General features: G+C 43.1%; 4 protein-coding genes and 1 long non-coding RNA gene across 6 annotated transcripts in view; 2 read left to right on the top strand and 3 right to left on the bottom strand.

Annotated features, from left to right (window-relative positions):
• LOC112221238 (CD9 antigen) overlaps window positions 1–10,582 on the top strand; it is a 13,923-nt gene extending 3,341 nt beyond the window's left edge. The window contains exons 2-8 of the mRNA XM_024383403.2: window positions 2,010–2,112; window positions 8,028–8,125; window positions 8,750–8,824; window positions 8,931–9,026; window positions 9,160–9,219; window positions 9,560–9,643; window positions 9,795–10,582. Coding sequence (XP_024239171.1) covers window positions 2,010–2,112; window positions 8,028–8,125; window positions 8,750–8,824; window positions 8,931–9,026; window positions 9,160–9,219; window positions 9,560–9,643; window positions 9,795–9,860 — 582 coding nt within the window. The 3' untranslated portion in view covers window positions 9,861–10,582. The remainder of the gene's footprint in view (window positions 1–2,009; window positions 2,113–8,027; window positions 8,126–8,749; window positions 8,825–8,930; window positions 9,027–9,159; window positions 9,220–9,559; window positions 9,644–9,794) is intronic.
• A 3,022-nt stretch (window positions 10,583–13,604) lies between these two features.
• On the bottom strand, window positions 13,605–20,727 carry LOC112221222 (mitochondrial glutamate carrier 1). Its single transcript, XM_024383382.2, has 10 exons — window positions 20,594–20,727; window positions 19,078–19,211; window positions 18,725–18,850; window positions 17,835–17,890; window positions 16,351–16,441; window positions 16,083–16,201; window positions 15,784–15,976; window positions 15,497–15,651; window positions 15,311–15,386; window positions 13,605–15,174 (listed from the first exon to the last, which is right to left on the bottom strand). Exons 2-10 carry the CDS (start codon window positions 19,098–19,100, stop codon window positions 15,015–15,017), a joined length of 999 nt encoding a protein of 332 aa, XP_024239150.1. The 5' UTR covers window positions 19,101–19,211; window positions 20,594–20,727; the 3' UTR covers window positions 13,605–15,014.
• A 12,559-nt stretch (window positions 20,728–33,286) lies between these two features.
• LOC112221229 (thyrotropin subunit beta-like) lies at window positions 33,287–35,173 on the bottom strand. The gene is made up of 3 exons (XM_024383394.1): window positions 35,083–35,173; window positions 34,616–34,817; window positions 33,287–34,211 (listed from the first exon to the last, which is right to left on the bottom strand). Exons 2-3 carry the CDS (start codon window positions 34,775–34,777, stop codon window positions 33,930–33,932), a joined length of 444 nt encoding a protein of 147 aa, XP_024239162.1. The 5' UTR covers window positions 34,778–34,817; window positions 35,083–35,173; the 3' UTR covers window positions 33,287–33,929.
• A 7,316-nt stretch (window positions 35,174–42,489) lies between these two features.
• LOC112221214 (sodium-coupled monocarboxylate transporter 1) lies at window positions 42,490–59,107 on the top strand. 2 transcript variants are annotated; one of them, XM_042330831.1, is made up of 15 exons: window positions 42,490–43,684; window positions 45,063–45,128; window positions 45,384–45,435; window positions 46,452–46,519; window positions 50,395–50,549; window positions 50,650–50,790; window positions 50,884–51,013; window positions 51,210–51,298; window positions 51,619–51,731; window positions 51,928–51,995; window positions 52,091–52,177; window positions 52,399–52,592; window positions 57,481–57,590; window positions 58,008–58,093; window positions 58,237–59,107. In XM_042330831.1, the coding sequence occupies exons 1-15, from the start codon at window positions 43,328–43,330 to the stop codon at window positions 58,360–58,362; spliced, it is 1,842 nt and encodes a 613-aa protein (XP_042186765.1). In that variant the 5' UTR covers window positions 42,490–43,327; the 3' UTR covers window positions 58,363–59,107. The 2 variants fall into 2 exon arrangements, with proteins under 2 accessions (XP_042186765.1, XP_042186767.1); XM_042330833.1 differs by lacking the exon at window positions 42,490–43,684 and adding an exon at window positions 43,726–43,964.
• Window positions 59,108–71,197: 12,090 nt separating this feature from the next.
• LOC112262640 overlaps window positions 71,198–71,809 on the bottom strand; it is an 11,538-nt gene continuing 10,926 nt past the window's right edge. The window contains exon 13 of the long non-coding RNA XR_002955391.2: window positions 71,198–71,679. This is a non-coding gene — a long non-coding RNA (uncharacterized LOC112262640). The remainder of the gene's footprint in view (window positions 71,680–71,809) is intronic.

The raw sequence follows: 71,809 nt of genomic DNA on the forward strand, positions 1-71,809 counted from the left end.
AATGGGGGGGGGAATGTGTTTCCCTCCATTTGTGGCGGTGGGTGAAAATCGACTCAGACTATTAGCAGGGAATTTGAAACATTTATGGAATCATTCCTCTAAAGCTGGCTAGCTAGCTATCAAACATACAGTGCAGATTTAATTTCACCTTTATTTAAACAGGTAGGCCAGCTGAGAACATGTTCTCATTTACAACTGCGACCTGGCCAAGATAAAGCAAAGCAAGATAACATACATGAACAAGACGCATGCATACTTGCCGAGCACATGCAAGTGTTTACATGGTTCTGTGCATGCTGCAGGTGACAGAAATCGGAACGCATTGCCAGCGCTTTAAAAAACGTAGGATATATTGTCTCACATTCTTACCGGTCAAAAGGACCAACTGTATGGACAACCTGTACAGTACGTTAAAATATTATTTTATTCAACATTCTGGCTTGTAGAGGTTATGAGAGGAAACGCTAATTTCTGCCCGAAACGTCGGGTTTCCATGCCAATTTGCTAATGGACTTTTAGGCCTTTACCCGAAGAATAGGGGAACAATGCTATCAGATAACATCTAACAATTGTTGTCACATTGCTAAGTTATGTGTTCATATATGAAGTTTTTAACCTGTTTTCATGTTGCTTTCTAAAAGTACAATTTTTGACCAATGTGTCAGATTTCTGAAACTGAAATAAAAAATACATTGTTCTTGATGATATATGTAATATTAGGGATATTAGAGTATCTCTATTCCAGACTTTACGATCTAGAGCTCTCTGCCCACGGTAAGACAATTGGTTGTCCCCAGAGTGGTGTCACTTCGTCAGACAGCAGCCCTTTGTGCCCAGTTATGAGACAAAAGCAGCAGCATTGTGAGCTGAGCCAATGAGGGCAGGGTCATAGTGGTGAGGAGAAAGCCAAAGAGGGCAGGGTCATAGTGATGAGGAGAAAGCCAAAGAGGGCAGGGTCATAGTGGTGAGGAGAAAGCCAAAGAGGGCAGGGTCATAGTGGTGAGGTGGTGAGAAGAAAGCCAAAGAGGGCAGGGTCATAGTGGTGAGGAGAAAGCCAAAGAGGGCAGGGTCATAGTGGTGAGGAGAAAGCCAAAGAGGGCAGGGTCATAGTGGTGAGGAGAAAGCCAAAGAGGGCAGGGTCATAGTGGACACAGCTTGAGGCTGAGACACCACGAGCTGCTCTGCCCTGTCTAGGTTTTAGCTGTAGGCACAGATGTAGGATTAGTTTACCCTCTGCCTATCCCTCTGCTTATGCATCCCCATTAGGGGTTTAAAATGTAACACTGACCTTAGGTCAGCGTCTTGGGGCCGTGTCTGCTTTGGCTGCCTCTCTACATGGTGCTCTGAAGGCCAAAGGCCCCAGAGGTTAAAAGCAGACTAGTTAGCATGTGTTACTTTTTTATTACAACATAATACCATTAGATTTCCACTATGTGCAGTAACGGTTGAAAACAACTGGTTATGGTGTATGTATTTTTAATGGGACACAGAGGACACACAAGGGCTGTGGTTAGTTGTGAAGTCAATTATTTTCCTACTGGCTGTTCCTTTTAATGAAAACAGCCATTTTTGACAGTTGTTTTTTTTCTGAGTACAATGTTTTATTGAAGCATCTGCCCAAGAGTATCTGCTCAGCCTCTATGTAAGGCCAGGCAGCACATGGTTGGAATACCACCATGTATCTGGTAAGGCTGTCATGGGGATCAGTGCTGTCCTGATCTGTTCTCAAGGTCAACTCGAGACAATGTTATTATTAATAGACACCAGTCAGTCTGAATCTCATCTATAGTATGCAACATCATGCTCTAATAAAGGTTAAGGTTCATGATGACATTAAAAAAAGGAATGTATACAATATTGTGCAGAATGGGTTAATTGATTGTCAATGTGTTGCATTGTATAACAATGTTGATGATTAATGAATACATGTATTTATTTATTTCCACTAAATGTTATACAGTGAATATTGGTGTATGTTTATGCTTCATCTCTCCTTTTCTGCACCCCAGCTGTGTGGCTCATTTGTGTTGGCAGTGGGATTATGGCTGAGGGTTGACCCAGAGACAGTCCAGCTCCTGGCTGGAGAGGAAGCCCCTGGGACCTTCTTCATAGGTGAGTCCAGTTCACAGTGAGACCAGGAGCCCAGATCAGCTGAACACCCTCCCAACTGTTCTACTGGAATTAGTTACCAGTCTCGTGTTTAGTATGGCATAACATAACCATAGCAAAATGCTAACATTTCCTCTCTTTCAAAAAAAAAATTCAAAAAATGTCCTTACATTTCCTTGTACAGAACACAGCCCAGCTACCTACAATGTTCACTAGGGTAGGAATATGTTTGAAGTACAGTATTTAATGCGTGGCTATCTTTGTGTTTGTTGAAGCATTTCCCATCAACCTGATCCTGTTTTAATCCTGCAGGAACATACACTGAGTGTATAAAACATTAAGAACACCTTCCTGATATAAAGTTGCACCCCCTTTTGCCCTCAGAACAGCCTGTGTTCGTCGGGCATTGACTCGACAAGGTGTCAAGCGTTTCACAGGGATGCTTCCCACAGTTGTGTCAAGTTGGCTGGATGTCCTTTGGGTGGTGGACCATTCTTGATACACATGGGAAACTGTTGTGTGAAAAACCCAGCAGCATTGTGATTCTTGACACACTCAAACCAGTACGTACGCCTGGCACCTACTAACATACCCCGTTCAAAGGCACTTAAATCGTTTGTCTTGCCCATTCACCCTCTGAAGGGCACACATACAGTACACTACCGTTCAAAAGTTTGGGGTTAGAAATGTCCTTTTTTTTAAAGAACATTTATTTTTTGTCCATTAAAATAACATAAAATTGATCAGAAATACAGTGGAGACATTGTTCATGTTGTAAATTACTATTGTAGCTGGAAACGGCAGATTTTGTATGGAATATCTACATAAGCGTAGAGGCCCATTATGAGCAACCATCACTCCTGTTTTCCAATGGCATGTTGTGTTAGCTAATCTAAGTTTATAATATGAAAAGGCTAATTAATCATTAGAAAACCCTTTTGCAATTACATTAGCACAGCTGAAAACTGTTTTGCTGATTAAAGAAGCAATAAAACCGTCCTTCTTTAGACTAGTTGAGTATCTGGAGTGTCAACATTTGTGGGTTCGATTACAGGCTCAAAACACCAGTCTCAGCGTCACCAGTGAAGAGGCGACTCTGGGATGCTGGCCTTCTAGGCAGAGTTGCAAAGAAAAAGTTGTATCTCAGACTGGCCAATAAAAGGAAAAGATTAAGATGGGCAAAAGAACACAGACACTGGACAGAGGAACTCTGCCTAGAAGGCCAGCATCCCATTTCCAGCTACAATAGTCATTTACAACATTAACAATGTCTACACTGTATTTCTGATCAATTTGATGTTATTTTAATGGACAAAAAATTTGATTTTCTTTTAAAAAACAAGGACATTTCTAAGTGACCCCAAACTTTTGAACGTTAGTGTACACAATCCATGTCTCAATGTTTAAAAATCCTTCTTTAACCTGTCTTTTCCCCTTCATCTACACTGATTGAAGTGGATTTAACAGGTGACATCAGCTTTTTCCTGGATTCACCTGGGCAGTCTATGTCACTCAGTGTATATGGGGCAGCAGGGTAGCCTAGTGGTTAGAGCGTTGGACTAGTAACCGAAAGGTTGCCAGTTCAAATCCTCGAGCTGACAAGGTACAAATCTGTCGTTCTGTCCCTGAGCAGGCAGTTAACCCACTTCCTAGGCCGTCATTGAAAATAAGAATTTGTTCTTAACTGACTTGCCTATTTAAATAAAGGTTAAAAAAATATATGCTATGACAGGAATCTTAACTTTTTGATGGCTTATTCTATTAGAGTCAGCACTCAATTGACTGTGGGTCATCATCCCCTTTTAGGACATAATCACAGGTTTATTCTTCCAACAACAAACATATTTCCCACATGAGCTCTTTGAAGAGAAAGTGCTTGGAGGGGCATTTTCCTGAGCGTCCAATTATATGAAAACGATAACAATAACATTCACACAATGCCTCTCAACGTTCCGTATTAAGTACACTTCAGTTCAGTGTTCCATACAATAGCATCTCTCTCAATGGGTCTCCACCATGGAAATTAGTAGAATGCAGCCTATTCTTGTTACTCCCACTTAGAGCATGACCTAAAATGGTGACTTCACTTCATCAGCTCTTCACCATGCCTTCACCCAGTTGGCTGCTGTCCTCAGGGTGCTCTGAGGCTACAGTCTCCTAGTGACCGCCACTCCCATCAGCCAGAAAGTCATGATATCATCAAACATTGCATCATTCATTGCACATTGTGATATTGACATCTGGTGTCAACTTCTTGATTTAATCCTAGTTAAATGCAGTAAAAGAAGATCTGGATAGATGCCCAAGCTTTGGGATGATGTATGCAATGTAGCTGGTTATGATAACACTATCAAGTTAATTTTGGCTTTCAATGCAAATGTCATACCAGCGCTTGCCTGGGCATCCAAACCATGTGGCACAAAGAGAGCTTCTTACCCAACATGGTAACTTCTGAGTTTGGTAATACGCTCTTAGAAGAAAGGGTTCCAAAAGGGTTCTTCAGCTATCCCCATAGGAACACCCTTTTTGGTTCCAGGTAGAACAGAACCCTTTTGGCTTCTACCTGGAACCAAAAAGCATTCTCTTAGGGAGACAGCCGAAGAACCTTTTTAGGTTCTAGATAGCACTTTATTTTCTTCTAAGAGTGTATTGGTTGTAGCCAACAATACATGCATAACCATGTGTTCTTATCCATTTCATTTCACATTTAATGTGGAGACGTTGCAACGACAACAAAAAATCACTACGATTGATCATTCTTTTATCATATTGCCTTGGCAACACAAGACGCATATTATCTTGGGCTGCATAAGAACCATAGGAAAGAGAAAGGCCTTATTGCAGCTGTCCCGACAAGACAAGACCAGACTGAACAGACAGAGATACCATAGAGGGGCAATATGCAGCATTCTCTACGGATGATTCACTTTCCATTCTGTCACTTCTGTGTCTGTCTAAGCTGAGACAAGCCTATGGGGAGCAGCCACAGTAGATTTGCACACTGAACTCTCAAAGATTTGCATTGCCCATTGCTATCCTCCACCAATACTGGGCCAACACAGAAGTGCAAATGCTTAGATATGGCAGATATCGATAAGGATGAGTGCTGTACATTTGTTTTGGGAAGGCCTCTCTTATCAACGTCGCTAGCTTTGTTTGTGTAAAGCAAGGCACCTGTCTTGTCTCATGGTGTTTTCCATTGCTAAGCAGGAGATAAGCTTTGAGCTCAGCCAGCCCTCTTGTTCCCAGTTTCCTCCCCCAACCACAGCAGAACGTTTCGCCACACCTCCTGTCTATTGTTCTTAAGCAACGAAAACAACCTTAGCGCACCTCGGCCCCAATGTGGTTTAATTAGGCAGCCATAGCAGTTCCTGCCTGTGTCATTGATTAAGCCCTGAACACGGAGTATCTGGACTGCCCTGGTGTACCATTACTACCCTATAACAGGGCTGGTAATGAGAGGTGTAGGAAGGCAACACAGGGCTGGAAGTTAGGAGTATGGGGGGGAACCTCAGGGCTAGTAGTGAGGGGTGTGGGAGGGCACCACAGGGCTGGTAGTGAGGGGTGTGGGGGGGCACCACAGGGCTGGTAGTGAGGGGTGTGGTGGGGATACCACAGGGCTGGTAGTAATGGGTATGGGGGGAACCTCAGGGCTAGTAGTGAGGGGTGTGGGAGGGCACCACAGGGCTGGTAGTGAGGGGTGTGGGGGGAACCTCAGGGCTGGTAATGAGGGGTGTGGGAGGGCACCACAGGGCTGGTAGTGAGGGGTGTGGTGGGAATACCACAGGGCTGGTAGTAATGGGTATGGGGGGAACCTCACGGCTAGTAGTGAGGGGTGGGGGGGACCTCAGGGCTAGTAGTGAAGGGTGAGGGAGGGGGACCTCAGGGCTAGTAGTGAGGGGTGTGGGAGGGTACCTCAGGGCTGGTAGTGAGGGGTGTGGGGGGCACCACAGGGCTGGTAGTGAGGGGTGTGGGGGGCACCACAGGGCTGGTAGTGAGGGTTGTGGGGGGCACCACAGGGCTGGTAGTGAGGGGTGTGGGGTGCACCACAGTGCTGGTAGTGAGGGGTGTGGGGGGCACCACAGGGCTGTTAGTGAGGGGTGTGGGGAGGGGAACCACAGGGCTGGTAGTGAGGGGTGTGGGGGGAACCACAGGGCTGATAGTGAGGGGTGTGGGAGGGCACCACAGGGCTGGTAGTGAGGGGTCAGGGGGAACCTCCAGGGCTGGTAATGAGGGGTCAGGGGGAAACCACAGGGCTGGTAGTGAGGGTTATGGGGGTGGCACCACCGGGCTGGTAGTGAGGGGTGGGGGTGGCACCACAGGGCTGGTAGTAATGGGTATGGGGGGCACCACAGGGCTGGTAGTGAGGGGTGCGGGGTGTACCACAGGGCTGGTAGTGAGGGGTGTGGGGTGCACCACAGGGCTGGTAGTGAGTTGTGTGCCCCCGCATCACAGGGCTGGTAGTGAGGGGTCAGGGGGAACCTCAGGGCTGGTAATGAGGGGTCACCACAGGGCTGGTAGTGAGGGGTGGCACCACCGGGGGGTAGTGAGGGGTGGGGGTGGCACCACAGGGCTGGTAGTGAGGGTCAGGGGGGGCACCACAGGGCTGGTAGTGAGGGGTGCGGGGTGTACTGGTAGTGAGGGGTGTGGGGTGCACCACAGGGCTGGTAGTGAGTGAGGGCTGGTAGTGAGGGGTGTGGGAGGGCACCACAGGGCTGGTAGTGAGGGGTCAGGGGGACCTCAGGGCTGGTAATGAGGGGTCACCACAGGGCTGGTAGTGAGGGTTATGGGGGGCACCAGGCTGGTAGTGGGGTGGGGGTGGCACCACAGGGCTGGTAGTGAGGGGTGCGGGGTGCACCACAGGGCCGGTAGTGAGGGTGTGGGGTGCACCACAGGGCTGGTAGTGAGGCATCACAGGGCTGGTAGTGAGGGGTGTGGGAGGGCACCACAGGGCTGGTAGTGAGGGGTCAGGGGGAACCTCAGGGCTGGTAATGAGGGGTCAGGGGGAACACAGGGCTGGTAGTGAGGGTTATGGGGGCGGCACCACCGGGCTGGTAGTGAGGGGTGGGGGTGGCACCACAGGGCTGGTAGTGAGGGGTGCGGGGTGCACCACAGGGCCGGTAGTGAGGGGTGTGGGGTGCACCACAGGGCTGGTAGTGATTTGTGTGCCCCCCGCATCACAGGGCTGGTATTGAGGTGTGTGTGTGTGTGATCACAGTGCTGGTAGTGAGGGAGGGGGGCCATCACAGGGCTGGTAGTGAGCGGGTCATCACAAGGCTGGTGGGGGACATCACAGGGCTGGTAGTAAGGGAGGGGGGCGTCACAGGGCTGGTTGTGAGGGCGGGGTCATCACAGGGCTTTTAGTGGGGGGGAACATTACAGGGCCGGTAGTGAGGGGAGGTGATTATCTTTCCTACTCCTTGTGTTGAGAGGGGTAATGTTGCTCAAGCAGGGGTGGAGCAGCTAACGACATCCACATGCCTCTGAAAAGGAGTGTTGTGTTGATGAGAGATATTGTAGAGAAATGTACTGCTGCAAGTTCAGCAAAGATGTGCGTTGGATTACCTTAGCAACACCAAGATATTCAGGGTATGCAAAATATATTCAATCAACCGAGAGGCACTTTGAATAATGTGCAATTAGCACTTTGAAGTGGAAAAGTACCTTGTTTTAATGACACTTTTCACAACTGTCAGGATTTTGCATCTCCTTTCAGCTCCTGTATTTTCCACATCAAACACTTTAGAATGTTAACATGTTAGCTGTATTATATACGGGATATTCCTACTTCAGTTTGCAGTTATCTAGATTGTGTTGCTGCATGGTTTGGTCCATGTGCAACAATCTTTGTTAATGCTGTCACCATCTGTTGATACACTGAACCTCTCCCCGCTCACTCTCTGTCTATCTCTCCTCAGCCGTGTACATACTGATTGGTGCAGGTGGGGGAATGACGCTGGTGGGATTCTTTGGTTGCTGTGGAGTTGTGAAGGAGTCACAGTGTCTCCTTGCGTCGGTGGGTAATTGGTGGGAGTTTTACCTTAGGCACCTGTTCAGTGGAATGCAATTTTATCTTAGCTCTACCCAACCATTTTGAGTCAACACAAGCCTCCCACTGGGCACAGACGTCAATGCAATGTCTATTCCATGTTGGGTCATCATAATTTCATTGAACTGATGTGAAAACAACATTGGTTCCACCAGTGTGTGCCTGGTGGGCTTCTCTTATGAGTATACTGTCAGCAGGCCCTGAGTTTTTACTAACCATATGTCCTGATCTGGGAAAACTCCTGGCCATATGTACAGGATACTATATGGTAGGCTATGCATTAAAATGAACTGGGTGGTTCGAGCCCTGAATGCTGATTGGCTGACAGCCGTGGTATATCAGACGGTATACCATGGGCACGACAACATTTCTTTCTACTGCTTTAGTTATGTTGGTAACCAGTTTATAACAGCAATAGGGCTTCTCAGGGGTTTGTGGTATGTGGCCAATATACCACGGCTAAGGGCTGTATCCAGGCACTCTGCATTGCATTGTGCATTAGAACAGCCCTTAGTCGTGGTATATTGGTGATATACCACACCCCCTCAGGCCTTATTGGTTTAAAATGTCACTGCCCTCTCTGTTTTGCAGTTCTTTGCCTGCCTTCTTGTAATCGTTGGTGCAGAAGTTGCTGCAGGTGTGTTTGGATTCATGAGCAAAGACAAGGTATATCCACTCCAATCAATGTTCTGATATTACACTTAAATGAAAGACAATTTATTGATACTGCAATCTCTGACTAATTTTAATTCATCCTTAATCTATGTTTTAGATCATTGAAGATGTTCAAAAGTTCTACAGTGAATCTATTTCAGAAGGTTCTGAAAATGCCAACCAGACGGCAATAGCAGCAATTTACCACACTGTTGTGAGTTAAACTACTGTTTTCTTTATGCTCTCATGAAGTACTTATTGATCATGTCACATTGTCAATGTTGTCCATTTCTATGTTTTGATATGCTATATTTATTTGTTATATTCTGTTTTATTTCCATTTGTAGCTGAATTGCTGTGGGGACTCCGTGACTAACCCGTCTCTGTGTCCTGATGAAGACCTAAAGGTACAAACAACTCTTCTTTGCGCTCTCCTGCTGCAGTATCATATATTCCTCTAGGTGGCAGTATAACATCATGGTTTACCGTAGTTCTTGTCTCCTTTACTGTCTGATAGCCATTACTTTAGGCCGGCTGTTATCTATTTTACCTAATTTCAAATTAGATTATTAACATCTAGTTTTATAGGCTATTTATAGTACAGTAGTACCTATAGCTGTGCTTAGATCATGGGTTTCAGAGATATTGTGTGCTCTATAGAGGCTAATGAAGATACCCTAATGTTCTCTTATTAAGAAAAAGTGAATAAAGGTATTGTAAGTGACATTATGCTATGTGTGTTTCCAGAACTGTCTGAATGCAATAACGGACTTTTTCAATGAAAAGCTCTACATTATCGGATATGTGGGGATTGGTGTTGCAGGTGTAATGGTAAGAGTCTTACTGACACTCAGGCACAAATTACATTATGTTACATATGGTAACTCATTATATAATTATTTACAAAATATTACCAGAAATCTGCAGAAAACTGTATTACAAGCTTATAGTCGACTAATATAGTTTTTTGTTCTCTAATCAGGTCATTGGTATGATCTTCAGTATGGTCCTCTGCTGTGCAATTCGGAACAACAGGGAGGTGATCTAGAAAGACCCAGTAGCTCTAGCCTTACCCCTCCCACCCTGCAGGCTTAATACCGACTCACCAGCTCTTTATAATCACAATGCCTGAACAAGGAGGGTACATCACATCTGGGATGGAGGACAGGGGAGCCCTTTTTAACACAAACATTCAAGTCCGGGGGTCAATTTAGTGGTGCGGGTGTGATATCACACACTGAAATGTTGACAGTGATTTCCCCATCCCCTGGACAGAGGCAGTTAGACCAGAACCCCTCTCTCTCCTCTGGCATCTCGGTGACCTGAATAACTGGCCTCTTACTGCACTCCTCTCCAAGCACAACGTGGCTCAGCATCTGGCACTACACTGAGACATCCCCCATGTTCCTCATCCTCTAACACTGCCATGTTCATGTACCGTCTTCCTCTTTGACGCAGGAATGTGATGGCTGAGGAGCATTGCTGTATACAAACTCCTTTGTGTGCTGTTTTTAACGTTATTTATTCAATGTCTTGTAACCTCAGTTCAAGGGTTAATTTTGTGTACAGAGCTACTGTAGTCGTATGTTGTGTGCTTGTAAAGTTGTATTTAGGTCAGTAATCTTAACTTCAGTCATTGAGTTTTACATAACTGTTGTTGGGACTTGCCCCTACTGTATGCATCATACCTACTGTATGCATCATTACTCACTAAATGTCTCAAATGTGTATCTTTGTATAGACAATACATTGACTGGCGGATGGATATTATTTTTGTGTTTTTGGTGACCAGTTTTTCGAAGGATTTTGACTCCTAAACACGTTATGTTATAGCCACAGACACGATTTAACCAGTTTTAGAGACTTCAGAGTGTTTTCTATACACACACACTTATCATATGCATATACTATATTCCTGGCATGAGTAGCAGGACGCTGAAATGTTGCGCGATTTTTAACAAAAAGCTGTGAAAATTCGCAGCCTCCTTAAGAGGATATTCTACTATCTAACTGTATGTTGTTTTCCTTTGCTTGGCCCATCAGCATAGTGTTGCTCTGCTACAAGCAGACCCTGCACCTTGTTTTGGAAAAGAGCTGATTTCAACTTGACCAACATTCTGAATGACTTTTGTCATTAATATTCTGTGTCAGGAAGCAGCTACATTTTTATGAAGCATTGTACTGTCATTATTTTAATGTCCAACCTGAAGTCTGGATGTTCAAGCCTTTTTGCATTGTCCTGTGCGAGGCCTCAGAGAACACGTGTGAACTGTTCCAGTGAGTTAGTGTATATTTTGAATGAATTCTTTCTAGTGGGTGTTAATATTGTTTGCACACAGTTGGCCCACACGGTTGTAGATCCAGGTTATGTATGCTGATAATGTCAAACAAAAAAGACATTGAACTCTTTTATTTTATCAGCATGTCCATTTGGTAAAATGAGATGTTTTTATCCTATTTAAATGTTCATGGATCTCCCGTGAGAAAGCTAAAAGAAATTAGACTATTTAACCTAGTTAATAGCAGAAAGCTATTAGCTGTATTTGACAAACATTAGGGATGTGGGGGTCAGTTGATTGTTCACCCATCCGCAACCGCCTGACCAAATGTGATAATGGTCAAATCTGATGCCCGACCCCAACCAGCAAATATAGAAAATGTACTGTACAGTTCCCATTTTTCGCTTGAACATTTATTGACAAATGAAGTTTTAACATACAGGTGACCCCAAAGCTTAGGTTTACGCACTAATGCCAGGTAAAAAATTATGAAAAACCGGTAACACTACCGGACACCCAGCATCATAACACATTATGAAACGGTCATAATAACCATGTCATAATATGTCATAACAGCTGACATAACTTGTCATGACACATATATTTGAACCTGTTGTGACATATATTGCGTTATTTTATGGCTGGTTATGACACCTACATAAGAGTGTCAAAACCTACCACACAACACAAAACATTCCATTACACCATAGCCTACTCTTCAACAGCATGTTTGTGTTATATAACATTTTCTGAAATTGACCATATTAAAATATTGTTGTAATTGGGCACACATTGCTGTCAGACTTGCACCTACCCCAATGCTCTCTTTCTGATGACAGGGATGAACGCAGGAACAGATTTCAGGAGCAGGACAAGACACCCTCTTTTTGACTGATGACTGACATAAGGGCATGCACATGACAGGCCTATCTGGTTTATATGATTATGATGGTCATAATGATTCTTGAGTGTTAAGTATCTTTTTTACAAGTTAGTTAAAATATGATGAAAAAAACATGACTGTAAATAATTCATCACAACAAAGGACTTAAGAAACAAACTTTCAAACGAAAGGAAACTTCTTGACAGGGAAAAAACACATTTGAATAAATATGGGTTTTGACACTTATGTAGGTGTCATAACCAGCCATAACACATATGTCACAACAGGTGTTATGATCATATTATGTCAGCTGTTATGACATAAACTACATGACCAAAACCAAAAGTATGTGGACACCTGCTCGTCGAACATCTCATTCCAAAATCATGGGCATTAATATGGAGTTGATCCCCCCTTTGCTGCTATAACAGCCTCCACTCTTCTGGGAAGGCTTTATACTAGATGTTGGAACATTGCTGCAGGGACTTGCTTCCATTCAGTAACAAGAGCATTAATGTGGTCGTGCACTGATGTTGGGAGATTAGACCTGGCTTGCAGTCGGCGTTCCAATTCATCCCGATGGGGTTGAGGTCAGGGCTCTGTGCAGGCCAGTCAAGTTCTTCCACACCGATCTCGACAAACTACTTCTGTATGGATCTTGCGTTGTGCACGGGGTCTTGTCATGCTGAAACAGGAAAGGGCCTTCCCCAAAATGTTGCCACAAAGTTGGAAGCAGAGAATCGTCTAGAATGTAATTGTATGCAGTAGCATTCAGATTTCCCTTCACTGGAACTAAGGGGACAAGCCCGATCTATGAAAAACAGCCCCAGACCATTATTCCTCCTACACCAAACTTTACAGTTGGCACTGCATTGGGGCAGGTAGCGTTCTCCTGGCATTCGCCAAACCCAGATTAGACCGTCGGATTGCCAGATGAAGTGACTCATCAATCCAGAGAACGGGTTTCCACTGCTACAGAGTCCAATGGTGGCGAGCTTACACCACTCCAGCTGACGCTTGGCATTGAGCATGGGAATCTTAGGCATGTGTGCGGCTGTTCGGCCACGGAAACAAATTTCATGAAGCTCCCAACGAACAGTTCTTATGCTGACGTTGCTCCGGAGGTAGTTTGGAACTTGGTAGTGAGTGTTGCAACCAAGGACAGATTCATTTTTGCGCTTCAGCCCTCCTGTTCTGTGCGCTTGTGTGGCATACCACTTCACGGCTGAGCCGTTTTTGCTCCTAGGCATTTCCACTTCACACTAACAGCACTTACAGTTGACCAGTACAGCTCTAGCAGGGCAGACATTTGACCAACTGACTTGTTGGAAAAGAGGCATCCTATGACGGTGCCACGATGAAAGTCACTGAGCTCTTCAGTGAGGCCATTCTACTGCCAATGTTTGTCTATGGAGATTACATGGCTGTGTGCTCGATTTTATACACCGGTCAGCAACAGCTGTGGCCAAAATAGCCAGATCCACTAATTTGAAGGGGTGTCCACATACTTTTGTGCATATGTATATTATGACATGGTAATGAGTGTCATAAAGTTATGGCGCTGCGCGTTAAGTCAAGTGCGTTAAACCTCAATGTAAACTAGATGAACTGCACAAGAAGTATACATGTATGGATTTTTTTTAAATACATTGTTCTCTTTATTCAACCAGCCCGTCATCCACACATTGCATGAACCTAAACCTGCCTGTCCCGTGGATATAACAGTCAGGACTGCAGGTTGTGTGTCAACCTGGGCATCACTTAAATACATACAAATCAAAATTAGACATACAACATAAAGGGATGTAACAGTCATTTTGTTAGATGACCTGGTGCAGATAGCGTCGGTGATGCTATCTGGCAGGCTCAGTCAGTCTGAGAAAAATGCCAATACACTCAGCTAAGGCAAATACAAAACCATGTGCATTACATTTAGGGGCATGTCATTAATAAAATAAACTAAATTATGGCTATAAACTAAAATTATTGAACTTTTGTCTATAGCCCTGAAGTAACAGACCACTTCACAACCTTACTGTATATGTATGTATAAATATGCATAATATAAATGATTCAAGTATTTAAAATGTAAAAAATAAACTAAGATGTGAGTGTCTGTGGCAGCGAACCATGGGGTTTAGCTGTGGAATAACCCCTAGGTGCTTGGTCCCTCTGTCTCAAACTAAACTTCAGTGAAATGCGAGTTGAAGAGGTTTCTTTTGAAAAAAACGTTAAAAAGCTAATTCTAACGTGTTTCTTTAGCCTTCTCAATCGACCACAGTTAAATTAACAATTCAAATATGTCAATCAGACTGATAGCTTGAAATCACATGACTGCAAAAACATGACAGAGGCTATGAAATACCTTCACAAATGGAGGCTGAGGGGAGGACGGCTCATAATGTCTGGAATGGAACCAATGGAATTAAACACATGGAAACCAAGTGTGTATTTGACACCACTCCAGCCATTACCACGAGCCCGTCCTCCCCAATTAAGGTGCCACCAACCTCCTGTGACCTATACAAATCTTCACACCACACTATGGCATTCAACCAACAGCACAAAAGTGGAATCATAAATTATCAAATATTTTTTAGATAAACAATGGATAAAGAAAACAAAAAAAAGATGAAAAAAACGTTCAGTTGTTGTTTGTGTTGAAATGGCCCCTCACAGAGGGAGAGGAACCAGGGAGACTCCCCAGCCAGGGCCACTGCTGCACTTCATGGTCCGCAGTTCAGCAAACTGACACCTTCAAGTGCAATCGTTGTTCACAGCCCATTAAATAAGCCAGGAAAATATTTGGAGGAAGTGCAGTACAGCTGTTAGACCATACAGGAAGTCAAGAACTATAGAATGTTTTTTTTAATTTTCTCTTTTCTAGGATCCAAAGCTCTGACAGACACCTCAGTCTTACGTAGTTTATTTTTTCTGTACCAAATACTGATGGAATATAGCTGCCAGTATTTTGCTGAAATACTTCTTCATGCAACGTGTGAGAAAGTCCCATGCACAGCCAGGTAGTGTTGGTCTTGTCTCATGCAGACAAGTAGTTGAAAGGTGACTGGTCCAGGATGAACTCTCCGATGCCAATAAAGTACATGACCTGTGCAATGCCGAAGAGAGGAGCGATGACCAGCGCCCTGCATCCTGCTCCCTTCAGAAAGGCAAAGGGACCCTCCTTACGCATGATCTTACTGCAAGGAGAGAAAGGAAATAAAACACTGCTTGAATTTCAGGAATGTGGGTAAATCAATTTTTAGAGCACACTGGTTGTAAAGTTGCAACGAGTTCAAAGTCAGGGAATAGCATGATTAAAGAGTGACTCTCTACCTGACGCAGTCAACCACACCGTTGTAGCTCTCCTCGTTGGCCCCTTTGCTCAGAGACTGCAATCTCGTTTTTACAACTGAAATAAAGAGCGGGAACTTGTTAGACCAGAAAAAAAAGAAGAAGAAAAAGACCCATCCGCTAGCTTAATAGAAGTGGGTCACAAATGGAGACAAATTCCAGGCTCACCATCACAAGGATTGACTGCCACAGCTGCAGTGGAGCCAGCCAGACAGCCAGACAAGAAAGCCCAGTAGAAGGGTGCGGATTCATCTCGAGATGGCTGGCCCAGCCGGTTAAGGTGGGCAAACAGTGGGAAGTAGACCATGGAGAAGGGAACATCTCTGAAAGACGAGAAGTATTTTACTGGTTTGTAAATCTGTTTTCTAAAGCTATTCCAATTTTTCTAGCCTAGCAGCCCCAATTAAAATGACTACAGGCCTTTGACTTTACATGAATGTGTAAGAAGCCCTTACCTCATGAGGGTGGCCCCGAGGCCTTTGTAGAGGCCCTGGATGCCTTGTGTGTGCAGAAGGTCCCGGGCAATCTGGGTAGCAGACACTGCCCTGGCTGCAGGACTGGGCCCCACGTTGTAGGACCTGCTCAGCACTGTGTTAGTGGCAGCCAGCTTAGTAGGAGACTTCATGGCTGGCATTCTCTGCTGAGCCGCTGGGAGGAACAAAAAGACATGAATATACTTGCACAAGATATATTTGCCGCTGTAGGAATCACATGTAACATAACTTCCATCAATCAATACGGTGTACTTGCTTACCTAGCCTCCCTGCGTCCTGAAGTTGAATCTTAAGCATTTCCATAGGAGTCGTAATGACAACTTGGCATATGCCTGCACCACAACCTGCCAACATCTCCTTAAACACCGTCAAGCCTTTCCTGCAACAAGGAGTCAGAGGTTAGAAAGCATCCATGGGATAGGATTGGTCTCTTCAATGACTAGTTGGACACTTCATTATATATCTATTAGCTACACTGTACTCTTAAATCTACCATCTTCACTGTCCACAATGCAAACTGTAATTTACCCATTTTTGCTAAGATGCTGGCGGAAGAAGTCATTTGCAGCTAGTTTGATGGCCTTCTCAGGAGTGACCAAGGTCAGATTCACAGCAGCACCTGAAGACAAAACAATTGAACATTAATCAAACCTTAAAAATCATACATCAAAATGTGTTTACAAGGAAATGTTACAAATAAAAACATTCCCCGCCACCATCGATCCATTTAAGTATGCAATGCCATTGACTGTACAGTAATAGCTAGCAATCTAATACACACGTTTCTAAATTAAATAGACAAGAAGCACACAAGATGGCTGCTCTGGCATGATCATGGAGGGGGATTATTTCAAGCATAAGTCAACCTAATGAGTTACATTAAAACATGAGAAACATGATGAGAAGCAAGCAGAACAGGAATGCGAACAGAGTTCAGACAACACTAAAGAAGGGGATGCAAAGAAGACAGTAAGTTCCAGGAGAAAATGAAAAAAGCTTAGGCTAATCTACTGGAAGACCAACTTCTCTTAAGAAAAGAAATGTGGGAAGAAGACTTTACATGAAGACATAGGCTAGCCTACATGCCAGTGGGAAATGGATAGACGAGAATGAAAGTCACCTTAGCCGCCATTACTACGACATACATTTTCACAAGAGCATTGTTTGGCAATGGTCACAAGTGTTGGTGAAATGTCAGTAAGCGAAAGGAGTCAAAAGCAGAAAGAACAGGTTCACTGATATGAAGACATGAAGGAGCAAAATTTTGAACAAATGGGAAATGTTTGCCTCGTTGAAATAAAGCATTATTGTAAGAACCATTAAATGATTTGCCTTCAGTGTGGCTGTGCCATATCGGCTAGCCGTTCAATTTCCCAGGGGGACGCAGGTCTGTAACATGGAAAAAAACAGATGCAAAAAAAAAAAAAAAAAAAAAAAAAAAAAAAAAAAATAGCATTCCTCACACAAATGCAGTCCCATAAAATTAACTCCAACCGCCTCTCCACAAAAGACACTAGGCTATCTATGTACATGATGTTGCCCAACACAAATGTGTTTCATACAGTATTTAGTTTCAGTACAGCTAAAGTAATGCATTTCACTGTGAACATTGCATCAATCATGCCATCAATTGAAAATTAGACCATTCGCTTTTAAAAGGTTTGGAGAATATTCTACCATGTGTCATTCATTCAAATCTAAATAAATGAGTACAAGCCAATTTCTAATGATGCATTTAAACATCACTACATAAGTACAATGCAGTGACAATCAATCAACTTTTGAGATCACATCAGAATATAATTACTGATATCAATAATGAGAAACTACTGCATTGATTGTGATTGAACAGCAACTTGACTGCTTTCACTTTAAGCAAATAATTAAATCCAGATCAGTTATAGCTTAAAATAATTTTCTTACAAATCGGTCACAATTTCACTAATAACCCCCTTGTTGACTAAATATAGAACCCGTACTATAAAACTAGGACAAAATATGTAATGACTTACCTCTATACATGCCAAAGTATCCTTCTGATCGAACAGTCTTAACGAGGCAGTCCAGCCTAAGAGAGAAAACACATGATGTCAGAATGAGGGAAATTTATCACAACGTCTTCTTCCTTCAGGGCTCGCGAGGGAGCAGATCCACCTACTCGTTCGTGTAGGTGGGGCTGTGACGGTAATGGAATTTTTGGTGAAGATTATTTGTCAGGCAAATGACTACAGTCACTGTTTAGAACCGTTACAATAGCAACAAAAGTCTCATCACGTTGTAAAGAGTCCATGTTATGGCGGAAGCGGACTCGACCACAAGTGTCAATCTTTTTTAATGCCTAGACGTCCCATCTTCAGTCAGATGTCTGTTCCACAAAATTCTAGAACTGCCTAGTTTTGCATCCCCTCATCTCTGCTTATATAAGCTGTTTGATGTAAACCAGGCTTATATCCATTTGCTGCTATCAGGTAAATTGTCAACTATTTTTCATGATGGACAATCCATAATCGGCAGTTACACAATTATACAATTACTGCACCAGGCCTGTCTATAGATAAAACAGACAGTCAGAACTAAGTAACATCAAGGGGTTTAGGGTGAAGATGCCAACTGAATGGGTGCACAGAGCAAAGGGAAATTTCCACTCCCCTCACACATTCCTCAGGATTACTCAACAGGAAGAATGAGCCAATGACGGCAGTCGGTCGTCACAGACATGGGACTCAAAGCCGGGCACAAGTATATGCTCTCATGACAGCAGCCGCACATCAAGATATCCCATCCTATATTAGTGTAATTCCATGTCCTTTGTGGTGTTTTTAAAAACGGTCAAATGAATGTAACTATCAAGATTTAGCTATGCAGCCACACAGCATGACATGAAAAGGGAGGACAGACTCACATGTTCTTGTAGATCTGATGACCTTGCCTCTGGTTCTGTAACCTGGTCTTTACAAGGTCGATGGGAAACACACAGGTGACCCCAACAATGCCAGCAATACCACCATTGATCAGTTTAGCGGGAAGGCTGGAAAAAATAAAACCGTTTGAGATTAGGTTCAGATTGGCATTACACACACACACCTTCAAGGCACTTGAAATAGATAAAACATAAAGGAAGGATACATTGATGAAAACATTTTCCTGGGTTACTAACACTGAAAAAAAACTAAGCAACTCTCTAAATATTGCATATATTGAGTAAAAAAGTGAAAGACGCTCAAGACAGATGAGAGAAAGCCACAGTTACAGTACCTGATCTGCTGCTGGTGAGCCATGGTAACTTTCAGATAGGTAACAGATGTAGAACGGAACCGTAATATCTTAGCTAGTCGTAAGTCGATCGTAGTGGTCAGTAGATCAAGTGCTGATGAGCTGCTGCTAGAGTTCTGGAGAGGAAGAGCCAGGGAGATTATTTATATATAGACAAGCCTGTCAGAGTCCTGAGCACGAGTACACACACACACAAAATTAAACCTAATACACACAAAGCCTATCCCACACACATACAGCAACATGCCCCTTGGATAATCTCCACCCACTCACACCTCAAAGGATCACAAGGGTTTACAACCTGCCTCTTACTGGAGGTGAAAAGTGACTCTCAATACACGCTCAGTAACAGGAAGTCTATATTTGGGCATCAGTTTGCATGACTCTGAGGCATCAACTCCAGTATCTTTGGCACAGTTGCTAGGGTAAAAGACATTCCAGGTCAGGACGTGAACAAGATTCAACTTGAGTCTAACTTGTAACTTTACTACACCCCAAACCAGTTTAATAATTAACTTTAGTTAGCCATTTCACTTTAATTTAAAGCTAGAATCCTTGTTTGCTACATTAATTTGACACACACAATTATATATATAGATATATATATATATATATATACATACATACATACATACATATATATATTACACACACATCGCCATTGGTTGTTGAAGAATATTACTTATGAGCTAAGTTCAACTGTCATACCCCATCAGAACCCAAAATATAAGCTTGTTTTACTCCAATGTTTGCAAAGAACTTAAATATTAAGCAAAGCTGCACAGTATAGCCTCAAAACATGGTTTAAACTATAGCTTATATCATGTATGGTGAATCATTGCACCACATACTAGATCATTTAGTAGAGCATGGACCTTGCAAAGCCAGGGTTGTGGGTTTGATTCCCACGGGGGACCATTACGAACAAGTATAAAAATGAATGCACTCACTACTGTAAATAGCTCTGGATAAGAGTGTCCGCTAAATGCATAAAATGTCAAATTAGTAGTTAGCTTTAGTTAGCTACATTTTTGCCAGCCCCATCCATTAACTTAACCAACCAGCTACTATTATAATTTTTCCCTACGTAATCTTATTCAATAATAGCAAGAATATGTTTCATTACTATTGCGCCTTATTTACTTAGCTAATTAAGTTACCAAGTCTAGCTAAGTTAGTTAGCTGTTATTTATACGGAAATGACGTTTGCCAACGTTAATTCAGTATCTTCCGTATATGTATAACGGTACTGTAAGATTATTAATCAAGTTTCTCTATGTATAAACATAATAATAATAATACTTAAAATTCGAATAGGTTGTTTAATTACACTCAGAGCAAGCTAGTGTTAACTTGCAACCTAACTTTAACTAGCTAGCCGCGGCAGTTCCTCTTTCAAAAATGCATTATAAGAAATTGAGCAACGATGACATAGAAAGTGTCAATCCCGTTAATACATTAGCTAATAGTTATATTTGATAACGCGAAAGACACTCACCTGAAATAAATGTCAGATGAGATATGTCGTTCTAGTACGTTAAAGTATCGTCTGTCTTGTCGTTAGTTGTGAAACTTACTGAATGACATACTGGAAAATTCCATCACTTAATTAAATATGAAGGCGGGGCCAACTAGTCGCAACGAGAGTTCAAATTGATCCAATCGTCGTTTTCAAATGTACATATTGACGGTTCATTTGTCCTTTTATTTCGTTAGTTGTAAATACAACCAATGTTTATTTATTTTCCCTTTTGTACTTTTAACTATTTACACATCCTTACAACACTTTATATCGACCTAATATGACATTTGAAATGTCTTTATTTTTCAGGAACTTTTGTGAGTGTAATGTTTACTGTACATTTGTTATTGTTTATTTCACTTTTGTTCATGAACTATTTCACGTGCTTTGGCATTGTAAACATATGTTTACCATAACAATAAATCCCCGTATTAAATTGAAATTGTAAGAAGTGGCTGGGACAGACTAAACGACTACCGCCCCGTAGCACTCACATCCGTCATCATGAAGTGCTTTGAGAGACTAGTCAAGGTCCATATCACCTCCACCCTACCTGACACCCTAGACCCACTCCAATTTGCTTACCGCCCAAATAGGTCCACAGACGATGCAATCTCAACCACACTGCACACTGCCCTAACCCATCTGGACAAGAGGAATACCTATGTGAGAATGCTGTTCATCGACTACAGCTCGGCATTCAACACCATAGTACCCTCCAAGCTCGTCATCAAGCTCAAGACCCTGGGTCTCGACCCCGGCCTGTGCAACTGGGTTCTGGACTTCCTGACGGGCCGCCCCCAGGTGGTGAGTGTAGGCAACAACATCTCCTCCCCGCTGATCCTCAACACCGGGGCCCCACAAGGGTGCGTTCTGAGCCCTCTCCTGTACTCCCTGTTCACCCACGACTGCGTGGCCACGCCTCCAACTCAATCATCAAGTTTGCGGACGACACAACAGTGGTAGGCTTGATTACCAACAACGACGAGACGGCCTACAGGGAGGAGGTGAGGGCCCTCGGAGTGTGGTGTCAGGAAAATAACCTCACACTCAACGTCAACAAAACTAAGGAGATGATTGTGGACTTCAGGAAACAGCAGAGGGAACACCCCCATCCACATCGATGGAACAGTAGTGGAGAGGGTAGCAAGTTTTAAGTTCCTCGGCATACACATCACAGACAAACTGAATTGGTCCACTCACACAGACAGCATCGTGAGGAAGGCGCAGCAGCGCCTCTTCAACCTCAGGAGGCTGAAGAAATTCGGCTTGTCACCAAAAGCACTCACAAACTTCTACAGATGCACAATCGAGAGCATCCTGGCGGGCTGTATCACCGCCTGGTATGGCAACTGCACCGCCCTCAACCGTAAGGCTCTCCAGAGGGTAGTGAGGTCTGCACAACGCATCACCGGGGGCAAACTACCTGCCCTCCAGGACACCTACACCACCCGATGCTACAGGAAGGCCATAAAGATCATCAAGGACATCAACCACCCGAGCCACTGCCTGTTCACCCCGCTGTCATCCAGAAGGCGAGGTCAGTACAGGTGCATCAAAGCTGGGACCGAGAGACTGAAAAACAGCTTCTATCTCAAGGCCATCAGACTGTTAAACAGCCACCACTAACATTGAGTGGCTACTGCCAACACACTGTCAATGACACTGACTCTACTCCAGCCACTTTAATAATGGGAATTGATGGGAAATGATGTAAATATATCACTAGCCACTTTAAACAATGCTACCTTATATAATGTTACTTACCCTACATTATTCATCTCATATGCATACGTAGATACTGTACTCTATATCATCGACTGCATCCTTATGTAATACATGTATCACTAGCCACTTTAACTATGCCACTTTGTTTACATACTCATCTCATATGTATATACTGTACTCGATATCATCTACTGTATCTTGCCTATGCTGCTCTGTACCATCACTCATTCATATATCCTTATGTACATATTCTTTATCCCCTTACACTGTGTATAAGACAGTAGTTTTTTTGGAATTGTTAGTTAGATTACTTGTTCGTTATTACTGCATTGTCGGAACTAGAAGCACAAGCATTTCGCTACACTCGCATTAACATCTGCTAACCATGTGTATGTGACAAATAAAATTTGATTTGATTTGATTTGATTTGGATTAAAGGCTGAAGTTGCCCCTGGGTGCTGATCTAAGGTTAGTTTGGAATTTTCGTGAAGATTTGGGGATGGTAACATCAACAAGATTATTCATCCAAGATCAATTCCTACTTACATCTTCACAGAGCCAGAGAGTAGATACACAGAGGGTTAGTTAAAAGTATCTTTGGTATAGGCAGTGGTTAAAAAAGTACCAAAGTGTCATACTTGCATAAATGTAAAGATACCTTAAAAGGACTCAAGTAAAAGTGAAAGTCACCCAGATAGAAAACTACTTGAGTACTAAAGGTTTTTGGTTTCATATATACTAAGTATCAAAAGTAAATGTAATTGCTAAAATATACTTAAGTATCAAAAGTAAATTAAATAGCTAAAATATACTTAAGTATCAAAAGTAAATGTATGAATTATTTAAAATTAAGCAAACCAGAAGGTACCATTTTCTTGTTTTTTAAATTCAGCGATAACCAGAGGCACACTCCAACACTCAGACATAATTTACAAATGAAGCATGTATGTTTTGTGAGTCTGTGAGGCAGTAGGGATGACCAGGGATATTCTCTTGATAAATTGACAATTTTTCTGTCATGCTAAGCTTTCAAAACAGAACTAATACTTTTTGGTGTCTGGGAAAATGTATGGAGTAAAAACTACATTATTCTCTTGATGAATGTAGAGGAGTAAAAGTAAAAAATACTGAGCATTTTTACTTAAGTACCTTACACCACTGGGTAAAGTACCTATGATTGGACATTGCACAGACTTTCTCCACATAAGATAGGACTAACAAAACTTTAAACTTAGTGTGTTATTGGTATAGTAGTGTTCTTAATATAGATGTAACAGTATAGACTTTAGGCCTGTCCCCTCGCCCCGACCTGGGCACGAACCAGGGACGCTCTGCACACGTCAACAGTCACCCTCGAAGCATCGTTACCCATCGCTCCACAAAAGCCACGGCCCTTGCAGAACAAGGGGAACCACTACTTCAAGGTCCCAGAGCAAGTGACGTCACCGATTGAAACGCCACTAGCGCGCACCACCGCTAACTAGCTAGCCATTTCACATCGGCTACATAGACAAAGGCCAAATCCTACATGGCATGAGGAGTCAAATATATCAGATGGGTAGGATCACAGAGATCCTTATCTTATTCATTACTATGGGTAGACTCTTCAACTGCTTTTTAATAGGCCTACACATTAACTAGGACAAGATCATTGAAATTGAACTGCACTGCATGTAGGGATTTTTTTTACAAAAGCATGAAAGGGGGATTATATAAAATGGTTTACATTAAGCTATCCAAAATAATGCTAACCATAACTGAGTGAATGAGAGTGAATGAGACTTGAATTATCTGAATGTCCTTGTGCCAAATAAAACAATTACAAAGAGTTGGATGTTTGCAGTGCTATAATCCCTAACATAATGTCAATGTATAAACCTTAACATGGGAAAGCAAACACAGACAATGATGCTTAACTGTTCATTAATTAATATTCCAATCATTAGCCACCACAGTACAGGAGCCAACACACAGGGTCAAGGGTCAAAGACGAGCTGGGTAAGTAAGGGATGTTATAAAATATGTATAATGTTAAATTACTAATGCTTTTTCTTTTTAAAACAAGTCATAAAGTCCTTAAATCACAAAACATCTTTAAAACATAAATATTGAATCAAATCTTTTATTTAGCATCACTGCTGTAAGTGAGATTCATTGCATGTTCTCTGAAATACATATATGGAAGGAATCTCAGGCAAGTCACATGAACATCCCACCAAGGTTACATGTGTCTACATTATTAACATATCTAAACAATCAGTCATGGGTTTCAGTCATATCTGGGGGCTCTGAGTGGCGCAGCAGTCTAAGGCACTGCATCTCAGTGTCAGAGGCATCATTACAGACCCTGGTTTGATCCTGGGCTGTATCACAACTGGCTGAGATTGGGAGTCGCATAGGGTGGCGCACAAGTGTATACGACATTAAGAACACCTTCCTAATACTGAGTTGTACCTATTTTTGTACCTAATACTGAGTTGTACCTATCGAAACAGTCTCACTTTGTCTGGGCATGAACTCTACATGGTGTCGAAAGCGTTCCACAGGGCTGCTGGCCCATGTTCACTCCAGTGCTTCCCACAGTTGTCAAGTTGGCTGGTAGTGGATCTCTAATCCAAATAGCTCATTCCATCTCATCCCAAAGATGCTCATTTGGATTGAGATCTGATGACTGGGCAGGCCACTGCAGTAAGCTGAATTCACTGTCATGTTTGTGAAACCATTCCTGGACAATCCTAGCCTTGTAGCATGGAGCATTATCCTGCTGGAAAAAAATATATTTGCAGATGGATACAGAGGAGTGCGCCGACAGAAATAAACATCTCTCTGGGATGAAGAAGGGCTGGGGTGTATGTTTCATGATTAACGACTCATGGTGTAATTGTAACAACATACAGTAACTCAAGTCCTTTTGTTCACCTTACGTAGAATTCTTCACAATCAAATGCGACTGTAATGTCTCGCAAGAGAATTCTCGTCGGTTATTGTCACAGCTGTGTATATCCCCCCTCAAGCCGACACCACGACGGCCCTCAAGGAACTTCACTGGACTTTATGTAAACTGGAAACCATATATCCTGAGGCTGCATTTATTGTAGCTGGGGATTTTAACAAAGCAAATTTGAGAAGAAGGCTACCTAAATTCTATCAGCATATTAATTGTAGCACTCATGCTGGCAAAACTGGATCACTGCTACTCTAACTTCCGCAATGCTTACAAGGCCCTCACCCGCCCTCCCTTCGGAAAATCTGACCACGACTCCATTTTGCTCCTCCCTTCCTATAGGCATTAACTCAATGAGGACGTACCCGTGGCCTCAGAGAATAATATTGATTTATACGCTGATTCGGTGAGTGAGTTTATAAGGAAGTGTGAAGGAGATGTTGTACCCACTGTGGCTATTAAAACTTACCCTAACCAGAAACCATGTATAGATGGCAGCATTCGCACAAAACTGAAAGCGTGAACCACTGCATTTAACCATGGACAGTTGACTGGGAATATGGCCGAATACAAACAGTGTAGATATTCCCTCCCAAATAGGTCCACAGACGATGCAATCTCAACCACACTGCACACTGCCCTAACCCATCTGGACAAGAGGAATACCTATGTGAGAATGCTGTTCATCGACTACAGCTCGGCATTCAACACCATAGTACCCTCCAAGCTCGTCATCAAGCTCAAGACCCTGGGTCTCGACCCCGCCCTGTGCAACTGGGTTCTGGACTTCCTGACGGGCCGCCCCAACACTGGGTGTCCCAGGTGGTGAGGGTAGGCAACAACATCTCCTCCCCGCTGATCCTCAACACTGGGGCCCCACAAGGGTGCGTTCTGAGCCCTCTCCTGTACTCCCTGTTCACCCACGACTGCGTGGCCATGCACGCCTCCAACTCAATCATCAAGTTTGCGGACGACACAACAGTGGTAGGCTTGATTACCAACAACGACGAGACGGCCTACAGGGAGGAGGTGAGGGCCCTCGGAGTGTGGTGTCAGGAAAATAACCTCACACTCAACGTCAACAAAACTAAGGAGATGATTGGACTTCAGGAAACAGCAGAGGGAACACCCCCTATCCACATCGATGGAACAGTAGTGGAGAGGGTAGCAAGTTTTAAGTTCCTCGGCATACACATCACAGACAAACTGAATTGGTCCACTCACACAGACAGCATCGTGAAGAAGGCGCAGCAGCGCCTCTTCAACCTCAGGAGGCTGAAGAAATTTGGCTTGTCACCAAAAGCACTCACAAACTTCTACAGATGCACAATCGAGAGCATCCTGGCGGGCTGTATCACCGCCTGGTACGGCAACTGCTCCGCCCACAACCGTAAGGCTCTCCAGAGGGTAGTGAGGTCTGCACAACGCATCCCTGGGGGCAAACTACCTGCCCTCCAGGACACCTACACCACCCGATGTTACAGGAAGGCCATAAAGATCATCAAGGACATCAACCACCCGAGCCACTGCCTGTTCACCCCGCTATCATCCAGAAGGCGAGGTCAGTACAGGTGCATCAAAGCTGGGACCGAGAGACTGAAAAACAGCTTCTATCTCAAGGCCATCAGACTGTTAAACAGCCACCACTAACATTGAGTGGCTGCTGCCAACACACTGACACTGACACTGACTCAACTCCAGCCACTTTATAATGGGAATTGATGGGAAATGATGTAAATATATCACTAGCCACTTTAAACAATGCTACCTTATATAATGTTACTTAACCTACATTATTCATCTCATATGCATACGTATATACTGTACTCTATATCATCGACTGCATCCTTATGTAATACATGTATCACTAGCCACTTTAACTATGCCACTTTGTTTACATACTCATCTCATATGTATATACTGTACTCGATACCATCTACTGTATCTTGCCTATGCTGCTCTGTACAATCACTCATTCATATATCCTTATGTACATATTCTTTATCCCCTTACACTGTGTATAAGACAGTAGTTTTGGAATTGTTAGTTAGATTACTTGTTGGTTATTACTGCATTGTCGGAACTAGAAGCACAAGCATTTCGCTACACTCGCATTAACATCTGCTAACCATGTGCATGTGACAAATAAAATTTGATTTGATTTGATTTGAGATTTAAATGGATCACTAGTCACTTTAGTAATGCCAATTAAATAATGTTTACATATATTGCATTACTCATCTCATATGTATGAACTGTATATTATACCATCTATTGCATCTTGCCTATGCCGCTCGGTCATTGCTCATTCATATATTTATATGTATATATTCTTATTCCATTCCTTTACTTATATGAGTGTGTATCAGGTAGTTGTTGTGGAATTGTTAGAATACTTGTTAGATATTGCTGCACTGTCTGAACTAGAAGCACAAGCATTTCGCTACACTCGCAATAACATCTTCTAACCATGTGTATGTGACCAATAACATATTCTAACCATGTGTATGTGACCAATAACATCTTCTAACCATGTGTATGTGACCAATAACATCTTCTAACCATGTGTATGTGACCAATAACATCTTCTAACCATGTGTATGTGACCAATAACATCTTCTAACCATGTGTAATGTGACCAATAACATCTTCTAACCATGTGTATGTGACCAATAACATCTTCTAACCATGTGTATGTGACCAATAAAATGTGATTTGATTTGCTGCCATGAAGGGATGCACCTGATTGGCAATGATGTTCAGATATCCTGTAGCATTCAAACATTGCTCCATTTTTATCAAGGAGCCCAATAGAGAGAAATAGTAATGCTGTCCTTTTGTAGGCACTAACTAACTCTGCCATGGTTCGTTGGACAAATGGTTAGTTGGAAAAATAATTTCCACCACAGAGTCATTGAACTTAATGTTGGTGATATGGCCCCTCATGTTCAGACAAGTAATCCTCTGTTGTGATGTGTTTCCTACCATTTGAAAAAGGGGAACACAACAAAAACAAAACTACACAGATTTGTTTGAATGGAACTGTGAATGGCATGTGCCCTACATACAGTAGCTAATTCAATTCTGTGTAAAAGAATGCTGAGGAGTCAAATTCTGTTTGGATGATTGTTTTATTCGTCAGAGTATCAGGGCTTTTCTCTTCAAAACACAGCTTGATGTGGTATGTCAGCTGGACAATTCACACCATTGTCATGTGATTAGTCTGATTGTTTCAGAGTAAATTCAGGCCAACAGTATTTTATTCATTTTTAACCAATTGTATTTAAAACAAATGGAAAAGCAACAGCCTTATAATCACTGTCCAATCTGATTAAAGCAATGAGTCTTTCATGAGGTCAATTCTAGTTGTGTAGTATTGACAAGGAAGTTTTAAGGTGGGGGGACAATATAATAATATTGTATATTAGGGGGCCGAGTGAACCATGCTAGATACGCAATTTTGTGATGTTGAAATCATTCTGATGAATGCTATCTGACATATGTTCATTTTCCATCTATTAGTACTCAGCGATAAACAACATTTCGGTTATTTTTGGTTTTTAAACAACTAATTAATTGGTTGACGTCGGTTCAATTATTTGAATTCCATTTCGTTTGTTTTCTTTCTGTGAGCTCAATGCGCACATCGCACAGTTCCTCGGGTCGCGGACCTGTTAACATGCTGACCAAACCGGACACGTCGCGTGCTAGCGAGCGTCGCAAAATAAATGTAGAAATCCATGTTATTCAATTATTGCACCCACACTGCTCGCGTGCGCCAACGAGCGTCTGCGACGCCAAGGGCTAAAATAGAATTCATTCCTATTTCTGACGCAGATCGCGCTGAAAGTCCTACCTCTTCCATCTCCTCATTGGTTTATAGAAGCAGGTACCCACGTGCATCTCCTCATTGGTTATACCCAAGTGGGTGATTGAAAGACGAACTGTTTTGCTGGTAGTCATGGTAATACAATGAAAGTTTAGATGGATCACCATATCAATTAAACGATGAAAAAGCCTCGAAGGAAGAGAGATGACAAGAAACGATTCGGTTGGCCGTTTTATGTGTGGATTAATTTTCAGAGTAGAGGTCTTTGTGCATTTCAGGTAAAATAACATAATATCCCAGGACAAATTAGCTAGCAACAGCAAACTAGCTAAATATGACAAATTAACGTTAGCCAGCAAGTGCAAGCTAACTAGCTAAATCGCCATATCTGTTTAATGCTTTTCGACCTGTCCCCAAATTAATGTAATTGGTTCAGTTTGTTTGTTTTGATATTTAAACCTGCGTGTCATGATCGGTGTCATGATCGTGTTTGGTGTGGGGAGGCAAAATAATGTATGCACGATAGCGCACGCGCGCAGCCGGCTTGGGTTCCGTGTAATTGTGGGTCGCGACGTGCCAGAGTAAATGTATAATTATTTCATGAATTACTACAATTGATTTGGCCAAGTGCAACTGCGCCCACTGTTCAGTGCACTCTGTTTAGCAGCGTTGCCTCTGCTCAGTTTTGCAGATGCGCGAGTGAGAGGAAGACGTGCGTGTGCCTGGTGGTATACCTGATCTTTTTCCGGCAGTTTTCTTGAAGATCACTCCGCGACACACACGCTGCGGCGCTGTCGTTCAGCAGCAGATGAAGCGCTGTCAGCCACTGATTTGTCATTCCACTTGCCGTCACTCACCGCCGTTATCTAATTGACTCAAGCTAGCCTCAAGTTCTGACTGAACTCAATCGTCATGAAATGCAGGACAGCTATGAGTTTCTCTCTCTTGGTTTCATGCAAACTATGAGAAATAACGAGGAGCGCCACAATGTATTTTGTGAAGGGAAGTGCTCAGTAATGAATCTCAAAACGTACAAAAGAACGACACGTCCCGACCAAACATCCACAGCATGACGGTAAACTGGGACTTTTTTCAGAACAGGGCAGAATACTACAAGAAACAGCGCTTTGACAGTGGTAGAGTAAATCAGCTAGCAAGGCATTATTGTCATTTTATAACAGTTAATGATGACACTGTTAGCAGAAATAAGGGATTACTATCCGTCATAGTAGTCGATGTGAGTTTCTCTTACACAACATTGTACACAGCTAATAGTTAGCTAGCTTACGTAAACGTTAGGCAAAGCAAGCTAGCTAGCTACTGATACTGCAACCCTAAGTAACAGTACAGATGAAAAATAATCAGGTCTACTGTACATCATACGGTATAAATTATTGTTTATTCCAGTTCAGAATGAAAGTGATGTCTTGTATTTTAACAGCAACAGTTCCAACCTAGACAGATATTAAATAGTGTTTTTAATGGGGACCAATACACATGGATAGCTATTTATATGGTTATTTAATTGTTATTTGTTTTTGTTTATATTGCATTTGTTTTAGGCATTAGGACAATGCAATGTACACATATTTACATGTTTTTATAAGCTTGGGCCCCATTAAAACAGAATTTCTTAATTTGGGTCCCAGGCTGAAAATGTTTAAGAACCCCTGAAATAGAGACCAGCTGTTGCTTCCCAAGGTATCTCTCTACCTCTACCTGATACATGATCTTCCAAGATGGCGTAGCAGTCAGACGTCTTTGTCTTTTGTCCTGTCGTGTCATTTTACATCTTTTTCTTTGCATATATTTTTTACCTCATTTGCACTGACTGTATATAGACTTTTTGTTTTATTTTGTTCTACTGTATTATTGACTATGTTTTGTTTATTCCATGTTGTTGTATGTGTCGAATTGCTATGGTTTATCTTGGCCTGGTCGCAGTTGCAAATGAGAACTTGTTCTCAACTAGCCTACCTAGTTTAAATAAAGTTGAAATATTATTTGGTATTCAGCAGTCTTAAATAGAGGTCGACCGATTATGGTTTTTCAACACCGATGCCGATTATTGGAGGACCCAAAAAAAGCGGATACCGATTAATCTGCCTTTTTGTTATATATATATTTATAATGACAATTACAACAATACTGAATGAACAATGAACACTTTTATTTTAACTTAATATAATACAGAAATAAAATCAATTTAGTCTCAAATAAATAATGAAACATGTTCAATTTGGTTTAAATAATGCAAAAACACAGTGTTGGAGAAGAAAGTAAAAGTGCAATATGTACCATGTAAAAAAGCTAATGTTTAAGTTCCTTGGTGGTTCCTTTTAACATGAGTCTTCAATATTCACAGTTAAGAAGTTTTAAGTTGTGGTTATTATAGGACTATTTCTCTCTATACCATTTGTATTTCATAGACCTTTGACTATTAGATGTTCTTATAGGCACTATAGTATTGCCAGTCTAATCTCGGGAGTTGATAGGCTGGAAGTCATAAACAGTGCTGTGCTTCAAGCATTGCGAAATGCTGCTGGCAAACGGAGGAACGTGCGGTTTGAATGAATGCTTACGAGCATGCTGCTGCCTACCACCGCTCAGTCAGACTGCTCTATCAAATCATAGACTTAATTATAATATAATAAACACACAGAAATACGAGCCGTAGCTCATTAATATGGTCATATCTGGGAAACTATCATTTCGAAAACAAAACATTTATTATTTCAGTGAAATATGGAACCGTTCCCTATTTTATCAAACGGGTGGCAACCCTAAGTCTAAATATTGCTGTTACATTGCACAACCTTCAATGTTATGTCATAATTATGTAAAATTCTGGCAAATTAATTACGGTCTTTGTTAGGAAGAAATATTCTTCACACAGTTCGCAACGAGCCAGGTGACACAAACTGCTGCATATACCCTGACTCTGCTTACACTGAATGCAAGAGAAGTGACACAATTTCAGGCACCACATTGATTATATGCAACGCAGGACAAGCTAGTTAAACTAGTAACAACATCAACCATGTGTAGTTAAGTAGTAATTATGTTAAGATGAATTGTTTTTATAAGTTTAATGCTAGCTAGCAACTTACCCTGGCTCCTTGCTGCCTGCACTCACGTTACAGGTGGTCAGCCTGCCACGCAGTCTCCTCGTGGATTGCAATATAATCGGCATCTAAAAATGCAGATTACGATTGTTATGACAACTTGAAATCGGCCATTCTGATTAACCGGTCGACCTCTAGTCATAAACGTATTCCTTATTTACTTTGAAGAACTACAAAATAGGGATTTTTGTCTGACAGCATATCCAGCAGCTCTATAGCATTCAACCCACAAAATGCACAATGCTTTTAATGTAAAACATGTTTTATCGAAACAGAAATCGAAGGCCCTCAGTACATGTTTTGACAATCAAACCGAACTAACCTCAAAAGCACGAATCGCTCAGCATTTCCATCTAAGCCTCCTTACCTCTCCCTGCCCTGTGGTTTCCCTCTTTGAGTCATCATCATGTCATGACCCTTGTCACATTGACACCGACTGGATTACAACATAAGGTATGGAAAATTCATAATATCAGATTAAGCATTGATTGAGATAAAGGGAGTCCAAATCACAGGCGCATAACATGTCCCCCTCTGAGCTGGTGACTTATATATAGACCACCAGCTGTCTCCTCAAATGTCCTTTGTTTATTTCTGACCATGCATGCCCCCTGTGATACACTCCCACGAGACTAAAGTTATAACCAGATGCACTTTGGATAGGAATGGATAGGATAATGTATGAAATCCCATTCAATGATGTGTGTTAGTAATGCCTGTTCATCGAGTGCACTTGGTGAAATAAAACAGTAATTCATTATACTATTTTGTGTTCATTTTTTTTGACAAAACTACTACTAAATCATTTTAGAATTTAGAATGTTTTTTTAATTTAATAGTGCACAGGCTATATCTATGATTATTTCACACAGAAATCATTTCCAATCAGATTATCAAGCCAACGGAGGGAAAGTCGGGGAGTCATTGCCAAGGTCTTGTTAATCACTATGTTGTTGCTGTCAGTGTGTCTGTGTTGTGTTTTGAGTGTGACAGCAAGCTGTGTTCCTACACAGGATGTGATTAATTAAGATTACTGACAACTATTTACAGACTTCAGCTTTAATCTAGTTGCATTCATGGTATTGGTTCAACGTAAACAAAATAGCTCAGTGAGTCAATGGACAGGACAGACAGAGAAGGACAAACCCAGGAAGCAGATGAAAATACCAGGGTCAGCCTCCATTGTAAGTATAGCAATAAACTAAAAAGCACATCCAGATACAAAACAGACAGTATACATGTCACAATACATGGTGTCCACCACCCTGTAGCTACAGGTATGTATCCACCACAAACACATAAACACAATGCTAAGCACAATGATGTTCTATTTTGATAATGAGTAGGCTATTGACCATAAACTTTATTTGAACTGATCATTCTCATTACCTCCCCTGTTGGTAGTATGGTCATTACAGCCATCCTACAGATGCAGGGTCTTAATTTGATCACTCTTGTTGCTGAACATTTTCCTGCTCAGCAAAAAAGGCTTCTGAAGTTTGTAATTTCCACTTTAAAATGTCAGGCATGATTTAGCCTAACAAAAAATGTATCAACCCTACAAAAAATGACCATGAACTATAATCCATATAATAATTAGCATTTCCTTTTGTTAAATAATTATTTTCCTGCTGTAGAAAACAGCTCAAATTAAGATCCTACATCTGTCCACGGAAGGGAGAGGATTTAGTTGGGGTGGATGTAGTTGTTCAGGCCAGGGTATGGGTAGATGTGTCTGAGTGGCTTGGTACACCTGGGGCCATCACCACTGCTGGCCTTGTGGGCACACTCATCACTGTCTGTGTTGCAAGTGCCACAGTGGCAGCTGAGGGCTACGGGGTAGGTGAAGAGAGGGTTGGCATGGAGCGGGCAACCAGGCAGTATCACTGTACGGTACTCCACCTGGTCATAGGTACAGCCTCTCTGGACCAGGAATCTTGGTCCGGCCAGCTCCTTCATATTACTGTCCTGATTATCACACACACAGACACATGCTAAACATATCTACATTAAATGCATGGGATGTAGATCAAATATGCCTCACGTCAGCCTGCCAAGTGGAATCTTACATAGTTCAAGTTTCAATACATATATTTTATCATCACTTCTCCAATCCACAACATCTGACAGGATATAATTCACACATGGTATGTTGTATAATTGACCTTGTCTGTAACTACTAGTGTCCTGCAATTATGGCCAGGTCTGTCTTGTAAAAGAGTATGCTTAATCTCAATGAGACTATGCTGATCAAATAAAGGGAAAACAAAACATGTTTTTGTGGGAGGATAAACGTTTTAAACTGAGTGGATTTTGCAGATTTTTTCTTGTTGAAAATTTAGAATGTCAGGTTCAGCTTGTAGCCTGCTTACCCTTGAGTAGCAGAAACCCATGCAAATGGTAGTATTGATGGCCACGCAGAAGTCACATTCATGTCTCTCCTCATACAGAGTGTAGTCCGTGGGCACACACATGGGGACAGCTTGGCTGAACAGCAGGCAAAGGAGACCACACATGGCCACAGATGATTCCATTTGGCAAGCAGCGACAACTTTCTGTCATACAACCAAGAACCTGCATGGAATTAAAGTCAATGTCAAGAAGAAAATATGAACATTTTTATAGTCTGAAATATGAACAAATATATATTATATAGATATATATATATATATATATATATATATATAGTTAGTTAGTAAATCTATCCCAAAAATTGATGTTTGTACATATGATAAGCCTTGTAAATAAAACTAAATTTGGTCCTTCAGCAAGGCTGCACCAATAGCTGGACAAAAGAAGCTGAACCAGTGTTCCTGTCAGATCAGCTCTGCTCACTCACCTGGTAGAGCTGGGCACCTGCAGGCCTGATGATGCTGCCTGATGCTCTTTATACAGGCATTCTAATCCACCTTGATCCTACTGGACCATTATCTCCAATCTCTGACTGAGTGGTAGCAGGAGTCTCCAGGTCCATTATCAGGTTGACATACATAATTACATTTGAGTCATTTAGCAGACGTTCTTATCCAGAGCGACTTACAGTTAGTGCATTCATCTGAAGATAGCTAGGTGGGACAATCACATATCACAGTCATAGTAAGTACAATTTTCCTCAATAAAGTAGATATCAGCAAAGTCAGGGATGGTAAGGGGGGAAAAAAGTCAAGTTAGTTCACGAAAGGCTACTTAAAAAATATTTATATAATGGGCACCCTCCGTAACTACAAACTTCCAGTACAGTAATGTGTGGGGTGAGGGTTTAACCTGTAATAACCTCATAATAAGCTTCTTTTTTTTTAGCAGTCACATACTGTACTGCAGTATGTGACAATCTCACTGGTTAGAATAATAGAAAATGAAGTGGCAAAGTCCGATTGGCCCGGTCCAGAAACAACTCCCAACCCAACTCCTAGGTAAGAGCGTCTGCTAAATGACTGAAATGTAAATGTTATACTTCTTTATACCCCCTTTTTATCCAGAATGTCAATCTTGTCTCAACGCTGCAACGGGCCCAGGAGGCTAAGGTCAAGTCATGCGTCTCCCCCGAAACATTACCCACCAAACCACACTTCTTAACACCCGCCCGCTTAACCCGGAAGCCAGCAGCACTCTGATGCGTCGGTGGAAACACAGTTCAATTGATGACTGAGGTCAGCCTACAGGTGCCCGGCCCTTCACAATGAGTTTCTAGAGCACAATGAGCCAAGTGAAGCCCCCCCCGGCCAAACCCTCCCCTAACCCGGACAACGCTGGACCAATTGTGCCCCGCCTGGGATCGAACCCAGGTCTATAGTGATGCCTCTAGCACTGCGATGCAGTGCCTTAGACCGCTGCGCCACTCAGGAGGCACGTATATGTTATTCTGACCTAGGAATAGGATCTGTTAAGTATTGGGTCTACATTAAGGTGAAAATTCCACCAAACCTATTAGAGGGCAAAGTGGAGATGCAACCATAAGCTTACATATCAAATTCTTTCACATCTACATGTTCCTATACATCATGTGTGTAACGGCTCTCTTCTATCTCCTCCTCTGACGAAGAGGTAGAACAAGGATCGGACCAAAATGCAGCGTGATGATGATTCATGATATATTTGAATGAAAAAAACCTATACATACAGAAACTACAAAACTAACGAAATGAAATAATGAAAACCGAAACAGCCCTATCTGGTGCAAACACAAAGACAGGAACAATCACCCACAAACACACAGTGAAACCCAGGCTACCTAAATATGGTTCCCAATCAGAGACAACGAGAATCACCTGACTCTGATTGAGAACCTCAGGCAGCCATAGACTATGCTAGACACCCCTACTCAGCCACAATCCCAATACCTACTAAAAAAAAAACAATACCACAACACAACACAAAATAACCCCATGTCACACCCTGGCCTGACCAAATAATTACATATACACAAAATACTAAGACCAGGGCGTGACAATGTGTGGCCGGCATTATGGCCTTAGGGGGCCCGGCCCGCCCTATTGTACATCGGATGCTGGAAACTATAAATACAGTTTAATTTGATTTAATCCTATTCTTTGACCTTGATTTTTGGTTGAGATGGAGATGTGAATCCAACATATTTATTATTAACTTATAGATTCCATTTGAAATCAACCAAAGCTTGAAACCCTAGGCCTAAATCTATTGTCTGTTTTGACGGGAGTGGATCCTCAATATCTGTCCACGTGACAATTCAGCAGTTAGCAGACCAACTGGGGTATTTTTTGTATGGAGATCAAAAGAAAGCAATAGTTAAGCCTATGGGGGAATACAGTTTTTGGAGTGTTTTTGGATAAATGCCTAAAAGAAGGTCTGTGGTAAACACAGGCTTAGGTCATCTTATACGTTTTATTCTATGAGACAATCTTCATCAGCTACCACCACTTTTTGTGAATTTTGAAGCATTTTCATAATCAAAACAAGCACATAAATCAAAATAAAATTGTATTTGTCACATACACATGGTTAGCAGATGTTAATGTGAGTGTAGCGAAATGCTTGTGCTTCTAGTTCTGACCGTAAAATAACAACAAGCCCGCACAAACACCAGCGGGCTAAACAAACTCAAATAACACCCATCCTAAAACCCCAACAAGGAACAGGTGAAAACAATTTGACAAAAACAAACGAAAAGGAAAAAGGGATCGGTGGCAGCTAATAGACCGGCGACGACGACCGCCGAGCGCCACCCGAGCAGGAAGGGGAGCCACCTTCGGTGGTATTCGTGACAATAAAGTTAATGTTAACTGATGCTTGTTCCCTTTTAGCCATGACCCTCTCGCTTCGCCTCTTCCTCTCCTCCAAACAAAGGGCAAATAATTAACATAATGAAACAATGAATGTTCCCGAATTGGCAGGAAGCAGGAGTTGCAGTTTACTGCAGAGAGAGCCTGCAAAGTAATGTCATACTTTCCAGGTCCATACCCAAACAGTTCGAACTACTAATTTTGAAAATTACTCTCTCCAGAAATAAGTCTCTCACTGCCTGCTACCGACCCCCCTCATTGCCTGTATCCGCTACGGAGCCGCAGTCAAACGACCACCCCTCATCACTGTCAAACGCTCCCTTAAACACTTCTGTGAGCAGGCCTTTCTAATCGACCTGGCCCGGGTATCCTGGAAGGACATTGACCTCATCCCGTCAGTTGAGGATGCCTGGTCATTCTTCAAAAGTAACTTCCTCACCATTTTAGATAAGCATGCTCCGTTCAAAAAATGCAGAACTAAGAACAGATACAGCTCTTGGTTCACTCCAGACCTGACTGCCCTCGACCAGCACAAAAATATCCTGTGGCGGACTGCAATAGCATCGAATAGTCCCCGCGATATGCAACTCTTCAGGGAAGTCAGGAACCAATACATGCAGTCAGTATGCTAAGCTAAGGCCAGCTTCTTCAGGCAGAAGTTTGCATCCTGTAGCTCCAACTCCAAAAAGTTCTGGGACACTGTAAAGTCCATGGAGAACAAGAGCACCTCCTCCCAGCTGCCCACTGCACTGAGGCTAGGTAACACGGTCACCACCGATAAATCCATGATTATCGAAAACTTCAACAAGCATTTCTCAACAGCTGGCCATGCCTTCCGCCTGGCTACTCCAACCTCAGCCAACAGCTCCGCCCCCCCCGCAGCTACTCGCCCAAGCCTCTCCAGGTTCTCCTTTACCCAAATCCAGATAGCAGATGTTCTGAAAGAGCTGCAAAACCTGGACCCGTACAAATCAGCTGGGCTTGACAATCTGGACCCTCTATTTCTGAAACTATCCGCCGCCATTGTCGCAACCCCTATTACCAGCCTGTTCAACCTCTCTTTCATATCGTCTGAGATCCCCAAGGATTGGAAAGCTGCCGCAGTCATCCCCCTCTTCAAAGGGGGAGACACCCTGGACCCAAACTGTTACAGACCTATATCCATCCTGCCCTGCCTATCTAAGGTCTTCGAAAGCCAAGTCAACAAACAGGTCACTGACCATCTCAAATCCCACCGTACCTTCTCCGCTGTGCAATCTGGTTTCCGAGCCGGTCACGGGTGCACCTCAGCCACGCTCAAGGTACTAAACAATATCATAACCGCCATCGATAAAAGACAGTACTGTGCAGCCGTCTTCATCGACCTTGCCAAGGCTTTCGACTCTGTCAATCACCATATTCTTATCGCAGACCCAGTAGCCTCAGTTTTTCGGATGACTGCCTTGCCTGGTTCACCAATTACTTTGCAGACAGAGTTCAGTGTGTCAAATCGGAGGGCATGCTGTCCGGTCCTCTGGCAGTCTCTATGGGGGTGCCACAGTGTTCAATCCTCGGGCCGACTCTTTTCTCTGTATATATCAATGATGTTGCTCTTGCTGCGGGCGATTCCCTGATCCACCTCTACGCAGACGACACCATTCTATATACTTCCGGCCCGTCCTTGGACACTGTGCTATCTAACCTCCAAACGAGCTTCAATGCCATACAACACTCCTTCCGTGGCCTCCAACTGCTCTTAAACGCTAGTAAAACCAAATGCATGCTTTTCAACCGTTCGCTGCCTGCACCCGCACGCCTGACCAGCATCACCACCCTGGATGGTTCCGACCTTGAATATGTGGACATCTATAAGTACCTAGGTGTCTGGCTAGACTGTAAACTCTCCTTCCAGACTCATATCAAACATCTCCAATCGAAAATCAAATCAAGAATCGGCTTTCTATTCCGCAACAAAGCCTCCTTCACTGACGCCGCCAAACTTACACTAGTAAAACTTACTATCCTACCGATCCTCGACTTCGGCGATGTCATCTACAAAATTGCTTCCAACACTCTACTCAGCAAACTGGATGCAGTTTATCACAGTGCCATCCATTTTGTCACTAAAGCACCTTATACCACCCACCACTGCGACTTGTATGCTCTAGTCGGCTGGCCCTCGCTACATATTCGTCGCCAGACCCACTGGCTCCAGGTCATCTACAAGTCCATGCTAGGTAAAGCTCCGCCTTATCTCAGTTCACTGGTCATCATCCCTAAAGCCAACACCTCATTTGGCCGCCTTTCGTTCCAGTTCTCTGCTGCCTGTGACTGGAACTAATTGCAAAAATCGCTGAAGTTGGAGACTTTTATCTCCCTCACCAACTTCAAACATCTGCGTTCTGAGCAGTTAACCGATCGCTGCAGCTGTACATAGTCTATCGGTAAATAGCCCACCCATTTTTACCTACCTCATCCCCATACTGTTTTTATTTATTTACTTTTCTGCTCTTTTGCACATCAATATCTCTACCTGTACATGACCATCTGATCATTTATCACTCCAGTGTTATTAATCTGCAAAATTGTAATTATTCTCCTACCTCCTCATGCCTTTTGCACACAATGTATATAGACTCCCCTTTTTTCTCTACTGTGTTATTGACATGTGTAACTCTGTGCTGTCTGTTCACACTGCTATGCTTTATCTTGGCCACGTCGCAGTTGCAAATGAGAACTTGTTCTCAACTAGCCTGGTTAAATAAAGGTGAAATAAAAATTTAAAAAATATGCAGTGTTATGCTCCTCTTGCCATGCATGTGCTTTCTGCTTCCTGCCAATTTGGGCACATTCATTGTTTCATTATGTTAATTATTTGCCCTTCGTTTGTAACATTTGTGTAAATTCCCAGATAATTATATCACAGTAGTGAATTTAACGTTCATCAACGTTTGCTTATGGTAATTCGGTTCATTAGGCTACATTTTAATTAGCTACCGTTCTCATTCGGAGTTCTTTGCAGAGCCCACAGACATACTACACTTGAGCAAGATGTTTAGTTGATTTATTTCAATTTTAGAGTCTACTGTCAATTCCTTCAATGTTTTTCATTTGGACTGCTCCATGTGTGCTGGAACGAACAGTTTCTTCAGCTGTTCATTGAGCACGTGCAATACTTTTAGGCCTAAGATTAGTAGGCCTACTAAGTTGAGATAAAATGGTAGCGTTTCGTTTGTAAAGTTCTATGAACTATGATGATATGTTATGAAGTCTGGTGTAGACTCAAATTTAGCAGGTTTTCATAATGAATCATGTTCTGGAGGAAGCTCTGCATTGTGGTCACTAGCTGGTACAGCCACAAAGTCATGAAATCTGAATTGAAACCTAACCTTAACCACACTGCCGCCAGAGCCATGTCCCAGTGAGACACAGGTGCCAGCCCACGTAGAAACTGAAAAGTCAGACCTTTTTGGTAAAATAGTGTTGTAAATCCTGTATTGACTTGTGCCTACTTTGTCTACATGATGCTTGAATGGTGTATATAGACCATGTAGAGCTATCACGGCCTGACTGGGAGCACAAAGGCAACGTGACATTCAACAAATTGAAACACTATAAGACTAGTGGCAATTAAACAATAAATGGAACAAATTGTTCAGTGTTCCTCAGGAGTAGGCTCAAAGCCAATGAATGTTCTGTTCCTAACTTAATCTGAACACCTGGTCATGACTGATTAAAGTAAATCTTGTAGTCAGAAGTACCCACTGGGCAAAAACTGGTTGAATCAATGTTGTTTCCACCTCATTTCGACCAAATCAATGTGGAAAACTATGAATTTTGTATTTTTTTCAACCAATCTTTAACCTAAATCCAACGACATTTTTGGTAGATTTCACATTGAATTCACATTAGTTGACAACTCAACCAAATATAAATCAAAATGACACTATCTAGAACCTAAAAGGGTTATTCGTCTGTCTCCAGAGGAGAACCCTTTTTGTTTCCAGGTAGAACTCTTTTGGTTCAAGGTAGAACCCTTTTCACAGAGGGTTCTACATGGAACCCAAAATGGTTCTTCCTGGAACAAAAATAGTTCTCCTTTGGGGACATCAGAAGAAAAAAACGTTCCAAAGGGGTTCTAAGAGAGTTGAAGTTGAACTGACGTCTGCCCAGCGGGTAGCTTTCAGATGTCAAGTCTCCCTGTTCTATCAGGCTTATTTTTATCTGAAATCTTTCATATTATACCAAGTCTTCTTGTCTGACCCAATGTCCAAATGCCATGTTGGCTTTCTCCTTGATTTCTTTTTACACAATCTTAAATAAACGTAACCCAACTGTAAAATCTACATGCTTGATTGGCATGTAGTAAGCCCTCTACGCTGCCTTCCAGAACATGTAATAATCTACTGCATCGATGGGAACAGATATCCATCCGTCCAACAGTTTTACACCAATCCTGGATGGTCCCTTATCTCCAAGTATTTTCGTTTGAAGTTAATGATTGTAGAGAGGATTATCCCTCTCTCTCATATTCGTGTAAGGTTATAACTGAGAGGACTTTTTTTTGATGGTGCCCTATCCAACATTTCACACTAAAACAAATGTTACTGAAATGAATGCAATCTGTGGATAGGAGCATTACAGTTTGAGTCCTTGAGTGATCCAGTATCCATATGTTCCTAAAAACTGGACATTATCTTCTCTTTCTACAAGTGCTTATATCTATATGTACTATAATTGTTTTTCCAACCTACTGACTCGTGCAATGGAATGGAATGACTTATTTATGGCTGATCTATGACTATGTTTTATGGCTGATTTATGACTATGTTTTATGGTTGATTTATGACTGCATTATTTTTCTCAAAGATGACTTTGCTTCTCTGGAACGTCTAATCAGTCAAATGTTGAGCAATCTGGTATTGGAGTCCATAAGTACTGGAGGATTTCTTGTTGCAGAACCCTTTTCATGCTTTTGAAAGTCACAACTGTGTCAGGCAGACCATACATGGTGTTCTACCACTAGAACTATACCAACCGTTCTATTTAATGGTAGATCGGAAGGAGGGCCAAACACACTTCATCAAGTCAGATATAATGATCATTCCGTTTTAGAATCTTGGTAGGCAGTGCAGTGAATTCTGTATAGTTTGTCCTTGGGTGATGATTAACTAAAGGTGTGTTTATGGTTAGCCGACACCAAGAGTGTGTTCTTCCATGCTTTTGTTAGGATAAGGGGACCACAAAAGGAAGTCTTGCTAAACAGGAGGATGCATTTCTAGTAATTCTCAACTTTATTCAACCTCAACAAGTACGGAAGACTTAACAAATAGGAATATTGGACATTTGTTCTTGGAATTCTCAGACGTTTGTATAAGGATGTTTCTTTCAATTGTAGATGTCTATTGTAAGTGTCAAAGAACTGCAATAATCCAAACATGTTATCTGCATGAATACATTTCTGAGGTGCTTATCTAGTTGACTGAGAATTTATTTGCTATTGTTTTGTTTTCTTGGAATACTGAAAAAAGGTTGTACTCAATTTGAACAAAATTGATTTATTTGACATTCTTGATCAAATCAAACATTCCTTTTCTACTTAGTGAAAGTTAAATATCAATGCTACACCTGTTCTGTAATTCACATACCATTTATCTGATTCAATTGTAAATAAAATAGGAAAAATAGTCTCCATTGGAAAGAAAGGAAATTAAACATTAGCAACATTGCCTAACATTCAACCTGTAAGATCTAAGTGGTGACCAGTGGGTGAAAGTGGTTAGATAGTGAAGATTAGATAAGTGTTGGTCTCTGCCGGAGGGATCTCTTCTGTACTCATTAACCATGACGACGGGTACAGGGGGCCCAGTGGCCTCGTTCTCTGTGTGGGACTATGTGGTGTTTGTGGGGACAGTACTGGGGGCGGCCGGCATCGGCCTGTTCCAAGCCATCCGGGGCCGCAAGAACACCAGCAGCGATGAGTTTCTGCTGGGGGGCCGTCAGATGACAGCGGTGCCCGTCGCCATGTCCCTCACTGCCAGCTTCATGTCTGGCATCACCGTGATCGGCACTCCAGCAGAGGCCTATCGGTTTGGGGCGGCCTTCTGGATATTTGGCATCTCCTATGCCATCATGTCCATCATCACCGCTGAAATCTTCGTCCCTCTCTTCTACCGCCTGGGCATCACCAGCACCTACGAGGTACTGTAAGATATACCAGGCTGGGTCAGATCCACCTGGGCATCACCAGCACCTACGAGGTACTGTAAGATATACCAGGCTGGGTCAGATCCACCGGGGCATCACCAGCACCTACGAGGTACTGTAAGATATACCAGGCTGGGTCAGATCCACCTGGGCATCGCCAGCACCTACGAGGTACTGTAAGATATACCAGGCTGGGTCAGACCCGCCTGGGCATCACCAGCACCTGTATACCAGGCTGGGTCAGATCCACCTGGGCATCACCAGCACCTACGAGGTACTGTAAGATATACCAGGCTGGGTCAGACCCACCTGGGTCAAATACATACACAGTATGTCAAATACATTACAACATTTGAGGTGCAAATAGCTTGATGATTCCTATCAGTCAAACAGCAAGTGCAGGCAAGGTGGACTGAGATAAAGTTATAGGGGTATGAATTAAGATGATAGCTAGGGGGTGAACATGAGAGGGTTTGCTCTAAAATGTCCAGCAGTTGTATTTTTTTGTTATTTGTAATTTTTTTTTACCCCTTTTTCTCCCCATATGGTAGTTACGGTCTTGTCCCATCGCTGCAACTCCCATATGGATTCGGCAGAGACGAAGGTCGAGAGCCGTGCATCCTCCGAAATACAACCCCGCCAAGCCCCGCTGTTTCTTGACACAATGCATACTTAACCCGGAAGCCAGCCGCACCAATGTGTCGGAGGAAACATCGTACACCTGGCGACTGTGTCAGCGTCCATGCGTCCAGCCTGCCACAGGAGTCGCTAGAGCGCGATGGGACAAGGACATCCCGGCCGGCCAAACCCTCCCTTAACCCGGACGACACTGGGGCAATTGTGTGTCGCCTCATGGGTCTCCCGGGCACGGCCGGCTGCGACACAGCCCGGTATCGAACCAGGATCTGTAGTAATGCAGCCTTAGACTGCTGCGCCTGCAGTTGTATTGTAACTAATAATTAATCAGTGATCCGTGAAAACAATCTAATCCAGGAGGGGTGCCAAGATGTTACATCTGTTACATTCAGCATCTGGGGACTTTACCTCCTAAAAATATGTGACTAGTTGCTATAAAAGTAATTACAGGTATTTAATTAGTTTTGTGCACCAAGCAACCATTTAGCAGGTTGGCTGGCACATCCAGTGGATATCGCTCAGATCTGCCTCCAGGACAAGATTCATCCCAATAAACATCAACCTGCAACCATTTATGACTTGAACAAAACAGATGTAGACCTGCAGATAGACAGACTACTGAAAAGTCTATGAATCTTTCTTCATCATCACTTCCTGACTAGGAAAAAAGATTTACAAGTGTAAAAAGCCAATGAAATCATGCCAGGTTTGACTGAAATGTTTATTTTCTCTCTAGTATCTGGAGATGCGTTTCAACAAGTTGATTCGGGTGATCGGGACCACCATGTACATCATACAAACGGTAAATATTCAGTTAACATCATGAAAATGGGGCAAAAGGGTAGATCTTAATGAAGCTAATGTTTTCCAAAGGATATGCTGGAAACAAAAATCTCAATAATGCATTAACTACAGAAAATGGCAACATTTGTCCTTGTCCTTTTTTCCATTGCCTGATTTCAGGAGCCATCTGGGCATCTAAGGTAAACATTCCACTTTATGAATGTGCATCAAGCATATGTTTACATCCATCAACTAATGGCGGATTTTGTTTCAGGCCCTGTACACTGGTATGGTCATCTACGCCCCAGCTCTTGCTCTCAATCAAAGTAAGTCATATGCAAAGTATCTCTGTAATGTCCTTTAATGAATCAAAATAATATTATTATCTGACTGTTGACAGAAGGTCAATCTCTGGACCAAACTGATGATAAATCTTTAGCTAATTAAATTGGTCTGTGACCTGCCAATAAAGGTATTGTCTAGTTGCTTACCAATTGATGCAGCACGAAAGAGGATATGCAGATGTTGTTAGGCTAAGTGATAATATCACAGGGAATTCATATGTATCTATACTGAACAAAAATATAAACGCAACATGCAACAATTTCAAAGATTTTACTGAGTTACAGTTCATAAGGTAAACAGTCAATTGATTTGACATGACTGAGAATACTGATATGCATTTGTTGGTCACAGATACCTTAAAAAGAATGGGCCTCCCATCGATAAAATGCAATTGTGTTCGTTGTCCGTAGCTTATGACTGCCCATACCATAACCCCACCACCATGGGGCACACTGTTCATGATGTTGACAATAGCGAACCGCTCGCCCACACAACACACGTGGTCTGTGGTTGTGAGGCTGGTTGGATGTAAAGCCAAATTCCCCAAAATTATGTTGAAGGCAGCTTATGGTAGAGAAATTACAATTAAATAATCTGGCAACATTCCTGCAGCCACCATACCAATTGCACACTCCCTGATCTGTGGCATTGTGTTGTGTGACAAAACTGTACTTGGAGTGGCCTCTTATTGTCCAGAGCACAAGGTGCACCTGTATAAGGAACATGTTGTTTAATCAGCTTCTTGATATGCTATACCTGTCAGGTGGATGGATTATCTTGGCAAAGAAGAAATGCTCACTAACAGGGATGGAAACAAATTTGTGGAGCGCTTTTTGAGCATATTGAACATTTTTGGGAGCTTTGATTTCAGCTCATGAAAGATCTGACCAAGACTTTACATGTTGCGTTTATCTATTTGTTTCAGGTCATGGAAACAGTATTATTAGTATTATTTGGAAAAGCTGTGTAAATGGGTCTGTACTTGTGTGTGTTTCAGTCACAGGGCTGAACCTCTGGGGAGTGCTGGTGGCCACTGGGGTGGTGTGCATCATCTACTGCACCCTGGTCAGTGGTTCATCAGATCTCACTCACCAATCAGCAATCAACTCCTTCACGCTATGACAATACATATTTTAATATTGAATATTTATTAGGATCCCAATTAGCTGACACAATAATGTCAGCTAATCTTCCTCGGGTCCAACACAGAGCTTAAACTATATTACAAACAATTGCATTTACAATAAGAAATTAACAACATTTAACAAGTAGACATTAAATCAAATCAAATGTATTTATATAGCCCTTCGTACATCAGCTGATATCTCAAAGTGCTGTACAGAAACCCAGCCTAAAACCCCAAACAGCAAGAAATGCAGGTGTTGAAGCACGGTGGCTAGGAAAAACTCCCTAGAAAGGCCAAAACCTAGGAAGAAACCTAGAGAGGAACCAGGCTATGAGGGGTTGCCAGTCCTCTTCTGGCTGTGCCGGGTGGAGATTATAACAGAACATGGCCAAGATGTTCAAATGTTCATAAATGACCAGCATGGTAAAATAATAGGTCTGGGACAGGTAGCACGTCTGGTGAACAGGTCAGGATTCCATAGCCGCAGGCAGAACAGTTGAAACTGGAGCATCAGCACGGCCAGGTGGACTGGGGACAGCAAGGAGTCATCATGCCAGGTAGTCCTGAGGCATGGTCCTAGGGCTCAGGTCCTCTGAGAGAGAGAAAGAAAGAATTAAAGAGAGCATACTTAAATTCACACAGGACACCGGATAAGATAGGAGAAGTACTCCAGATATAACAAACTGACTCTAGCCCCCCGACACGACAACTACTGTAGCAAAAATACTGTAGGCTGAGACAGGAGGGGTCAGGAGACACTGTGGCCACATCCGATGATACCCCCGGACAGGGCCAAACAGAAAGGATGTAACCCCACCCACTTTGCCAAAGCACAACCCCCACACCACTAGAGGGATATCTTCAACCATCAACTTACCATCCTGAGACAAGGCCGAGTATAGCCCACAAAGATCTCCGCCACGGCACAACCCAAGGTTGTCAAATTGTATTGTCACATGCGCCGAATACAACCTTATGCTTACTTAGAAGCCCTGAAATGGTTACTTACAAGCCCTGAACCAATAAGAAATAGAGTTAAGAAATATCTACTATAAAATTTCAAATGTTCAGCAGTCTTATGGCTTGGGGGTAGAAGCTGTTAAGGAGCCTTTGGTCCTAGACTTGGCGCTCTGGTACCGCTTGCCGTGCAGTAGCAGAAAAAACAGTCTATGACTTGGGTGACTGGAGTCTTGACAATTTTTTGGGCCTTCCTCTGACACCGCCTAGTATATAGGTCCCGGACGTCAGGAAGCTTGGCCATACCAGGCGGTGATGCAACCGGTCAGGATGCTCTCGGTGGTGCAGGATACGGGGAATCATGCCAAATCGTTTCAGTCTGCTGAGGGAGAAAAGGTGTCGCCGTGCCTGTCTTTGGACCATGAAAGTTTGTTGTTGATGTGGACACCAAGGAACTTGAAATGCTCAACCCCCTACATTACAGCCCCGTTGATGTTAATGTGGGCCTGTTTGGCCCTCCTTTTCCTATAGTCCACGATTAGCTCCTCTGTCTTGCTCACATTGAGGGAGAAGTTGTTTTCCTGGCACCACAATGCCAGGTCTTTGACCTCTTCCCAATAGGAAGTCTCATCATTGTCGGTGATCAGGCCTACCACTGTTGTGTTGTCAACAAATTTAATGATGGTGTTGGAGTCGCGCTTGGCCACGCAGTCGTGGGTGATCAGGGAGTACAGGAGGGGACTAAGCAGGCACCCTGAGGGGTCCCAGTGTTGAGGATCAGTGTGACAGATGTGCTGTTGTCTACCCTTACCACCTGGGGGTGGCCTTGTTAGGAAGTCCAGGATCCAGTTGCAGAGGGAGGTGTTTTGTAACAGAGTCCTTAGATTAGTGATGAGCTTTGAGGGTACGATGGTGTTGAACACTGAGCTGTAGTCAAGGAACAGCATTCTCACATAGGTGGTCCTTTTGTCCAGATAGGGAAGGGCAGTGTGGAGTGCGATTGAGATTGCGTCATATGTGGATCTGTTTGGAGTGGGTCTAGGGTGTTGATGTGAGCCATGACCAGCCTTTCAAAGCACTTCATGGCTACCAACGTGAGTGCTACGGGGCAATAATCATTTAGGCATGTTAGCTTCTCTATCTTGTGAACAGGGACTATGGTGGTCTGTTTGAAACATGTAGATGTTACAGACTCGGTCAGGGAGAGGTTGAAAATGTCAGTGAAGACACTTGCCAGTTGGTCCGCGATTGCTTTGAGTACACGTCCTGGTAATCCGTCTGGCCCCATGGCTTTGTGAATGTTGACTTGTTTAAAGATCTTACTCACATTGTCTATGGAGAGCGTGATCACACAGTCGTCCGGAACAGCTGGTGCTCTCTTACATGCTTCAGTGTTGCATGCCTCGAAGCGAGCATACAAGGCATTTATCTCATCTGGTAGGCTCGCATTACTGGGCAGCTCACGTCTGGGTTTCCCTTTGTAGTCCGTAATAGTTTGCAAGCCTCGACACATCCTACTAGCGTCAGAGCCGGTGTAGTAGGATTCAATCTTAGTCCTGAATTGACACTTTGCCTGTTTGATTTTTCGTGTGAGGGCATAGCAGGATTTCTTATAAGCGTCCGGATTAGTGTCCCGCTCCTTGAAAGTGGCAGCTCTAGCCTTTAGCTTTGTGCGAATGTTGTCTGTAATCCATGGCTTCTGGTTGGGATATGTACGTACGGTCACTGTGGGGTCGACGTTGTCGATGCACTATTGATGAAGCTGAGGTGGTATACTCCTCAATGTCATTGGATGAATCCTGGAACATTTTCCAGTCTATGCTATCACATGTGACATGCTTGTAGAAATGAGGTAAAACAGATTTTAGTTTGCATGCATTAAATTCCCCTGCCACTAGGAGCGCCACTTCTGGATGAGCATTTTCTTGTTTGCTTATGGCCTTATACGGATCGTGGTCTTAGTGCCAGCATCGGTTTGTGGTAAATAGACGGTTATGAATAATATAGATGAGAACTCTCTTGGTAAATAGTGTGGTTTACAGTTTATCATGAGATACTCTACCTCAGGCGAACAATACCCCGAGACTTCTTTAATATTAGAAATCGCGCACCAGCAGTTATTGACAAAGAGACACACACCCCCACCACGCGTCTTCCCAGACATATCTGCTCTGTCCTGCTGATGCGGGGTGTAATGATTCATAGGTGTTCATAATAATGAATGTCAGCTGTGCGTAATGATAGATCCCAGGACCAGTGGTTAGTACTCTGGCGACGTCATACGCCGGAGGGGAGGAGCAGGAGCAGACGTGACACAGGGAGAAGCCAGCCAGCTCTATATTAACCTTTTCGTCGTTTAACCACGTCTCTGTGAAACATAAGATATTACAGTTTCTATTGTCCCGTTGGTAAGATAGTCTTAATCGTAGATCGTCCAGTTTGTTTTCCAATGGTTGCACGTTGACCAATAATTTGGAGGGTAGTGGTGGTAGTGGTGGTTTACCTACTCGTTGGCTAATTCTTACAAAGCAACCGCCCTCCTCCCCCCATTTTCTCTGTCTTTACTTCACGCAGATGACATGGATTCGGGCCTTGTCTCAACAAAGCAGTATATCCTTCGCTTCGGACTCATTACAGAAAGAATCTTTGTCCAGGGCCAGATGTTTTTCCTGAACCCATGACATGTTCATGCAGGGAAAAGTCTCGGCCCCAGTTATGGGCAATTATGACTGTAGGGTCCAGTTTTTTCCTGGTCAGGGAACACACTTAAACCTACACATGAACAAACCTCTTTGGTGCACATGAGGTTGCAGCATACCTTCCTTCCCCTGACTCCATGTTGCATTGTGGTTCTCAGGGAGGTCTGAAGGCGGTCATATGGACAGACGTGTTCCAGATGGTGATCATGTTAGCAGGCTTCGTGGCCGTCATCGCCAGGGGGGCTGTCATCCAGGGAGGTCTGGGGAAGATCTGGGATGACTGTTACCAAGGAGGCAGGCTCAACCTTTTTGAGTAAGTAAAATGTCCACACGTCATGCAGGGATTAATTACCACCACAGTATGACTCCCTATAGTTAGCTGAGAATTTTCACTTTAATACCTTCTAATGCAGTTTTGATCCAGACCCTTTGAAGCGTCACACGTTCTGGACGATCGTGGTTGGTGGCAGTGTGATGTGGGCGTCCATCTACTCCATCAACCAGTCACAGGTGCAGCGTTACATCTCCTGCAAAACCCTAACTCAAGCCAAACTGTGAGTGGCACTCCTACCTTCCACAGTCATAACATACAGGAACAGCTGTGAATAAAGAATAGCAATATGAGTGGCTTTTTTTTAAACCCTCAGGTCACTGTATGTGAATATGATTGGTCTCTGGGTGACTGTGAGCTTAGCAGTGTTCTCCGGCCTCACCATGTACTCCATTTACAAGAACTGTGATCCACTCACCAATGGTGATGTAGGGGCACTTGATCAGGTCAGTAAATGTAAGACAGCTATGGCTCTTACACAGGCATGGACAGTGCTGCACTATGGCAGTGTTATTGAATGCTAGTGGGTGGGTGCTTATATTTGTCCTACTTCACACATGTACACGTGTGTATTAATATGTATGTGTGAATTGGACAGGACTGTGTGTGGGATTAATAGTGTGTGTTGTGTGTGTAAACAAGCTGCTTCCATACCTGGTAATGGACATCCTGGCAGCCTATCCTGGAGTCCCTGGGTTGTTTGTTGCGGCAGCATACAGTGGTACACTGAGGTGAGTATTCTCCAGGGGAACCCAAATAGACAAGGTCCGCTGACACAAATCTTCCAGGTAGCAAAGATCTGGATAGATATAGTCACTTATCAGCATAGTAACAAACCCCTACCTCGCAACCCCTCCCCGTTCTGGATTCGGAACCAGACCGCGGTCCGCCTATTGTGTATAGCAGGTATACACTAACAAATGCATGCAATCTTCCACTACTTTTACAACTAACCTACCAATGAATGTGTTTAACCATGAGTTCCCTGCAGACAAAGGGCAATTCCTCCTCTTTCTCTTTGCCTCATCTATTGTCATTGCGTCTGTTTCAGTACTGTGTCCTCCAGCATCAATGCGCTGGTGGCTGTCACTGTGGAGGACTTCATCAGGCCAATGTACAAAAACCTGACAGATAAACAGGTGACCTGGATGAACATGGGCCTCAGTGAGTTTCACACAAAACACTGTGTATATGTGCGTTCATTCAAATAGTAATGTCACACAAATAAAGTCAGTTTGACATTTGCCGAGGTATGTACATTATATGTCAATACTTTGCATGGAAAAATACTTTGCATTGAAATATATTTATAATCATGAAATGTGTATGAAATATTTAATTACCTTTGCACCTATTCCAGGTGTTTTCTTCGGATTTTTGTGCATTGGGATGGCTGCAATAGCTTCACTGATGGGGAGCATTCTGCAGGTAGGAAAACTATAATCAGAAGTGACTCCGTATCGCCACCTGCTGTCTCGTAGTTGTCACTTCTACTTTATGTCTCTAACGTTTTCTCTTTTCAGGCAGCCCTGTCCATATTTGGAATGATCAGTGGCCCTCTTCTTGGGCTTTACCTCTTAGGCATGTTCTGGCGCACAGCAAACTCAACAGTAGGTATCCCACATCTTATTCATATCACTTTCATTATTCATACTTAAAGAATGATTTACTAATTTACTCAAAGATATATTACTAACCATTAACACTATAAATGTTCTGACATGCAAAGATTTTGGTTGTTGAATACAAAACAACGCTAGACAATATAATGACATAGAAAGGTAATGTATCTTTATGGGTGAGACTGAGACGGCTTCCTTGTGCATTGCAGGGGGGACTCACAGGGCTGATTGTGGGCCTTGTTATTACCCTGTGGGTGGGGATTGGAGCTCAGATATACCCACCCTTAGCTGATAAAACCAACCCCCTGCCAATCAGTGTGGCAGGCTGTAACCGCACACAGGACCTGAACTACACCACCCTGGCCCCATGGACCAGTGCAGTAACAATGACCCCTCTGCCTGAGTGAGTTACTCACGGTCACTCTATAATCACTGTCTTCAAAGTCACCCTATTCCACATATAGTGCACAATTTTATTCCAGAGTCCTATGTTGGTTATAGCTAACTATGAACCAGCCTGATTTTGTGAGCTCACATTCTGTTTCACTGAATGAAAACGTCAATGCTGTGACGATTGTTGTTGGTGGAATTAGCCGAAGAAGCAGCGTGAGGTAGGTTACTCATATTCTTTAATGATAACCAGGAAAAACAAGAAAGAGAAAACCAACGAAACGTACAGCCTTATAGGGCTCAACAGCAACAATACAAGAACAAGATCCTATAACATAGGTGGAGAAAAAGGCTACCTAAGTATGATTCCCAATCAGAGACAACGATAGACAGCTGTCTGATTGGGAACCACACTCGGCCAAACACAAAGAAATACAACACATAGAATGCCCACCCAAATCACACCCTGACCAAACCAAATAGAGACATAAAAAGGCTCTCTAAGGTCAGGGCGTGACAGTACCCCCCAAAGTTGCGGACTCCGGCCGCAAAACCTGAACCTATAGGGGAGGGTCCGGGTGGGCATCTATCCTCGGTGGTGGCTCTGGTGCGGGGATCCTCGTCACCAACCCCGGACTGGCGACCCTCTTTGCAGACCCCGGACTAGGGACCCTCGTGGTAGGCCCCGGGCTGGGGACCCTCGCTGCAGGCCCCAGACTGTTGACGCTCGCTGCAGGCCCCGGACTGGGGACCCTCGTTGCAGGCCCCGGACTGGGGACCGTCACTGGTGGCTCCAGACTGGGGACCGTCGCCGGAGGCTCCGGACTGGGGACCGTCGTCGGAGGCTCCGTACAGGGGACCGACGCTAGAGGCTTCGTGCCATGGATCCTCACTGGAGGCTCCGTGCCATGGATCACCCCTGGAGGCTCCGTACAGGGGACCGACGCTAGAGGCTCCGGGCCATGGATCATCACTGGAGGCTCCGTGCCATGGATCACCCCTGGAGGCTCCGTGCCATGGATCACCCCTGGAGGCTCCGTGCCATGGATCATCCCCGGAGGCTCCGTGCCATGGATCATCACTGGAGGCTTCGTTCGTGGAGCTGGCACAGGATATACCTTGCCGTGGAGACGCACTGGAGGTCTGGAGCGCAGAGCTGGCACAACCCATCCTGGAAGGATGCTCACCCTAGCCCAGCAACTGCGTTGCGTTGGCACAGGACGCACTGGGCTGTGAAAGCGCACCGGAGACACAGTGCGCAGAGCCGGCGCAGGATATCCTGGACCGAAGAGACGCACCGGAGGCCAGGAGCGCTGAGCCGGCACAATCAGTCCTGGCTGAAGGCCCACTCAAGCTCGACAAATGTGATATTCTCCAGCCTACACCCAGGGTCCCTTGCCTTCCAGTATCTCCTCTCATGTCCACTCCTCCAGAAAACGCTGCTTGGTCTTTTTGTGGTGGGATCTTCTGTGACGATCGTCATTGGTGGAATTAGACCAAGAAGCAGCGTGAGGTAGGTTACTCATATTCTTTAATGATAACCAGGAAAAACAAGAAAGAGAAAACCAACGAAACGTACAGCCTTATAGGGCTCAACAGCAACAATACAAGAACAAAATCCCACAACATATGTGGGAAAAATGGCTACCTAAGTATGATTCCCAATCAGAGACAACGATAGACAGCTGCCTCTGATTGGGAACCACACTCGGCCAAACACAAAGAAATACAACACATAGAATGCCCACCCAAATCACACCCTGACCCATCCAAATAGAGACATAAAAAGGCTCTCTAAGGTCAGGGCGTGACAAATGCAGCGGTCAGTCTGATTTCACAAGATGGCGCCGACAGATAGGGCAGCTTTGCTTCTAGCTACAAAGCAACTTTGTAGTATATATTTTTTTGTTAGTTATTTCTTACATTATTATTCCAGGAAATGTTTTGTGTTATTACATACACCCGAAAATAACTTTTTAATATCAGAGTGGTGGTAACTCACCAGCATTTCGACCGGGAATACGACTTTACCGAATTGGATTCCTTGTTCGTACCCCCCAGGGCAAATTAAATGATTCCAGAGGCTGATCCAAAACACAGCCGACGAGAAGAGGTATTCGGAGTGGACTTCTAGTCCGACTCAGGAGGCGCACACCATCCACCGCATCCAAGTATATTATTCGCTAATGTTCAGTCTCTGGACAATAAATTAGATGAGCTCAGGGTTCTCAGCTAGCTGGGTTCTCAGTATATAGCATCGACAGGATTAAAGAACTCTCTGGGAAGAAGAAAGGCTGGGGTGTATGTTTCATGATTAACCACTAATGGTGTGATTGTGATAACATACAGAAACTCAAGTCCTTTCGTTCACCCAACCTAGGATACCTCACAAACAAATGCCGACCGTATTACCTCCCAAGAGAATTCTCTTCAGTTATAGTCACAACAGTGTATATTCCCCCTCGAGCTGATACCACGACGGCCCTCAAAGAACTACACTGGACTTTAAGCAAACTGGAAACCACATAACCTGAGGCCGCATTTATTGTAGCTGGGGATTTTAACAAAGCAAATTTGAGGAAAACACTACCGAAGTTCTATCAACACATTGACTGTAGTACTCGCTCTGATAATACACTCGACCACTGCTACTACAACTTCCGGGATGCCTACAAGGCCTCCCCTGCCCTCCCTTCTTTAATTCTGACCACGACTCCATTTTTCTCCTCCCTTCCTATCAGCAGAAACTCAAACAGGAAGTATCCGTGCTAAGGATTATTCAATACTGGTCTGACAAATCGGAATCCACGTTTCAAGATTGCTTTGATCACCTGGACTGGGATATGTTCCGGGTAGCCTCTGAGAATAACATTGACGAATATACTGATATGGTGACATAGTTTATCAGGAAGTAAATAGGAGATATTGTACCCACTGTGACTATTACAACCTACATTAACCGTGCATAGATGGCAGTTAAACTGAAAGCGCTCAGACATGAGACGGCTGTGGCAGGGTCTACAGACAACCACAGACTACAAAGGGAAAACCAGCCACGTCACAGACACCGATGTCTTGCTTCCGGACACCTTCTTCGCCCGCTTTGAGTATAACACAGTGCCACCGACACGGACTGCTGTCAAGGACTGTGGGCTCTCCTTCTCTGTGGCCGAAGTGAGTAAGAGATTTATGCGTTAGCCCTTGCAAGGCTGCCAGCCTAGACCAGCTGGCTTGAGTGTTTGAGGACATATTCAATCTCTCCTTATCCCAGTCTGCTGTCCCCACTTGCTTCAAGATGTCCACCATTGTTCCTGTTCCCAAAAAAGCAAAGGTAACTGAAATAAATGACTTCCTCCCCGTAGCACTCACTTCTCTCATCATGAAGTGCTTTGAGAGGCTAGTTAAGGATCATATCACCTCTACCTTACATGACACCATAGACCCACTTCAATTTGCTTATCACCCCAATAGATCCACAGATGATGCAATCACCATCGCACTGCACACTGCCCTATCCCATCTGGACAAGATAAATACCTATGAAAGAATGCTGTTCATTGACTATATCTCAGCATTCAACACCATAGTACCCTCCAAGCTCATCATTAAGCTTGGGGCCCTGGGTCTGAACCCCACACACTGCAACTGGGTCCTGGACTTCCTGATGGGCCGCCCACAAGTGGTGAAGGTAGGAAACGACACCTCTTCGCTGATCCTCTACACAGGGGCCCCACACGGGTGCGTGCACAGCATCCTCCTGTATTCCCTGTTCACCCATGACTGCGTGGCCACAATCATCAAGTTTGCAGACGACACAACCATAGTAGGCCTGATTACCAGGAAAATAACCTCTCACTCAAGGTTGACAAAACAAAGGAGCTGATCGTGGACTTCAGGAAAAAGCAGAGGGAGCCACGCCCCTATCCAAATCAGCGGGACTGCAGTGGAGCAAGTGAAAAGCTTCAAGTCCCTCGGCGTACACATCACTGACGATCTGAAATGGTCCACCCACACAGACAGTGTGGTGAAGAAGGCACAACAGTGCCTCTTCATCCTCAGGAGGCTGAAGACATTTTGCATGGCACCTAAAACCCTCACAAACTTTTACAGATACACAATTGAGAGCATCCTGTTCGGCTGTATCACCGCCTGGTATGGCAACTGCACCACCTGAAACCGCAGGGCTCTCCAGAGGGGGGTGCGGTCTTCCCAATGCATCACCGTGGCCTACTAACTACCTATCAACTACCTACCCTCCAGTATACCTACAGCACCCGATGTCACAGGAAGGCCAAAAAGATAATCAAGGACAACAACCACCCAAGCCGCTGCCTGTTGACCCTGCTCTCATCCAGAAGGCGAGGTCAGTACAGATGCATTAAAGCTGGGACCGAGAGACTGAAAAACAGCTTCTATCTCAAAGCCATCAGACTGTTAAATTAGCCATCACTAGGCGTCTTCCACCCGGTTACGTAACCCTGCACCTTAGACGCTGCTGTTCCATATACATAGACTTGAAATCACTGGCCTCTTTAATAATGGAACACTAGTCACTCTAATAATGTTTACATATTTTTGCTTTACTCATCTCATATCTATATACTGTATACTCTATTCTACTGTATTTTAGTCTTTGCCACTCTGACATTGCTCATCCTAATATTTATTTAGTCCTTAATGCCATTCTTTTACTTTTAGATTGTGTGTATTGTTGTTAAATATTACTGCACTGTTGGAGCTAGAAACACAAGCATTTTGCTACACCCGCAATAACATCTGCTAAACGTGTAAGTGACAAATAAGATTTGATTTGATTTAACAAAGCTAATGTGCAAGGCTACTGGCGCAAGGCTACTGTGTTAGTGTGGGCTCAGGTCTGACTCTTCATCTTATTGTTACAGTGACCGTCCGGCTCTGGCAGACTCTTGGTACTCCCTGTCCTACTTGTACTTCTGTCTTCTGGGCACTTTGGTGACTGTGATCGTGGGATTGGTGGTAAGCGCTATCACAGGTGAGGCTACCTCCTTTAGATCCAACCCTAACAGCATAGTGCATGATATGAATTATTTTTTTTGACTGCATGACCTGACCAGGACAAACTTTACATTTGACATTTACGTCATTAAGCAAACACTCTTATCCAGAGCCTCTTACATGACCTATGCCACTTTGCCACTCTGATGGCAAGTGCCTTGCTCAAGGGCAAAGATAGATTTTTCACCTAGTCAGCTCGGGATTCAAACCAGCAAACTTTTGGTTACTGGCCCAAAGCTCTTAACCACTAAGCTCTTAACTCTGGGGCTAGTTGTTCCTGGTCAGGTCTGTTAAAGGGAAAATTCCTGGCACTAGGCATAATGACTTTGGCTGGTTCAAATTGATATTTTATGCAGTTAGCTAAATGTGAGGTCTCCCTGTGTTGTCTGTCCAGGTGGCTGCAAGCAGGAAAAGCTAAGCTCAGATCTCTTTGTAAGGAGAAGTGATCTATTCTGTGCTGGTTGTGGCAAGGACTCAGAGGTAAAGCTTCTCCCCCCACCCCACTTCACCTCACCTCAGCCCACCTCTCTCTCTCTCTCTCATATCATAGGCCTACAGCTGTATTAAATGTTTTGTGCCTGTGTTAACTGGCTCCCGGTGTGGTCTTTGTGTGTCTTCTGCAGGCATCAGAACCTGAGATAAATGAAAAGGCTGGGTCAGAGCTGAATAAGGGATCAAACAACGCTGGATTCCAAGACACTCAGTTTAACATTGTGGAGAAGGATGTGGAGAAGGTCACTAAAATGTGATGCTGCCACCAAGCTAAATGCACTCTGTCAACTGGAGTTCTGCAAGAGAACAATTTTTCCTCTTACCTTTCCATTCTACTTTTATTGTAATGAAATGTATTACTAAGAGAAGGAACCCCAAGTGTGTAATAATGTAGGTTGATACAGTTGATCAACTAGCTAGCTCATGTATGTTAGGCTAACTAGCTATCTAAATCTTATAGTTATCATAGCCAGATTACTTGCCCAGGTGCCTCGACCCCCAGGGGGCCTCCATTGATTTTGTAGAGTCATTAAAGTATCATATGAACACACATAAGACATGGCAAAATGTGTAGAATTGCAGGAAATGAGCTTTAAAACTGTAAAATGTTCTCTAAACCAACAAGAGGGGTGTGAATAGTTTAGGATCCCATGTGTTGTGAGGTGGTTTGTTACTATCTCAATAAATGATCGTATCCATCCAGCCACCAGACCTTCTCAAATAGTAGCTGAGCATCCCTGACCTAGGCCATGGAAGGGTACTGCAATGTAAAGCAATATTTTAATGTATACAGCACATGTTGTAAGGTAGGACTTTTCAACCATGTGTTAAGATAAAACAATATATAATAATGTAAATCTAACTTAATTGTCAGTAGAAATAAGCATATGCAGTTCATATGTAATCATATTTATTTTGTGTTTACAGCACTTTAGGCTCATATGAGACATTTTACAGTATGTAATATTAATTTTGTGGATATAAAGATTGTGCTGAAATGCGTACCTGTTTGCTTGCTTGATTTATCTGTGATTGTTCTTTTGGGATTTTGTTTTATATTGTCAAGTTTTCATAAACAAGGCAATGAGCTAGACAAGGCAAATGCACACTTATTTCTAGACGGGTTTGGAGGGAAACAGTTATGCAACTGTATCTTGCATGCTTCACATGCATCTTTACAAAGGTGACAATATTAATTGGGTCAACCAACAACTGTATGCTACTAATGCATTTGTTGGCAGCTGACTTGGACATGCAGGTTCAGCCTACCATACGCAAACATCCAAAAAACATAGAGAAAAAGAGACATCTTTTCCCCCCTCTCCCAACCACCAGTTATTTCACCAGTTATTTTAAATAATAACTTAACTGCTCTGCAAAAAGTTCTGATTGGCTGACTGTAAGCCTACACAGAGAGTTAAGTTAATCTGACCAATGACCATAGCTGTGTTTGAATACTAACCTCAATAACTGTACTATTTGTGATGTAAATTGAAGCATAGTATGGATATATTTAGTATGCCAAAAGTTTCCGGAAGTTGTACTACATTCGCCAAAAAGTATAAAACTAGTTGACAGTAGTGGACAGATTTGAAGAAAATGGCGGAAAATATGGTCACTCTGACAGAGCTCCAGACTTCCTCTGTGGAGATAAAAGAACCTTCAAGAAGGACAACCATCTCTGCAGCACTCCACCAATCAGGCCTCCTCAGCTCACCTTGAGCCACTCCTCAGTAAAAGGCACATGACACCCCGCTTGAAGTTGGCCAAAAGGCACTTAAAGGACTCTCAGACCATTAGAAACAAGATTCTCTGGTCTGATGAAAACAACATTGAACTCTTTGGCCTGAATGCCAAGCGTCATGTCTGAAGGAAGTATGGTGGTGGCAGCATCATTCTGTGTTTTTCAGCGGCAGCGTCTAGTCTCGACCGAGGGAAAGATCCAGGGCTCGAACCAGGGACCCTCTGCACACATCCCGCTAACTAGCTAGCCATTTCACATTGGTTACACCTAATAGGGAGGAGGTCAGAGACCTGGTTGTGTGATGCCAGAAAAACTACCTCTCCCTCAATGTGATCAAGACAAAGGAGATGATTGGGAAAGGGGGATGCCTAGTCAATTGTACAACTGAATGCCTTCAACTGAAATGGGTCTTCCGCATTTAACACAACACCTCTGATGTCATAATCGACATCCACGTCTTCGGCGCCCAGGGGACAGTGGGTTAACTACCTTGCTCTGGGGCAGAACTACAGATGTTTACTTTGTCATTTCAGGGATTCTATCCAGCAACCTTTTGGTCACTGGCCCAATGCTCTAACCACTAGCCTACCTGCCACCCCCATTGTGGACTACGGGAAAAAGAGGACCGTGCACGCCCCCATTCTCATCGACAGGGCTGTAGTGGAAAAGGTTGACCTATGCCACTTTGCCACTCTGATGGCAAGTGCCTTGCTCAAGGGCAAAGATAGATTTTTCACCTAGTCAGCTCGGGATTCAAAAACACCAAGTTTTTTGGTGTCCACATCACCACCAAACTATCATGGTCCAAACACACCAAGACAGTCATGAAGATGACATGACAAAGCATATTCCCCCTCAGGAGACTGAAAAGATTTGGCATGGGTCCTTACATCCTCAAAATGTTACTTTTATTTTCAATTTTAAATGTTTTACTTATCTATCTTTAACTTAACATTTTTTTTTCTTTTTTTTCTTAACTTCTTAAATAATTGTTGGTTAAGGGCTTTACTGTAAGGTAAACCTACTCTACACCTGTTGTATTCGGCGCATGTGACAAATACAATTTGATTTGATTTTACTCAAGGCTGAAATTGCTGCCATTTGTGCTTCAACAAAGAACTAAGTAAAGGGTCTGAATACTTATGCAAATGTAACATGTCAGGGGTATTGTGTGTAGATTGATGAGGGGGAAAAAATGATTTATTCCATTTTAGAAAAAGGCTGTCATGTAATAAAATGTGGAAAAAGCACTGTAGCTAACATTACTAACTTATCTTTAAACCCGCTACAGTCATACAAAAACATTACAGTGTATAGTCAGTAAGTAGTTTATCACTTACACCGGCAGGCCCCAGTGGCAATGAATTAGTAAAACCAAAAGCTAACGTTGACTTGGAAGAGTTCCAATGTTGTGTTGGATAGTCATAGCCAGCTAGCTCTCTTTGAGCAGGGTGTTTGAGTGTGCTAAACTAGCCTCTCCCTATCTCTCTCTTGCTTCTCCTTCATTTTGGAAGAGATTAATTTGTTTAAAACTGTTCAACTATTGTTTTTCTCTCTCTTTGAGTTAACTACTCACCACATTTTATTCACTGCAGTGCTAGCTAGCTGTAGCTTTTGCTTTCAGTACTAGATTCATTCTCGGAACCTTTGATTGGGTGGGCAACATGTCAGTTCATGCTGCAAGAACTCTGATAGGTTGGAGTACATCCTCTGGACGTTGAACCATGAGCCTTCTAGGTTTTGTATTGAATAAATGTACGCAGCGGAGGACAGAAGCTTGCTGTCCTCCAGCTTCACCATGGTGCTACCCTACGGAGTGCCGCAGAGGCTACTGTAGACCTTCATTGCCAAAAAAGTGTGTTTGAATCAATTAATCGGTGACGTGAAAATATTTAGTGTAGTTTAGTCTAAAAAGGATAACTTTTTAAATGTTTTACCATTTTTATTTACATGAAATTCACTGAGGAGGATGGTCCTCCCCTTCCTCCTCTGATGAGCTTCCACTGTAGGGTATACAGAAGGCCAAAAACACAGTGGAAAGATGATGTTAATAAAATACAGTATGTGCTTCATATTTTCAGTTGCCCCCTACTACATTTCAGAAGGTATTGTTCAGGTTCTTTTGATTCTGCAAGCTCTCATGTTTACCTATTGTTAGCAGTTGATGTTATTCTTCAATAACACAGACCCCAAAGCAAATCAGGGGGAGGAAAATATGTCTATTCAAATAGGACAAATCCTTCTTGGAAGGAAATGGTCATTCTCCCCTGTCAACAGTGATGCTCTCCTGAGACTCTCTCCTGTGTTTCTCTCCAGTGAACAGAGGGACAGGATCGAGTTTATTACCCAGCCCTAGCCCGTGGTTGACCAATTAGAATTCCTTGCAACAAAACTCTATCCTATTTCAGGTTGGACCAATTGGAACGTGCCACACCATGAGTTCAGGACTGACATTCCTAACAGATGTTGAACTGAAAACCAACTATTTCCATTGATAATTCCCTATTACAGAAAAAACACTATTTCCATAGATCGTTACTACTCTATTGACTTCTCGTCCCCTGTCTCTGTGTTGTGTATTTATCTTCGAAATATTCATATAATATTATGATGTTAATTCTTTAGTGGGCTGAAGGAGCGGGCAATTCTTAGGTTGTATCTACCTCGGTCAAATACACATTTGCTGTAACATTTGCTAATACAAAGGTATTATACACAGCAGGCCTACCTGAATAAAATGTCAAAACATGGGTTGTGACTCCTTTGTGACTGTGAAGAAAAAAAACAGGACATGTACAGGCTTCTGCTGTTTCAATATTAGAACACACAGTCTGAGAGAATTAAAGATAATATTGGTCAACACTGTACACACACAGTTGGAGGTTATTATTTTCATTTCATTATTGTTTCATACATTTATGAATATTGTATTACAAGCTAACACATTTGTGCTACTGTAGTGTATGTCACATGAGTTTTCTAACTATACTCAATGCATTTTCAGTGGGTCGGTCCCGAGCAGCAGACAACACACTAGTCATTTCTGGAGGACTCTACGATGGTTCACAAATCTATAATCCTACTATGGCAACTACTGAGCATTACAAAAATTTCGCTACACCCACAATCACATCTGCTAAACATGTGTATGTGACCAATAGAATTTGATTTTGATTTGACATGATGGAGAGTGTGTTCAATTTTGACAACCATCTACGTGTGTCCCAGCCATCACAGTTCCGCCTGGAGTTCTTGACTGAAGAACGAGAGCTCTCCCAATGCTATGAGGCCTCTGCTTTTCATTCATTTCAGCCTATTGTTTATGATTTAAAAAAAATCTCAAATCTATCTTTTTTAACTTCACTTTATCATTTGTAATGTCAAACCTAGCCAATGGCTTTAAAAAAAATCACTAATCACTTCATCAATTGTAATGTCAAACATAGCCAATGGCTTTAAAAAAAAAAACACTAATCACTTCATCAATTGTAATGTCAAACCTGGCCAATAGGCCCCCCCTAAAAAAAAAGCAGCGTCCGGTGTGCCTGGCACCTACTACCATACCTCCTTCAAAGGCAGTTACATTTTTTTTATTGTCCCTTCACCCTCTGAAAGGTACAATCCACGTCTCAATTGTCTCAAGACTTAAAAATCCTTCTTTAACCTGTCTCCTCCCCTTCATCTACGCTGATTGAAGTGGATTTAACAAGTGACAATAAGGGAGCATAGCTTTCACCTGGATTCACCTGGTCAGTCTATGTCATGGAAAGAGCAGATGTTCCTATTGTTTTTTACAGTCCGTGTATATTATTAATGTCTTTACACTTGACAGATTTAGCTGATTATTGACAAATCGGGGAGAATACGACCATCTGAGTAAATACAAATAAATGACTATGACAAATTTTTGCATAATTTTATTTGGGAGTAATATAAATAATAATAAATGACCAGTGGTGGAAAAAGTACTCAATTATCATCATCAATTATCATTATCAATTATCATCATCAATTATCATCATCAATTATCATTATCAATTATCATTATCATACATAAAAGTAAAGATACGTTAATAGAAAATGACTCAAGTAAATGTAAAAATCACCCTGTAAAATCTATCTTGAGTAAATTTCGTGACGTATTTGGTTTTAAATATACTTAAGTATCAACAGTAAATGTATAAATAATTAAAATGTTCTTATATTAAGCAAAACAGACAGCACGATTTTCTTGTGTTTTACATTTACGGATAGCCAGGGGCACACTCCATCACTCAGACATCCTTTACAAACGAAGCATGTGTGTTTAGTGATTCCACCAGATCAGAGGCAGTAGGGATGACCAGGGATGTTCTCTTGATATGTGCATGAATTTAACCATTTTCATGTCCTGCTAAGCATTCGAAATGTATGGAGTAAAAAGTCCATAATTTTCTTTGGAATGTAGTGGAGTAAAAGTTGTCAAAAATATAAATAGTGATGTAAAGTACAGATACCAAAAAACTACTTAAGTAGTACTTTAAAGTATTTTTACTTAAGTACTTTACACCACTGTCAATAACAATGCAATGTTGACAAATGTCATATATAGGAACATAAATTTTGCTACCTGACAACTTTACGGTTTTTACTTTTTAATTACCGTTTATATATATATATATATATCTTTTTTTTTCTTCCCTCAACTTTTTCACTCCGGACGCTTTATCTGGACACGATTCGTCAGGACCTCCAACAGCCGAAGCTAAGTAGTAACATTAACATGATGCCTTCTAATTGCAGACGCTGTACTCGCCTTACGGCGAGGATAGCTGTGCTACAAGCCCAGCTTCAGACGCAATCGTTAGGCAAGGGTAATTTCAGTGTAGGAAAGGATGAAATAGCGTCTGTGGCACCAGTAAGTGCAGATAGTAGTATAAATCCCCTGGCACAGTCCCCGCAGCCGGACAACTTTCTCACGGTTTCTGGAAGGAAATGCTGTAGGAACGCTCAACCGGTGTCGCTTATTCAGCCGACAGAAACTTTCAACCGGTTTTCCCCATTAAGCAGCGAGTCGGAGTCAGAGGCCGAGTCTTCTCTGGTCTCTACTCCTCTCGTTACGGGGTCTGAGACGCCGAAGCTTCCCACCATTAGCTCTGACAAATTGAAAACTCTAGTCATTGGCGACTCCATTACCCGCAGTTTTATACTTAAAACTAATCATCCAGCGATCATACACTGTTTACCAGGGGGCAGGGCTACCGACGTTAAGGCTAATCTGAAGATGGTGCTGGCTAAAGCTAAAACTGGCGAGTGTAGAGAGTATAGAGATATTGTTATCCACGTCGGCACCAACAATGTTAGGATGAAACAGTCAGAGATCACCAAGCGCAACATAGCTACTGCGTGTAAATCAGCTAGAAAGATGTGTCGGCATCGAGTAATTGTCTCTGGCCCCCTCCCAGTTAGGGGGAGTGATGAGCTCTACAGCAGAGTCTCACAACTCAATCGCTGGTTGAAAACTGTTTTCTGCCCCTCCCAAAAGTTAGAATTTGTAGATAATTGGCCCTCTTTCTGGGACTCACCCACAAACAGGACCAAGCCTGACCTGCTGAGGAGTGACGGACTCCATCCTAGCTGGAGGGGTGCTCTCATCTTATCTACCAACATAGACAGGGCTCTAACTCCTCTAGCTCCACAATGAAATAGGGTGCAGGCCAGGCAGCAGGCTGTTAGCCAGTGAGATGCTAGCATAGTGGAGTCTGCCACTAGCACAGTCAGTGTAGTCAGCTCAGCTATCACCATTGGGACCGTGTCTGTGCCTCGACCTAGGTTGGGCAAAACTAAACATGGCAGTGTTGGCCTTAGCAATCTCACTAGGATAAAGACCACCTCCATTCCTGTCATTATTGAAAGAGATCATGATACCTCACATCTCAAAATAGGGCTACTTAATGTTAGATCCCTTACTTCAAAGGCAATTATAGTCAATGAACTAATCACTGACCATAATCTTGATGTGATTGGCCTGACTTAAACATGGCTTAAGCCTGATGAATTTACTGTGTTAAATGAGGCCTCACCTCCTGGCTACACTAGTGAACATATCCCCCATGCATCCCGCAAAGGCGGAGGTGTTGCTAACATTTACGATAGCAAATTTCAATTTACAAACAAAAAAAAGACGTTTTCGTCTTTTGAGCTTCTAGTCATGAAATCTATGCAGCCTACTCAATCACTTTTATAGCTACTGTTTACAGGCCTCCTGGGCCATATACAGCGTTCCTCACTGAGTTCCCTGAATTCCTATCGGACCTTGTAGTCATAGCAGATAATATTCTAATCTTTGGTGACTTTAATATTCACATGGAAAAGTCCACAGACCCACTCCAAAAGGCTTTCGGAGCCATCATCGACTCAGTGGGTTTTGTCCAACATGTCTCTGGACCCACTCACTGTCACAGTCATACGCTGGACCTAGTTTTGTCCCATGGAATAAATGTTGTGGATCTTAAGTTCGAAAAATAGGATGATCGAGCAGCAGTAAGGGCTCTACGGTACTGCACGGTACTGTCTTTCCAAGCTAGTCGGAAGACTTCCAGTTTGGTGTGGCGCCATTTCCGTTCCAATTTTCTGGAAGCTTGCTTCAGAGCTCGGGTATTTTCTGTGTACCAGGGAGCTAGTTTCTTATGAGAAATGTTTTTAGTTTTTAGGGGTGCAACTGCATCTAGGGTATTGCGCAAGGTTAAATTGAGTTCCTCAGTTAGGTGGTTAACTGATTTTTGTCCTCTGGCATCCTTGGGTAGACAGAGGGAATCTGGAAGGACATCAAGGAATCTTTGTGTTGTCTGTGAATTTATAGCATGACTTTTGACGTTCCTTGGTTGGGGTCTGAGCAGATTATTTGTTGCAAATGCAAACGTAATAAAATAGTGGTCCGATAGTCCAGGATTATGAGGAAAAACATTAATTGAGGAAAATAAGAACAATTCGAAATTCCTTTTTGATACTGTCGCAAAGCTAATTAAAAAGCAGCATTCCCCAAGAGAGGATGACTTTCACTTTAGCAGTGATAAATTCATGAACTTCTTTGAGGAAAAGATTATGATTATTAGAAAGCAAATTACGGACTCCTCTTTAAATCTGCGTATTCCTTCAAAGCTCAGTTGTCCTGAGTCTGCACAACTCTCCCAGGACCTAGGATCAAGAGAGACGCTCAAGTGTTTTAGTACTATATCTCTTGACACAATGATGAAAATAATCATGGCCTCTAAACCTTCAAGCTGCATACTGGACCCTATTCCAACTAAACTACTGAAAGAGCTGCTTCCTGTGCTTGGCCCTCCTATGTTGAACATAATAAACGGCTCTCTATCCACCGGATGTGTACCAAACTCACTAAAAGTGGCAGTAATAAAGCCTCTCTTGAAAAAGCCAAACCTTGACCCAGAAAATATAAAAAACTATAGGCCTATATTGAATCTTCCATTCCTCTCAAAAATTTTAGAAAAGGCTGTTGCGCAGCAACTTACTGCCTTCCTGAAGACAAACAATGTATACGAAATGCTTCAGTCTGGTTTTAGACCCCATCACAGCACTGAGACGGCACTTGTGAAGGTGGTAAATGACATTTTAATGGCATCGGACCGAGGCTCTGCATCTGTCCTCGTGCTCCTAGACCTTAGTGCTGCTTTTGATACCATCGATCACCACATTCTTTTGGAGAGATTGGAAACCCAAATTGGTCTACACGGACAAGTTCTGGCCTGGTTTAGATCTTATCTGTCGGAAAGATATCAGTTTGTCTCTGTGAATGGTTTGTCCTCTGACAAATCAACTGTAAATTTCGGTGTTCCTCAAGGTTCCGTTTTGGGACCACTATTGTTTTCACTATATATTTTACCTCTTGGGGATGTTATTCGAAAACATAATGTTAACTTTCACTACTATGCGGATGACACACAGCTGTACATTTCAATGAAACATGGTGAAGCCCCAAAATTGCCCTTGCTAGAAGCATGTGTTTCAGACATAAGGAAGTGGATGGCTGCAAACTTTCTACTTTTAAACTCGGACAAAACAGAGATGCTTGTTCTAGGTCCCAAGAAACAAAGAGATCTTCTGTTGAATCTGACAATTAATCTTAATGGTTGTACAGTCGTCTCAAATAAAACTGTGAAGGACCTCGGCGTTACTCTGGACCCTGATCTCTCTTTTGAAGAACATATCAAGACCATTTCAAGGACAGCTTTTTTCCATCTATGTAACATTGCAAAAATCAGAAACTTTCTGTCCAAAAATGATGCAGAAAAATTAATCCATGCTTTTGTCACTTCTAGGTTAGACTACTGCAATGCTCTACTTTCCGGCTACCCGGATAAAGCACTAAATAAACTTCAGTTAGTACTAAATACGGCTGCTCGAATTCTGACTAGAACCAAAAAATTTCATCATATTACTCCAGTGCTAGCCTCTCTACACTGGCTTCCTGTCAAAGCAAGGGCTGATTTCAAGGTTTTACTGCTAACCTACAAAGCATTACATGGGCTTGCTCCTACCTATCTCTCTGATTTGGTCCTGCCGTACATACCTACACGTACGCTACGGTCACAAGACGCAGGCCTCCTAATTGTCCCTAGAATTTCTAAGCAAACAGCTGGAGGCAGGGCTTTCTCCTATAGAGCTCCATTTTTATGGAACGGTCTGCCTACCCATGTCAGAGACGCAAACTCGGTCTCAACCTTTAAGTCCTTACTGAAGACTTCTCTCTTCTGTGGGTCATATGATTGAGTGTAGTCTGGCCCAGGAGTGGGAAGGTGAACGGAAAGGCTCTGGAGCAACGAACCGCCCTTGCTGTCTCTGCCTGGCCGGTTCCTCTCTTCCCACTGGGATTCTCTGCCTCTAACCCTATTACAGGGGCTGAGTCACTGGCTTACTGGGGCTCTCTCTTGCCGTCCCTGGAAGGGGTGCGTCACCTGAGTGGGTTGATTCACTGATGTGGTCATCCTGTCTGGGATGGCACCCCCCCTTGGGTTGTGCCATGGCGGAGTTCTTTGTGGGCTATACTCAGCCTTGTCTCAGGATGGTAAGTTGGTGGTTGAAGATATCCCTCTAGTGGTGTGGGGGCTGTGCTTTGGCAAAGTGGGTGGGGTTATATCCTTCCTGTTTGGCCCTGTCTGGGGTGTCCTCGGATGGGGCCACAGTGTCTCCTGACCCCTCCTGTCTCAGCCTCCAGTATTTATGCTGCAGTAGTTAATGTGTCGGGGGCTAGGGTCAGTTTGTTATATCTGGAGTACCTCTCCTGTCCTATTCGGTGTCCTGTGTGAATCTAAGTGTGCGTTCTCTAATTCTCTCTTTCTCTCTCTCTCTCTCGGAGGACCTGAGCCCTAGGACCATGCCCCAGGACTACCTGACATGACGACTCCTTGCTGTCCCCAGTCCACCTGGCCGTGCTGCTGCTCCAGTTTCAACTGTTCTGCCTTATTATTATACGACCATGCTGGTCATTTATGAACATTTGAACATCTTGGCCATGTTCTGTTATAATCTCCACCCGGCACAGCCAGAAGAGGACTGGCCACCCCACATAGCCTGGTTTCTCTCTAGGTTTCTTCCTAGGTTTTGGCCTTTCTAGGGAGTTTTTCCTAGCCACCGTGCTTCTACACCTGCATTGCTTGCTGTTTGGGGTTTTAGGCTGGGTTTCTGTACAGCACTTTGAGATATCAGCTGATGTACGAAGGGCTATATAAATTTGATTTGATTTGATTTGATTTGATAAAAACAGCACAAGCAAAAACAACAATGTTATGAACAAACACTTGAATTTCTTTATGTTGAATGGACTCAAAGGTGGCAAGTCTGTTCAAAACAAGCATTTTACATGTTTTCCATTAACAAAGTGAGTTATGTGGCTAAACAGTAACATCAAAACAAGATAATATACTTCGTTCATTTCAAATTGTTTTGACTTGCATTTTAAATGTATATTTCGGTCAACAGATTTCCCAGCATCAGACAACTACAGACATGAATGAACTTGAGAGCAGTGGTGTAATGAAAAAAGCATATTGAATGTCCACATTTGTCACACACACAGAAAACGATCCATTTTGAAAAGCACTTGTTTTTCTTCTCCTTGTCAGCACCAGCAGCAGCTGTCCAACCAGCATCCTGCATCCTTTTCATTGCAGCGAGCTTTAAAGCGCTCCTAAGTGATTTCTGAACAACAGGGCTCTGGACCTGAAACATTACGATAGTATAAAACAGGAAAAATGAGTGAAGCAGAAGCAAACCAGTGGAAGTGATTGTGGAAGTGGCTAATAGTGACCTGAAAATTGTAGAACCCCACAGCATTAACTACTTTTACAAGTTACAGACTATATTTTAGAAGTTGCAGAGTACAGACTATACTATAATGCAATATGGTATTTCACAGCTTATTTCATAATGCAGAGGGAGTATTGCCAAGTAAATCAAGTATTTGGTGATAATGTTCAGCTGGCTCATTCGTTCCTCAATATGTCCACGTTTTGATGCTGTGCTGCTGGGACACTTGGCTGCAGGCGGCTTTTGAATGGATCAGTTGCAACTGCAAAGCTCTGCCATTATAAGAACCAGAAAGACATCCAAGTTAGAAGTGATATTTAAAGAAAAAGTATTCCCACAATGAAAATGTGCATACCATACAGCATGCATTATAAAGTTATGAGTTCAAACTTATTTGTGGTCATTGGGAATTGCGTGGTATTTCATAATACATCCTGAGTTTTAGGCCAATCCAATGTTTTCTGCACTATTAAAGTTAAAGCAGTGTGTTCATTAGATCGACCATATAAATCTTTATGTTCAGAGCTGTCAGACTTGGGGTCAAGCTCCAGAGTGCTCTTCCTCCAGGTCAAGCTCCAGTGTGCTCTTCCTCCAGGTCAAGCTCCAGTGTGCTCTTCCTCCAGGTCAAGCTCCAGTGTGCTCTTCCTCCAGGTCAAGCTCCAGTGTGCTCTCCCCCAGGTCAAGCTCCAGTGTGCTCTTCCCCCAGGTCAAGCTCCAGGGTACTCTTCCCCCAGGTCAAGCTCCAGTGTGCCCTTCCTCCAGGTCAAGCTCCAGTGTGCCCTTCCTTCAGGTCAAGCTCCAGTGTGCTCTTCCTCCAGGTCAAGCTCCAGTGTGCTCTCCCCCAGGTCAAGCTCCAGTGTGCTCTTCCCCAGGTCAAGCTCCAGGGTACTCTTCCCCCAGGTCAAGCTCCAGTGTGCTCTTCCTCCAGGTCAAGCTCCAGTGTGCTCTCCCCCAGGTCAAGCTCCAGTGTGCTCTTCCCCCAGGTCAAGCTCCAGGGTACTCTCCCCCAGGTCAAGCTCCAGTGTGCTCTTCCCCAGGTCAAGCTCCAGGGTACTCTTCCCCCAGGTCAAGCTCCAGTGTGCCCTTCCTCCAGGTCAAGCTCCAGTGTGCTCTTCCTCCAGGTCAAGCTCCAGTGTGCTCTCCCCCCAGGTCAAGCTCCAGTGTGCTCTTCCTCCAGGTCAAGCTCCAGGGTACTCTTCCCCCAGGTCAAGCTCCAGGGTACTCTCCCCCAGGTCAAGATCCAGGGTACTCTTCCCCCAGGTCAAGCTCCAGGGTACTCTTCCCCCAGGGCACAGACTTCCCAGCGGACGGAGGAGTTCTGATTCTGTAAGACTGTGGAGAAAATCACTCAATCACAGAGAAATAGGATGGAGAGAATCCTCTGGGGGAATGGTACACGTGTCACGGTCAACAAAGTAAACACAGTGAATACTTCACATAAAAAAATCTATCCCCACCTTAATCCGTGGTGTTGCGCCAGCTGTACTGGGGAACGCCAAGATGGAGTTTTGAGAGCTTTGCTTTCCTTTGACACATCAAACATACCACTCCAGTTAATCTAATAAATTCTACAGTGATCATACAACATACCAACACCACATCCATTGATGATGGAATAGCCTACATTATAAAAACACCACACAGTATAATCAACG

The sequence above is a fragment of the Oncorhynchus tshawytscha genome, linkage group LG02 (assembly GCF_018296145.1).
Source record: "Oncorhynchus tshawytscha isolate Ot180627B linkage group LG02, Otsh_v2.0, whole genome shotgun sequence".
Taxonomy (NCBI): Eukaryota; Metazoa; Chordata; class Actinopteri; order Salmoniformes; family Salmonidae; genus Oncorhynchus; species Oncorhynchus tshawytscha.

What these genes read in the sequence shown, in the direction of transcription:
- LOC112221222 (XM_024383382.2), bottom strand. Translation starts at nt 19,100, where the DNA reads ATGGCTCACCAGCAGCAGATCAG. An exon ending in CAGCATCTTAGCAAAAATGG is followed by an intron (nt 16,202 to 16,350) that starts GTAAATTACAGT and finishes TCCTTGTTGCAG; the next exon opens with GAAAGGCTTGACGGTGTTTA. An exon ending in CTCGGGGCCACCCTCATGAG is followed by an intron (nt 15,652 to 15,783) that starts GTAAGGGCTTCT and finishes CTCGTCTTTCAG; the next exon opens with AGATGTTCCCTTCTCCATGG.
- LOC112221229 (XM_024383394.1), bottom strand. Translation starts at nt 34,777, where the DNA reads ATGGAATCATCTGTGGCCATGTGTGGTCTCCTTTGCCTGCTGTTCAGC. An exon ending in TGGGTTTCTGCTACTCAAGG is followed by an intron (nt 34,212 to 34,615) that starts GTAAGCAGGCTA and finishes TGTGATAATCAG; the next exon opens with GACAGTAATATGAAGGAGCT.
- LOC112221214 (XM_042330831.1), top strand. Translation starts at nt 43,328, where the DNA reads ATGACGACGGGTACAGGGGGCCCAGTGGCCTCGTTCTCTGTGTGGGAC. An exon ending in AGCTCTTGCTCTCAATCAAA is followed by an intron (nt 45,436 to 46,451) that starts GTAAGTCATATG and finishes TGTGTGTTTCAG; the next exon opens with TCACAGGGCTGAACCTCTGG. An exon ending in CTGGATGAACATGGGCCTCA is followed by an intron (nt 51,732 to 51,927) that starts GTGAGTTTCACA and finishes CACCTATTCCAG; the next exon opens with GTGTTTTCTTCGGATTTTTG.